The sequence below is a fragment of the Gigantopelta aegis genome, chromosome 6, assembly GCF_016097555.1.
Source record: "Gigantopelta aegis isolate Gae_Host chromosome 6, Gae_host_genome, whole genome shotgun sequence".
Taxonomy (NCBI): domain Eukaryota; kingdom Metazoa; phylum Mollusca; class Gastropoda; order Neomphalida; family Peltospiridae; genus Gigantopelta; species Gigantopelta aegis.
In genome coordinates this window covers 68,849,694-68,916,785 of record NC_054704.1, presented here as the reverse complement: position 1 = coordinate 68,916,785, position 67,092 = coordinate 68,849,694, and the positions used below count along the sequence as shown (strand labels likewise).

The following is a 67,092-nucleotide window of genomic DNA, read 5'->3' as shown; positions in this document are numbered from 1 at the left end:
CTCCACTCTGTACACTGGGCACAGGATCGGCTTCGATATAAATAGTAAGTCTTTTAAGTCAAGACTAAGGGCTTCTTACAAATATTAAGACGACCAGAAACACACTGAATATACAGACACTTATATTCTACACAAGAAAATATATTTAATATGTAAATTTAATCGTAGAACTATTTTATTAGTCGAAAACATCTTACAATGCAGCAAACTCAAGAATGTCCCTTTAAAACAAAAACATCATTAATTTTTGTCTTCACATTTCCAATATTTGAAAAGCTAAATTTGTAAACTAAAATACTTGTTTTATTGCATTTTTAAACGGTAATATATCATGTCATGTACTCACAGAAGATTAATCTCGAAAAATAGTCCATAATGTGATATACAAAATATATTTCATCATGTGAAATACAAAACATATTCTATAATTTGATATACGAAAATTACATAGTGATGAAAAAACACCTGTACTTAATGCGTTATAACTTGAACTAGTTATGTTTTGTTTGGGTTGTTGTTGGTTGGGGGGTTTTGGTGGCGGTTTTTTTTTTGTCCTTACCAATTTTACGCACGTGTGCCATTTAGAAACGTAGCATCATATTAAATTGACAGGGGTTGGGATTTCCCCTGATGATCTCTCTATATCCACTCTGAGATAATCACCACACCATTTATTCATCATAGTGTGCATTGCCTTGCAGGAGCGGCTTACTCCTGTGCATGCAATCATGCGCAATAATCACGAAACGTCGAGTATATTGCATAAATTGCCGGTTGAATCATTGGGTAATACAACCGTATCAGTCGATGACAATGCCATACAAACTCCTTTCCGCCAACCACATTTTTAGACTGCAGGATACATCATATATAAAGGGAAAAGTACCATTTTTTACAAAATCATAATATATGGCCGATTAAAGCAAAGAAACCAGACACAATGGCGACATGAGTGTTCATGCTGACAAAATCACAGACTAGGACCGGGTGCTATCATCTGTGGGGATGTGAACAATGAACAGTGTCTTGCGCCCGTTCGTCTGAACAAAACAATGCGGTACTATGCCGTGGGGCATTTCGGCAAAGTGATTTTAAAAGTGCAGAGTTTAGCATAGTTGTGCATATTTTGTTTGCAATTCGGTTTTCGTAATGTTTGTCTTTCACACTATTTTTAACTTAACAAAATGTTCTGTGCACGTAAAATATAGAGAGAAAGGATTTGTCATAAGTGTGTTTTAAAGGAGAGGACAATTAAGGCATTTGGCCTGGTATGCATATTCAACGATATATAATGCACATTATTGCTTAATATCAATACGTATAATCGTATAGTTAATTAATAAAACGGTTAAATGTGACGGCTATTATATATAACGGGCGCAGCCATTTTGTACCATCTCGGTGAGTACGCCCTCTGGCGAGCTGGTGGTTACGTAATACTTAACGCGTAACGTCAGGAATGAGCCTTAGAACTAGAGAAACACAATCTACCTGGTTTTTGCGGGATAATAAATAGTCATACATTGCAATGTTCTGTAATAATACACATCCCAGTAAGCCAGCAATAAGTATATCAATAAAATATTATATATATATATCTATATTATTTTTTAATACAAAATAAAATACCATTGTTAAAGTGGCTACACAACAAGTCGAAACAATTAACAATGGAAAATACCAACCGAGTCTGTGTTAATCGGTATTTGTCGAGGCCCTGGGGCAGAGTATGTGCCTTTAACCAATACTGTCCATTCTGTAGTCACTGATACATTTTGTTCTAGACCACCATGGGTCATATGCGAATAAGATGGGAAATAATGTCATAGTACATGTAGTACATATTTCATTAAAGAAACATTCCTGAGTTTGCTGCAATGTTTAAGATGTTATCGACTAACAGAGACTTTTTAACGATTGTAATTACATATCAAATACATTTTTCTGCATAATATATTAGTGGCTGTATATTAAACGTGTTTCTGATCGTTCTAATATTTGTACTAGGTTAAATTTCATTTTATTTCCTAAAATATTTTTTTTTCTACATACGAAACTATTTGAAGAGAAAATCGTTTTTGGATTTCTTACAAATATAAAGTCGACCAGAAACACATTGAATATACAGACAATGATATTTTCAACAAGAAAATATATTTAATATGTAAGTTTAATCGTAGAAATATTTTATTAGTCGGAAACATCTTACAATGTAGCAAACTCAGGAATGTCCCTTTAAGTATGTACATGTATATACTTAGATAATAATGACACTTGCTTTCGAAAACAAGAAGAACCCGCTATCACAATGGAGGATACTATTAGCACCATGATTTTGACGCGAATTTCTCAAATAATTTATTGCCAATTAATAGCCACAATAAAAACTCAAATGTGGCTCTTAAAATTATTTGTTCACGATACCACACCTCCTCGTACATTCTCCGCAACATACAATTAAAAGTGTACGACATCAGATGAAAAAAAACTCTACATGCATTTTAGACACCGTACGCAACGACCCTATAGTCGTCTAAAATGATGACAGTTTTTAACACATAGCACAATCTAGCCCTGTCATCACATATAAATTGATTAAAATTCACAGGACAGCTAACAAACTTTGAACGCCCTGTCGCGGAGTTACATCCCACCCCCGCAATCTCTGTGTCCATTAAATGGTCGAAGCCCAGTAATTATAACAAAAGATAATTTAGGTGGATGTTAACATATCTGGACGTACGTATTCTGCCTGAAGACCATGCAACTGCAGTTTTATTCTTTCCGCGGGCTTTTGTGAATTCTCTGCTGCTCACATTCCACGTTCCTCTTGGACCCGAGTTAACGTTTGATGGCAGTGTTTTCATTTCTTTGAAGTGTTTCCTTTCGTGTGCTGCCGTTTCCTCTGGCTGTCGGCTCCAATCTCTACTTTTCACTTCTCCCTACCTGTCCATGCAGAACCTAAACACACCATATTAAACGGGACACGGGTTTCCTTTCAGAGACATTTTTTTCATATCACTTACAGTACTTTAGACATCAAAATACCGGCCATTGTTAATCATTTCCAGCTACGTCAGTTGTCAGCTTCAATAAATCTTTTGAAGATAGCCATCCTGAAACCAGTCACGTTGTTTATTTTAAATTTTAAATCGGCATCTCGAATTAATAGGCACAGAATAGCCGTTTTCGTTGAATTATATACTAAACAAAATTAATTATGACTTAGTAGATATTTTGTACGTTTTTCTTTAAATTTAGTTAAAGAAAATACATCTTCTCCCGTTGGAAGTTGTCGACGTTGTGGAGTGCACATCAAATCAGTGCTTTAAAGGGACAGGCCCTAACCATCTTATTACACCAGACAATCCTAGTTTAAACTAATACAGTTGTTGTCCATTAAAGAGACAGGCCCTAACCATCTTATTACACCAGACAATCCTAGTTTAAACTAATACAGTTGTTGTCCATTAAAGAGACAGGCCATAACCATCTTATTACACCAGACAATCCAAGTTTAAACTAATACAGTTGTTGTCCATTAAAGAGACAGACCCTAACCATCTTATTACACCAGGCAATCCTAGTTTAAACTAATACAGTTGTTGTCCATTAAAGAGACAAGCCCTAACCATCTTATTACACCAGACAACCCTAGTTTAAACTAATACAGTTGTTGTCCATTAAAGGGACAGGCCCTAACCATCTTATTACACCAGACAATCCTAGTTTAAACTAATACAGTTGTTGTCCATTAAAGAGACAGACCCTAACCATCTTATTACACCAGACAATCCTAGTTTAAACTAATACAGTTGTTGTCCATTGAAGAGACAGGCCCTAACCATCTTATTACACCAGACAATCCTAGTTTAAACTAATACAGTTGTTGTCCATTAAAGAGACAGGCCCTAACCATCTTATTACACCAGACAATCCTAGTTTAAACTAATACAGTTGTTGTTCATTAAAGAGACAGACCCTAACCATCTTATTACACCAGACAATCCTAGTTTAAACTAATACAGTTGTTGTTCATTAAAGAGACAGGCCCTAACCATCTTATTACACCAGACAATCCTAGTTTAAACTAATACAGTTGTTGTCCATTAAAGAGACAGGCCCTAACCATCTTATTACACCAGACAATCCTAGTTTAAACTAATACAGTTGTTGTCCATTAAAGAGACAGACCCTAACCATCTTGTTACACCAGACAATCCTAGTTTAAACTAATACAGTTGTTGTCCATTGAAGGGACAGACCCTAACCATCTTGTTACACCAGACAATCCTAGTTTAAACTAATACAGTTGTTGTCCATTGAAGAGACAGGCCCTAACCATCTTATTACACCAGACAATCCTAGTTTAAACTAATACAGTTGTTGTCCATTAAAGAGACAGGCCCTAACCATCTTATTACACCAGACAATCCTAGTTTAAACTAATACAGTTGTTGTCCATTGAAGGGACAGGCCTAACCATCTTATTACACCAGACAATCCTAGTTTAAACTAATACAGTTGTTGTCCATTGAAGGGACAGGCCTAAACCATCTTATTACACCAGACAATCCTAGTTTAAACTAATACAGTTGTTGTCCATTGAAGGGACAGGCCCTAACCATCTTATTACACCAGACAATCCTAGTTTAAACTAATACAGTTGTTGTCCATTAAAGAGACAAACCCTAACCATCTTATTACACCAGACAATCCTAGTTTAAACTAATACAGTTGTTGTCCATTAAAGGGACAGGCCCTAACCATCTTATTACACCAGACAATCCTAGTTTAAACTAATACAGTTGTTGTCCATTAAAGAGACAGACCCTAACCATCTTGTTACACCAGACAATCCTAGTTTAAACTAATACAGTTGTTGTCCATTAAAGGGACAGACCCTAACCATCTTATTACACCAGACAATCCTAGTTTAAACTAATACAGTTGTTGTCCATTAAAGGGACAGGCCCTAACCATCTTATTACACCAGACAATCCTAGTTTAAACTAATACAGTTGTTGTCCATTAAAGGGACAGGCCCTAACCATCTTATTACACCAGACAATCCTAGTTTAAACTAATACAGTTGTTGTCCATTAAAGAGACAGACCCTAACCATCTTGTTACACCAGACAATCCTAGTTTAAACTAATACAGTTGTTGTCCATTAAAGGGACAGACCCTAACCATCTTATTACACCAGACAATCCTAGTTTAAACTAATACAGTTGTTGTCCATTGAAGGGACAGGCCCTAACCATCTTATTACACCAGACAATCCTAGTTTAAACTAATACAGTTGTTGTCCATTAAAGGGACAGGCCCTAACCATCTTATTACACCAGACAATCCTAGTTTAAACTAATACAGTTGTTGTCCATTAATGAGACAGACCCTAACCATCTTATTACACCAGACAATCCTAGTTTAAACTAATACAGTTGTTGTCCATTAAAGAGACAGACCCTAACCATCTTATTACACCAGACAATCCTAGTTTAAACTAATACAGTGGTTGTCCATTGAAGAGACAGGCCCTAACCATCTTATTACACCAGACAATCCTAGTTTAAACTAATACAGTTGTTGTTCATTAAAGAGACAGACCCTAACCATCTTATTACACCAGACAATCCTAGTTTAAACTAATACAGTGGTTGTCCATTGAAGAGACAGGCCCTAACCATCTTATTACACCAGACAATCCTAGTTTAAACTAATACAGTTGTTGTCCATTAAAGAGACAGACCCTAACCATCTTATTACACCAGACAATCCTAGTTTAAACTAATACAGTTGTTGTGCATTAAAGAGACAGGCCCTAACCATCTTATTACACCAGACAATCCTAGTTTAAACTAATACAGTTGTTGTCCATTGAAGAGACAGGCCCTAACCATCTTATTACACCAGACAATCCTAGTTTAAACTAATACAGTTGTTGTCCATTAAAGGGACAGACCCTAACCATCTTATTACACCAGACAATCCTAGTTTAAACTAATACAGTTGTTGTCCATTTAAGAGACAGGCCCTAACCATCTTATTACACCAGACAATCGTAGTTTAAACTAATACAGTTGTTGTCCATTAAAGAGACAGACCCTAATTTCAGCCCATGAAAAGTAACACTAAGTTTAATTAATTTACAAACCTGTAACACATTTGGATAAAGTTACAATTGAGTGAAACATGAGTATGTGATTTTTAAACAGTGAAATACCCTTTAAAATATGACTAAAACGAGTTTGGGAATTGTGTTATTCCCCTCATTCTCGGGGAATAATATAATTCTCAAACATGTTTCATAATTTTCTTGCGATTCTCGCTCGAGTGTGATATATTTTTTATTATCCACACATTAAAAATTTTTAAAAAAAAATTAGTTTGTTTAAATTCACAAAACCGATTGCCTTGCCTGTGACACACACAATGAATTAGGTCAGCTGACAGGTCGCCGAAGAACCACCGTTGTAATGTTATACCTTTTGCAAATAAATGTAGTTCCATACATTATGCCAACCAAAAGAAAAGAGAAATGTTTAAAAGCATGAAATATTACAGTAAAATGTAATAAATAAATCGAAATAAAATGTATTTGAAATTAATTGCTAACAAATATCTACATATGTCATATAAATTCGGATCATATTTTTCACCTGGAACCTCCCACAGGTTGTAAAAACGGTTAAATGTAGTAGAATTAAAGATGCATTATAATCATGGTCATATTTCGTTGTGTGATAAAATAGCAATAATAATAATACAAATAAAACACCTTCCAATTAATCAATATTATATAATTATTTTGAATAACTCGATAATATAAAAACTGTAATGTGCCTTCACTCGCTGCGGCAAGAAACCGTAGCTAATTTAAGAAGAAATGACACATGAAGTAAATGTCATCTATTCATTAAAATAACCTTACAGTTACACGAACAGTTATGTTATTATGTTAATAGGCGTCGGAAACACTCTCCTCTTCTTTTGTTTTCAACTAGGAAACTCATGAGGTGTGTAGACTGCATGTATGAATTGCCCCTTCTCAATTAAAAATCGAATTAATAACTGGCAATCTGATATTGAAACATGTTTTGCATGTGACCAAAGTTGTCATGAAACGACAATCATTACGTACTCCATTACTATCCTAACTTGCACCTTTAGTCTTTGTTATAGTGTAACGTGGGTTTTTTCCAACTTCTTAATTTAAGATCTGGGCCTAATTTCTTATCGAACTTCATCTACGGGACATACCGGTACCACATGGGTTTTTTTGTTTTTGTTTTTTTATCCCTCTCATATGTTCAACGTTTTCTATCAGGTAACGGTAAAGTTTTAGTAATGAAAGTGTCTGTATTGCATATGTACATATTATGTAATCAACTAGTGGTCAAAGATAAGCAACAACGCCAGAAAAGAAGTGTACCGGATGTACCGTATTTAAGCATATATATATATATATATATATATATATATATATATATATATATATATATATATATATATATATATATATATATATATATGCTTAAATACGGATCATATTTTGACGGCTACTTTTCAATGCATTAACCTGCTGTTTTTAGACTACTGTTGTATCTACGCAGATCCTGTACAAATTGATAAAACAATATTACAATAATGGAAATGAGTGTATAAAAAATAATCTGTTTGTCTCAATGACGTCAGGATGAGAATGACGTCAGGATGACGTTACGTCGTCTTATTGTTAATTTGAAAAAGGCAATATGCTGAAACATGTAATTATTAAATAACTGAACTGTTGGTAGTAGTTTTATTATTATATTTTTTCAAAATGTAATTTTGTTATATATATATAATATATATATATAATATATATATATATATATATATATATATATATATATATATATATATATATATATATATATATATATATATATATATATATATATAATACCACGTTGCAGAAGATAACATTTTATCTTAAATTAAGCCTGGGACTTACATTAAGACGTTGGAAAATATTAACACTATGCATGTATATAATAATGGGGGATTCCAAGTTAGGGTAGCAGCAGACTTGCGCAAGAGGTGTTATTTTAGTAATTATAATAAAGGATTCCTGGTCCAGCAATGAACACCAGGCAATGTTCTCACTTAATTATTAAAGGGACATTCCTGAGTTTGCTGCATTGTAAGATGTTTCCGACAAATAAAATATTTCTACGATCAAACTTACATATTAAATATATTTTCTTGTTTAGAATATCAGTGTCTGTATATTCAATGTGTTTCTGATCGTCTTAATATTTGTAAGAAGCCCAAACTGGATTTTGTCTTCAAATAATTTCGTACGTACGAAAAAATATCTTTTAGGAAATAAAATGAAAATTAACCTAGTACAAATATTAGAACGATCAGAAACACGTTTAATATACAGCCACTAATATTCTAAACAAGAAAATATATTTAATATGTAAGTTTAGTCGTAGAAATATTTTATTTGTCGATAACATCTATAAACATTGCAGCAAACTCAGGAATGTCCCTTTAATAAAAGTGAGTACAAATACACAAGTAGATACAATTGAGACTGGAAGTATGTTATATTACATGATTAGGCTTAAGTATCCAGGTAATTTGGACAATAATGTAGGCCTACTGGCCATATTAAATGGAAAAATAATTAAAGGGAGAGTAAACTAAAACATGAGCCTTGTGTGTTGAAAAGATGCATAACCGGACCACCAACACATACTGACACTTTAACAAATGAAAGACGCGTAATTTTAGTGTTAATAAAAAAAGTGATTATTCCTGCTAACTGGGGGCAGCCATTTTCTTTTCTTTTCGAGGCGTCCGGTACAGCTAGCTTGGGGCGAAGTGACGTCAGCTCAGGACTGACCAAATCCTGTATGCACAGTGTAAACAAAAGCAGTAATTTTCGACAAGGCGCTTCTTTTTGGTCAACCTGACTTGTAAAACAACATAAATGACGTGATAAGATAATAAACTATTTAACTAAATATATTTCAAGTTGCATTAACGGAACGAAATGGAGTTATAGTATTTTTCCCTGTTAAATAATCCGAAGGAAAAATGTACACTATTAAACCTATTGGTATGCTACGTTGGAGCAAAAACGACAACCCACGATACCCAAGTGATAATGTTCTTTTCTTTGGGACTACGTAATTTGTCAGTTATGTGGTTTTAGACGGGACAGTCTGCTTAATCAATAGTTTTACAGAACTGTTTAAAGTAATAAACCATGTCCATTTCTATTTTAGGGGCGACAGGTAATATTACACAATACCGATACGTATTTTTGTGTCTAGACAACGTCAATTAATTGGCTCATCTGGTTACCACTCAAATACACACCTGCCAATCAGGAATCACGGGTAGAGGAAACTAACAGCATAGACCAATTAACTAAGAAAACACCCCGTGTATCATTTCAGTGTGTATGTTAATGCATAGACAAAACATGATGTATTTATTTCGACTTGTTGTGTAGCCACTTTGACAATATTGGTTTATTTTGTATTGAAACATAATATATACTTATTGCTGGCTTACTGGGATGTATATTATTACAGAACATTGCAATGCATGACTATTTTATCATCCCGCAAAAACCAGGTAGATTTGTTTCTCTAGTTCTAAGACTCATTCCTGACGTTACGCGTTAAGTATTACGTAACCACCAGCTCGCCAGAGGGCGTATTGACTGGAATGGAACAAAATGGCTGCGCCCGTTATATTTAATAATCGTCACATTTAACCATTTTATTAATTAAATATAATAACATACTTGTTGATATTAAGCAATAATGTGCATTATATATCGTTGAATATGCATACCAGTCATGTGTTCATCAGTTTAAAATAGTTTTATTATTCTTTATGTTATAGTTCTTAAGAGCCATTGGTTAAACAGGGTTTTTTTTTTGTTGTTGGGTTTTTTGTTGTTTTTTTGTCTCTTGTTAAACATAACAAATGCACATGCGACGTTAGGGAACATTGTTTTCAAAATCTTTATTAGCGATATTTCTAGTCAATCGAAAATTGATTCTTACACACCCGTTGGTGAGAACACCATGCGTTATTGTTGATAAGACATAACTGTTTACACACGTATGTGTGTTAACAATTTCAAGACATACGACTGGCTGCTCCTAGGTGATGTCCAGATCACCAATGTTATACGTCCAATAAAAAAACAGCAGGGTGGAAATCGATTACACTGTGACGTGTAGTTAACCTGACAATCATGTGTCTGTGACGCGTACATCAGCTACAAGTGCAAAGGATTGTAAATATCTTTTAGTCGATAAAGATGTTAAAATGTTCTTAAAACCTGGTTTTTGATGATATCTAAGAAATAGATTTAGCAACAACAGTTTAATGTTTCATATCTGTGTGACGATCTCTGAAATGTGCGTCGCTAATCGAGACGCGATATTAAACAAAATGGTTCGAGGTTTACTTAGTTCAGCGACGATATACTTGACATCATGTCCAGAATATTTGATGTTTAACTTCAGAAACATAACGATGTAATGAGTCCTGGCAAACTAGCCAGTAAAGGCTATGCTTAGCCCAAACAAAAAAATAGGTGTGTTTCCGGTCGACCGACCGTCCCTAGTTTTACCCCCCCCCCCGACCCTAATTTTTTTTCTCTTAAACTGAATTTTTTTTTTAATAATAATAATAATTAAAAAAAACAAAAAAAGAAAAAAAAAGAAGTAAAAATAAAAGAGGACAACATCACCAAACAAGAGTATTTCCTTCCTTGCACATTGTTTACGTAGTATTATACGATACATTTTGCACATGTAATTCCCTTCCCAAAAACATCGAGAAATTATGGAAAAGCTTTTGTAATAGAGTTCCTTCCCCTGATTAGCTACCACCGAACAGCTTGGTCGGTCACGGAAGTAACCGAATGTACGAACATAGCCTAGGTACAGGTTATTTCGATTAAATATAATCGTATCAATTCAGCTTAATTCTCGTCTTCACTTAAATCAACAGGTCTTATTATTAATGCATCTCAAATGTTTTTATAAAGTATTTAAATTAAGAACAACGAAATTAATACAAATGTCCCATTAATTTAAGGAAATACACAAACAGTGCATACCAATACTACTACTACTACTACTACTACTACTACTACTACAACAACGACAACAACAATAACAATAATGATAATGATGATAAATAATTATTATTATTATTATTATTATTATTATTATTATTATTATTATTATTATGATAGTATTCAATATAAAAAAAAAAAAAAAAAAAACACCTACCTACCTACCCTAATTTTTGGGGGGATGCAATCGGAAACACACCTATTTTATTTATTTTTTGGCCATACAAGGACTCGTGTCGTTTCGTTTAAACTTGTGTAGGTCTGTCCTTGTGCGGTCATTTTTAAGCATGAGCATTGATTACTTACCCTTTCGAATCAGAGCGACCAACCTAATGAAGTTTTTCTTTCCCGGAATTTTCTGATATTTTCATGTTTTAAGCGCGCGAACACACGTTTAAAAAAAAAAAATTAAACTACGCAAAATTCGACGAATATGATTTTTTTATTTTTTTATTTTTCTATTTATTTTTCATAAATATTTTTTTTAGTATTGCCCCCTCACTCCTACTCTCTTTCTGCATCTCTGTCTGTCTGTCTGTCTGTCTGTCTGTCTCTCTCTCTCTCTCTCTCTCTCTCTCTCTCTCTCTCTCTCTCTCTCTCTCTCTCTCTCTCTCTCTCTCTCTCTCTCTCTCTCTCTCTCTCTCTCTCTCTCTCTCTCTCTCTCTCTCTCTCTCTCTCTTTCTCTCTCTCTCTGTCTCTCTCTCTGTCTCTCTCTCTCTCTCTCTCGCTCGCTCTCGCTCTCGCCCTCGCCCTCCTAGGGGACGGAATGAATGGATTAATTAATGTTTATTGACCTTGGGGAGAGAAGTATTCATGTTAGTAAATATTAACTTTTGGGTGTGGTGGGTTTTTTTATTACTTTTTTTTTTTTTAGTTTGCTACTCTTGGTTCTTATCCATAGTGTGTGCAGTCTTCTAACTTTGTTCAATGTTTGCGGGGTTCAGCGAGAAGTTTATCAATGAATAAGGGAGGCGTGACTAGAGACTTGAAAGCAGCCACCGACCTGTCATTTACGACGAATCGCTTAAAGCCAATTAAGAACTTGTAAAGATAGCTAAATAGACGTCCTGCCGGCCTAGCTAAACATATACACGGATATCCATCGGACAGAACACAGTGGCTGGGTTCACTATCCTAGATGGGCATGTTTAAATAAATAACTTGAACTTGAAAAAATAAATTACACACACGCAGTCCACGCCGTCTTGTTGTTGGGGAAATGTGAAAACCGACCGCGTATATAAAACTTGATTGATTGATTAATAATCCTGAATTGCTCTACTGTACGAGTGAAATGTTTAAACATACCCAACCATTCTTATGAAAAAATGGAGGGGAAAAATTATTATTATTAAAAAATGGATGATGTTATACTTCGTCACAGACAAAAAATACTGTTTGAAGGAATAACTCTACTCGCTATTCTGATCTGCCAAATCAACATGTCGCAACCACCACCACCACCACCACAGAACGGAAGGACCAAATTCGAAGGATTGTTTGTTCAATAAGCAGGATTGTTGATGAAGCATGCGGAAGGCGCGACGATGTTTTCAGAGAGCAGTGGTAGTTTTGTCCATACTGCTGATGCAGCTCCTTGTCACCCTCTTCGTTATGACTGTAAATCCGTCGCCGTTGATATGCCGTAAAGGTGAGCAAGATTACAATTAGTTACAAACCGTACCAACAGACGTACATGTGTCTTACGCAAGCGCACGGGTAAACGCACGTACAAAGACACACACACACACACACACACACACACACACACACACATATATATATTAATTTGCATTTCTAGTCACTTTTTATGAACTCGAATGTTTAGATACAATAATTTTGGATTAGCAGTAGACACTGGTAAATTTAACAATACATTTCATGAATACAAAGATGATGCACTTTTGGTGGAAAGATTTTTTATTTTTTATTTTTTATTATTTTTTTTTTAATTATTATTATTAAAGTTCAGCTCTATGTACTTGTGTAAAAAGGACACCGACTTAAAAATAACTTTTTCTTTCTTTCTTTTATTGATAAACATTCACATGTACCACCTTCTATGTTTTGTCAACCTGGTGTCATTATATATAAATGGCCTACTGCTATTTACTTTATCAATCTTTCTATACCATGTGTCTGTAATAAGAATATAAAGTGATGATTCCCTATAAGTAACCACACGAATGCGACAAAGTTGGGGGGTTTTCTCATGTATTTTGGCCTGGTGACTTTATTACTGAATACCGTTCGTATTGCCTTATCTCGTCTTTTTATGTATTCATTAAAACATATTTAAAACAAGCTAACACATAATAGTTATTTGAGACATACACTAATATATAATGATATAGTTCAAAACGGGTTGCACTCATAGCTATAATATTACAATAATGCAAAGATAAGACATATGTATTTTGTATTTACGAAAAGTGATTATTTATCACACTGGTATTGAGGGCATTTTCCTATTTTATGAGACATTAAAATAAAACATTCAGTATTTATTTATTTAGTATCTATAAATAAGCCCAATATACTCTTTATTATAACCATATACATATAGTATATGCCATCTGTTATATTGTAATACATAAAATAATACAGATTTTGTTACAAACTTTCACACAATTGTATACATATTTGCGTTAACACATTTCTAAAAATGACTTTTCCAAAGTCTTAGATGTATTGAAAGAAATTGAACAGTGGAGCCAGGACAAAGAAGAACACATACAATTTGATAAACAAACAGTTTTGTTTGGAATCATAAATAGCAAAAAAACCACCCTATAATACTATTTGTTAATTAACATATTATTAATGTAAAATATTTTATATATATATATATATATATATATATATAAAATATATATATATTTATATATATATATATATATTATAAAATATATATATATTTCTGTTGTATAGAAGGAAAATGCAAAAACAGGAACCTAACGTATATGCTCTTTTAAATTTTTTGAAAGATAAAATACAAATTGAAAAATATATACTACATATTAATTGACAATTAAAAAAAAATATAAGGACTATTGGACACCTTGGCCAAAACTCCTAGGAATAAGGCATGTCAATATATTGTTCTAGATAAATTTCTGACAACACAAAATGCACTAACTCTAAGTTTACTCTGTTTCGTCGTTTCTTTTTCTCTCTTTTGTCCTTTCTTCTATTCTTTAATTCTTTTTCTTTTATTTCAAGTTTCCATTATTAACCCCATTTAAAGAAATTTATGAATTAATATATCCATGTATATTAGTACTGTTGTAATATGCTATATTTATCTTATACATCTGTATTACGTATTTTATAGAAACATTTGTTATAACATAATGTAAGGTAGTGATATCAGGGCCCCATCCCTGACACTATCATATTTATTTCTAGGGTAATAGACTCGTTAAACAATCTAAGTGTTTCACTTATACAATATAGCGTTCAGGAAAACAAATAATGCAGCGATCAACAAAAAAAGCGCCAGTCTATATTCTCCTATGTTCTGAGCAAATGTGTGTTGGCACATAAATAAAACGTAAATAACAATAAGAACACAAGATCATCTCTTGTTTAATTTTTATTCAAGATTTTTCTGTTAATAAAATAGGGCCACATAACACGGACAGGCTCAAAAGTAGATATAAACTTGCATAACATTTATTTTATTATTTTAATTGTTTTATAAAAATGTACATATAATATGCAGAATAAATTAGCTAGGAACATAATTTAAAATCCATCCATTCTAATGAATGATTTCACATGAAAACATATTACGGTTACAAATAATCACATACATAAGTATATGTGTTTAATATTAAAATTAGAAAGTTTGATACAGAACATATTTTATATAATGTAAAACAAAATACCATATTCGTATTAACTTTATTGTGTAACAGGACACTTGACAGACCGAGTATACCTTCTTCAACAGGTAATAAAGATACAAAACGTACCATCTTAAATTCATAAATTTCACATGTAATTGTTATGCATTGCACTGTACGTTCATGTATACAGCAGTTGAAGAAATTGACTCATTGTCAGTGGATAAGCTTCCGGGCCCCCATGGACCCTTTCTCTGTGCTCTATAGTAAACGACGATCCAGCATAAAGATAACTCTGATTTTTGGGGTTGTAAGTCAAAGATATATGATCGAATGAAAGTGTGGGTTATGTTGCTCCCCCTGTCCCCTCCAAGTTCCTCCTGGTATTAATCAAAACGTATTCTTTCAAATAGATTTATTCAACGCCGACACAAAACCCTTTTAAAAATACACGACATTCAATTCGATATTTTAATATACTATTAAACGACCGTGTTTCAAGATATGGCAACTAGAAGGGTGTGTTATTAATTAAAATATTTGTGTGTTTAGCTCATACCTCAGTAAATCGCATAATCATGCATGTTCATTTATTTTTAAAAACCCCATCTAAAATGTATACTCAATAAAATTATGGGCCAATAGATTTTTGATAAGTTTTGCTAGAGTTATAATATGTTAGCACGTTTTGATCACTAATGATTATCTAACTTCGTCTGAGTACATTTTTACCAATATTTATGGACAAACTGTAAACTTTGTAAACCAAAACCAAAAACCAAATGCATTTTGTATCATAAAGAAAAATGTTGAAAATATTTACTGGCCCAATATTAATTTTGTTGACAATATTAGAACAGTTCTTATTAATTGTTTTTTGTACAAATTTAATTTTAAAAGTAAATAAATGTTTAATTAACTAGATCAATCACAGAATATTTCTTATTTTATATTATGTACATTTTTAAGTTTAATTTTTTTTTTTTTACAAATTTAAATGCAAATTTGAATCAAAGCCTATCTTTTATAATTTTGATAAGATAATCCCGAAAATTGGTACAATGATTCTCATGGGCAATTTTTATAGAAATTATTATCTGAGCTTGTGTGTCTTACTGATATTACGAAACCAGTGTCAGGATTTACAAGCCGATAGAGAGAGATATTTCGGAAAGTTAAAATGTTTGAATTTGTATTTAAAAAACAAACATTTTAAACAGAAATTTAACATTGAAAATTTTTAATTCTCCATATATTATCATCTATTAATGACAAAACTGAAGATTAAATAGCGGAATGAATTTACAAATTACCGTTAAATTATGTACAGATTAAATATAATTTTTAATACAGTGGTGAAGACAAAATACTAGAACAGTCAAAGTATGCACCTTGACTTGCATTGTCTATGAAGTAAAATATAATGCAGTACAAAGAGACTAAAGGTAGAACTGCTCGTGCTTTAGTAAACTAGTCTGGGATTGGCAGTCATATTTGTGGTGATACAAGAGGGATGAAATTTACAGTAAAGGATTTCATCGGGAGTGGCTGTTCTCCTGTAGACGAGGCACTAGGCATCCATGGAAACGCCCACTACTTTGCCAAATGCCCATTCGACTGCATTGTGCAGATATTCGGCCCTGATCACGTAGTATTACGGTTTTGTCGTTCAGATTACCCTGGATGTTCTACCAACTGTGTTAAAACCTATATTCGAAAAGAAGATTTAACCATGCAGTTTGATGGTAATTTGTAAAGAATTTTCTTTTTAATTTATACTGAACTCCCCCCCCCCCCTCACCAAAAAAAAAGAAGGAAAAAAAAAGAAGAAATTTATTTGAGATGGTATGGGTTTAAAACTTAATAAATTAATTTTGTTTTATATGAATTTTATCTTTATTTATTATGAAGTTGCATGCCAATTAAAGCCGCACACCCTAGTTTCATCCAGCAAAAATAAATTATAATTTGGTTAATCTACAAACCTGTAACACACTTAGATCACGATTTTATCAAATCGAGTGAAAAAGCAGGTTTTATATCGATAAATACCATGGGAATCCCCATGTCCCAATTGCTTGAACTAATTTTGAAAGTTTGTATTCTGATGTCACCGGTAGATGTCGCTCGAAGCACAACAATGCCTACGTCACAACAAATTTCACAGACTTGGGGTGCGTTCTTTTCACCTCTCCTGGACATGTTCCAACTGTTTTGTCCTGGTTGTATCCCCTCTCCAGATATCGTAGGACTTAGCAACATTATTGGTTTTAAGGGTTTGTAACGTTTTGTATTGAGATACTTACTTGTCTGAACTTTATTGTTACTGAAAATGTTCACGAACTGTGAAGAAAAATCTCACAAATGAACAACAACAAATCGGATGTTGATTGCGCGAACCGTGCACGAGAAAACAAACCGAACCAAAATGATAACGGTCACGTGGTATATCAACGTCTGTGACATTGAAATGGAAATATCCCGTCTAAAAATAGATTAGATCTTGTCTGCTCAACGGTTTTTTCTCAAATGTGCGTCCGTTTTTCAGACATACGAAAAATGCATTTTGTGGTATTACAAACACCAGGATTACCAGGATTACCAAAAAACACTTCAGGTGAATGGAAATGTATATTCTAAATAATAAACGGTAAGTAAAATGCAATTTTATTTGTGAAAAAATGGGTTTAATAGCGAAAAACAACGCCGTAATGGTTAACAACTAGCCGTAACAAGGGTGTGACCCTTTAATCGGTTCTCTTTTGACGCAAAAGGACAATAGTCTCAAAATAAATATTTTCTGCCTCAGTAAAATGTTATAGTGTGTGTGTGTGTGTGTGTGTGTGTGTGTGTGTGTGTGTGTGTGTGTGTTGGTGCACACACACGTGTGTGTTTAATACGGATATTGTAAATGCTACAGTAGCATGCTACTAATAAAATAAATATCGAAAAAAAAAATCTGTGGAAAAATTGTTAAAAAAACATTTTACCAAAATATACGATGTACTTTTTTGGCACATTACAAACATGTCTTCTGCTGTCAGATCTGTAGTTCGCGTCAGAATGCAGAATGCCGTTCAAGTCACAAATAATTCAAAATTGGGTGATTGATCACTTTAATCTGAATATAAGACGAAATGACTCGACGGTAATGTCATACTCTATTCTGTAATACTATAATGTAGCTTTATGTCTTTATAGTCTTCTTGTATTAACTGTTAAGATTGAAATAGTCCAACATATTACCCAAACTCTGAAAGATGAAAAGACAATTACCTCAAACGAAAATTTAATGTCAGATTACATCAAAATTATAATTAAAATATACTCCCGATATTTTACCGATTCACACACGCATGCACGCTTTCCATTCAGTTATGTATTTTGTGTTGAACATCGAAATGCCCCGGCAATGGAGAATTAAAATTATAATAATAATAATAATAATAATAATAATAATAATAGAGCTTAGCTCGGCAGCAGCCAATTGTACGAAGCTGTCCAACATCTTTAGATATGAGTGCTTCAACTAAACTTAGTTTTGCCAATTGATATAGTTATTAGCTGTGGAATTGCAGAGCGCATGTTGGCAGTGACTGCGGGCTAGGACCAGAAGACATTCCAACTACTGTCCTGTCAGTACAAATTCATGACCACCATACACATATCAAGGCATCCATATCCAACAAATTGCATAGGCTAGAGTCCAAGATCATTGTCTGAGAAACTTGATAGAAAGTAAGTTGACTTCGTGTCCCTCTTTTAAAGGAAATGTTTGCCTTGGTGCCCCTCCAACTTGCCTTAGTGCCCTAATGTTTGTTATTAAACCGAAGACACCACTTGTCGCCCTCCACCCCCCCCCCCACCCCCGTTATTCACAATGGGGCCGTTCAAATTTTACGTAACGTTATTATGTACAAATTAGACACCCTCCCTCCTCCCCCCACCCCCACCCCCCTTTATTACACCGCGGTGGAAGAGGTACCCATGTAATAGTTATCGTCTCTTCACATGTGAAAATATGTCTTTTGAGAGGTCATGAGGTGTCACACAGTACAACTCCGCATAGATGTTAATCGAAAAGTGTGCAGATGGTTCTTTCGATTCATATTTTCAAATCGGAAAAATACTTGCTATATAATTAATGTTAGCAGCATAATTTAACAAAATATATTTTTTAATAATTTAGTTTAGCTTTGAATATGTTTGTAATATTGTTTGTGTAAACCTCATTGATAGATGCGTGGTGTAGGAATGCACAGTTTCAATGATAAATAGCTAAATGAAGTAGCCACAACATGACGTAATTTTTGTTCATTGGTGTGTGTGTAATAAATAAAATACTATACTCGCTCTCGTGTGAGACCGTTTATATTACAACTCGTGTGTAATATAAACGGTCTCAAACGGGAACTCGTTTAGTATTATCTGTGTAACGCTCCATAATGCTGGGTCATACGCCCCCAAAATATTACATAACGTTTGGAACACCCCACCCCACCCCTTCTATTCACAAACAAGTCATGCGATGGGTGTAATGTAATTTTAATGTACTGTTTTGCAATTTGGGAAAGCGCAGATATCGATTTCAACTCGATTTATAACCCTTATTGAGTGTGTATACATCTAGCTATAATTAACTAGCCCTACATTAAACATTGTCGCCATGACAGAGCGTTTATGAAGACAAAAGGAGAAAATAGAACTAATAATAAAACACAGTGCGCTACATAACGCTGTTAAATACACCCACCCACCCCCTGTAACGCCCCATAAGGTTTGGACCTATATCCCCTCGTGCGTTACGTAATATTTGAATGGCCCCAATGTGCATTTTGATGGTGTGTGTTAAAATAGTATTGGCTCGGGCGGAGAATGTATTGCACAAATAGCACGTGTAATACTCTGAAAAAAGAAAATGAAGGGGAAAACATAAGAATGTTTTGTTTTACTAACTGTTTGTAGACGCACAATATCATGGCGATCGTTAGTTATAAAGAGACAACTACAGCAGTTACTCTCATCCTACAGCTACGCTCATCATTGCAGTTACCCGCATCCCTTTTGTCAGATACCCACATCCCATCTGAAGCTGACTAGACAGTTACCTACATCATAGCTTTGAAGTTACCTTCATCATGCCTAACTTCGTGCTTTCATTATCAGCCGAATTACACAACTTATCCTTAGTGCATAGATTCAAAATATATTCATACTAAACCAACTGCCGATACGCTGTATTAAAATGTGAATGTAATGCTTAGAAATACGGAAATTCACATTGTTTAATACTCATCATGTGCGTGCTCCGCCATCTTGGATGCGAGTAACTACAGTTACCCGCATGCGGTTATCCCCAGTGAGATTGTAAGCTGTCCACATCGGTCATAGTGTGCACGTTTATCAAATATATCACAGACTACGTTCATCACATACGTGTTAGGTTAAAAGTTGCTTACATGCGTTATATGTTGTAAATAAAAGTGTTCGCATTTATTTAGTACAAGTTGTAAGCTGCTCGTTGTTCAAATACTTTATAGGTCGTAAAGTTGTTCACATATATCACACGCTGTAATACCGATTGCCTTTGGTGACTAAACCTTTTTTTTTCATTTTTCATTGCACCCAATACTACATCACTTTTTATGTTAATGACGTCAATATAATCAGTGTCTTCACCTTTGCTGCAAAATGTGCTTCAACGTTAATAGCTACTTATAAAAAGAGCTAAGGACTCGGGATCCTTTTTTTTCAATCTCTATACCAAAGTAATGCAACTGTACATGTAAGTAGTATGCTAATAACTCAAACTGTCTAATATTTTCTATACCTCTTTCACAGTCTTTAAAATATAGCACACTGTGTCGTGCTAGGGGGCGGTAGCAGGTCGTTCTAGGGGGCGGTAGCAGTTCGCGTCAATGGTTCGTGAAGAGGCATGAGGCCAGCCCTCTTTACACAGAAGTCATTGACGCAATCCCGCGAAGCAATGTAATACTTGAAATAGAATATTTCTATCCATGTAGTATCATATTGCAAGTTTGTCATGAGTCTATGGTTGCACAAGTTGTCTTTGAACTTGCGTTCTTACCCGAGGCACATGGCATTAAACGATGTGGCAGTATGCACTTTCTCAAAGAAAGCGTAAATCCTTTTGTATTTCAATACAATTGGTTTTTAGTTTGAAGTGTGAAAGGTCTTGTATCATTATTAACGTTCTAATGCTCTCGGGATGCATAATTGGTCATTATAGGTTTGACATAACACTCATAATTTCACCTGAAAAAACCCTGAATCATTGCTTGATGTTATGCACTGAAAACGACTGAATAGTTAATTAGTTGAACCTGGATTCAGGAACAGTTTATCAATAAATAAACTAACTATTTTACTCAGGGGATCAAAGCCAGTTTGTTTTTGAAGAAAACTGTCCATACTGTCATACAAACCCAGGTCCTGTAATAATGACGAACCGAAATGTCCGTCTAAGGCGCAGAATCCATTTGTCCGTAAACCGCATGCGTAAACGTGAACCTAATTAATAAGGCATATATATGTGTACCTTTAAGGAGACGCATACGTAGAATATACTTAACATATTTGCATACAGAATGATTGCTACGAATAACGCATTACGAATTAAGCAGACGAATTACAGACAAACACTTATATATATTTATCCCATCCCTAGCCACGCAAGACAGACCCATTCCATGACATCAGCCTATGCGGCAAGGCTCGTTTCAGACAAACAGTCGTATATCTCGGGTTGGGATTTCTCTGTTTTCAGCAGTCATTCGTGGTAGATTCTCTTTGTCTTGCATGGACTATAACGTCATTGAATTTAACATTGGGAGTATTAGGGCGTTGGTAATATATGACGTCGTTTTAATGCGAGTTGGTTAGCTTTAGATCGATATTTGTTATTAAAACCTTCATTATAAAAGCTATCTTGTTAATTTATAGTGTTACATGAAACAGGCGTGACAAATATGATAATGTACTTTATTTGTGGTAAAACGGTCAAATAAAGAAGTTACTTTTCAACCATCTTTGTTTGTTCGTGTAAAATAATGGTTTATTTATCAAATTGATGAGAGAAAGACTCCATCATATGCGGTCATGTGGAATAGAAAAGGTACACCATCATATATATATATATATATATATATATATATATATATATATATATATATATATATATGTGTGTGTGTGTGTGTGTGTGTGTGTCATACCACTCAACTGAGAGCCAGAGTACGCGTTCACAAACAGCAAATAAAACAACCAGAAACAAGGTGCATACCCTTGAGTTCACATTTAAATACATGTGCGGCACAAATGATATTAAATTCACCATTTTATCATATAGATACAAATTATGAAATGAAAAGAAAGACAAAATAAATGTATTTTATTAAACAATTTTGTCCACTTCTTAATGCTCTTCGTTAGATAAAAGCAACCATTACGTAATTAAGTAATTATCAATCCCCTTCTACTGCCGTAACGTCATAATATGTATGACGTCATATTTAGCAGTTATTTAGCAGTTCCTTTCTGAAGATGAATAATTGAAACATGTAAAAGGATATTATTTCTTAAAATTGCTCATATATATATATATATATATATATATATATATATATATTAATAGTTCAATCTCAGAACATTCTAATTCATTCATCCATTCACTTATACATTCATTCCTACACCCATCCATTAACATCCATTCATTTTAGCTTGATTTTCATGTTTATATCTATGTGTAGTGTCTGTCCAGGACTGCCTTTTATAAGTGGTTAGTAAGACGGAAGTCGGAGCATTGGTCTTACATCAACCCTTGGGCGGTATTTAGTTCAGTCGGTTGAGTGCTCGCTTGAGGTGCTTGCGTCGCAGAATCGAACCACCTCCTTGGATCCATTCAACTGATGTGGGTGTTTTCTCGTTCCAACCAGTGCACTACAACTGGACAAAGATCGTGGTATGTGCTTTCCTGTATGTGGGAAATTGCATATAAAAAAACTCTTGTTGCATTAGGAAAAATGTAGCGGGTTTCCTCTGATGACTACGAGTAAAAATTATCAAATGTTTGACATCGAATACCCGATGATTAATTAATCAATGTGCTCTAGTTGTGTCGATAAACAAAACAAAACAAACAAACTTTTACACCAACCCTATTTCATTTCACTTATACTTATTTTCGTGCTTATATGAAATTAGGATTCAAGCACGCTGTCTTCAGCTTTCTGGGCTGTGTGTCCATGACAGTGGGTTAGTGGTTAGTTGTTAATGGTTAGTGAGAGAGAGAGAGAGAGAGAGAGAGAGAGAGAGAGAGAGAGAGAGAGAGAGAGAGAGAGAGAGAGAGAGAGAGAGAGAGAGAGAGATCGGTGTCAATCTAATTAAAATTAGCTCCACTATTGCATGTGGATCTAACAGCAGCCAGTTGGAGCTCATGTCCACCAATCAAAACCTTACTTGCAGAATCATGCCAGTGATTTAAAAATAATTTGATAACATTTCGAATTATCCTGAGGGTATACATGTTTCATGTGAATTACGATTGCCTTAAAACATGTTTTATTTTATAAAATAAATAATTTGTAATGTAAAACTGAAGACTGATTTAGGTGGGGTTTTTTTTTTAAAATAAATAAATAATTTTTAATGTAAAATTGAAGACTGATAACCCATCCTGTACGTATTGGGATGGTTCGCTGTACTGCGGCCACTAAAATAGACTCGCCCGATATTTTTAGAATTTGTATGCTCCCAAATAACGTTATAAAAGGCAAGTGTGATTGGTCAATATTTAAATTATTATTTACAGACAAAATTGGAGACTACGCAGTGTTGTTAGCAATCCGATTAAAATTAGTTCTACTGGTCTAAATAAGGCATTCGTAATTCACATAAAACATATCGTATACCCTCGGGATAATTCGGAATATTTTCAAATTATTTTCAAATCACTGGCATGATTCTGCAAGTAAGGTTTTGATTGGTGGACATGAGCTCCAACTGGCTGCTGTTAGATCCACATGTAATAGTGGAGCTAATTTTAATTAGATTGGATCGGTGTAGTAGTCTTACACCTACCCTCGTTCTGGGTGGGAGACTTAACCACGACACCACCGAGGCTGGAAGCCAACCCTATTGAGCCACTTAACCTATATATACTATTCAACTTTCGCTAGGTATATTTTGAAGAGAAAAACTGAAGTGAAGTAAAAACATTTATTGTGTTCGATGGATGACATATCTAATTGTAGTCATAAATACCTGTATGGTGATGTATGGGACATCTAAACTGCACAGTTCCATTGGCCACATGTTACACAAATTTAAGATATTTGGCATATCACTAGCGAAAGTTTTGAATGGTCTATAGATGAGACCCGGTAATAAATGAATGTTTAACGACACCCCAGTACGAAAAATACTTCGGCTATAAGGGTGTCAAACAAAGGTAAATATATGAATGAAGTGATGATCATTATTAATATAAAAATTCAACAAAAGTTAAACGAAAAAAGAGTGTAAAGAGCTATACAAAAAATACAAATATCACAAATAGATCAAATTAAAATTTAGAATAACAAATTCAGTATCTTGAAGAAATTTCAACACAAGATTAGGATAGGATCGAAATAAGCACAACCTACAAATATCAGATAGGTATACTTAACATTTAGAGTAAAGAGCTATGCAAAAAATACAAATACTAGTATTACAGATAGGTAAAATTAAAATTTAGAATAACGAATTCAGTTTCTCAAAAACATTTCAACACAAGTCCTCGGGATGGAATAGAAATAAGCAAAAAAATAAATATTAGATAGGTATACTTAAAATGTAAAATAAAGAGCTATGCAATTTTTTAATTTTTTTTTACAAATATCAAAGATAGATAAAATTAAAATTTTGAATAACGAATTGAGTATCTCGAAAACATTTCAACATAAGTCCTCAGGATGAAATCGAAATGAGTCCGGTATCGGGATGCGAACCCAGTACCAACCAGTCCAAAACAAATCTTTACATTACCCACCAAACCACCACCGCCGAGTTCGAGTAACATTCCGCAAAGACATACGCCTGCTTGTCCCCATTGTCTGCTGTACGCGAGTCGCTACCTTTGCTTTATCGAGCGCAAGAAAGCGTAGGACGCTTCAACAAATGCTGAGTATTTCCTGAAGCAAAGGGTATTTATCTCACCTACACGGGGCGTTAGACTGCTCCAGTGAGAGGAACAGTGAAAAAGCCATGGCACTGATAGGTATGATTAATGGTCAGCGCCGACTGGCGTGCGTGTGTGGGCCAAAGGTGCGCGACCATTGTTAAAAGTCAGCAGCGCTCGGGGTTGAACGAAAACACGCAATATGAGAACAGCTGCGCCATTGTGACTGTGCCCCATGAAGCATAATAACCATTTCAGCATTAATGGCAATATAATATTTATAAAGAATTTCATAATCCACGCGCTACAATATAATACTGGTTCATCACCACGGAGAATTATCTACATAATGAAGTAATTCTATGTACGTGTCTCGTATGATGAAGTTCCAATACCGATGGGTAAGCTGTTTTATTAGACTGCATTAAAGTTTACGCACAAAGTAATCTTCAGTATGTAAATATGAAAACTGTATTCACGTATAAAAGTTTGGTTTAAATTTGACACAGCAGTGATTCGTCCGCTTCGCTGACTGCAATGTATCTTTCAGGGACCTGTACTACCCGATGAATGAAACATTGAGTCTGGCTGTGGTAATTCATTTAATATCACCAGCACACAATAAGTTACATCATATACATGTAAATGTTGGATTATGAAGTTGTCTTCTAAAAGAGACGAGGAACAAAATACACTCTGTAATGGCTAAGGGAAAATGAATAGTAAAAACGGTTTATCGTCAAAATATGCATTTTGGGGGTAAGTAATTACCTAATCTGGACCAGGACGATAAAATCGTTATCACATTCATAATAATATATTTGCACAAGACAGAGTCAAAGAGATGTTTAAAAATGTGATTACTCCCATGAATACTAGTATCTGTTGGGCGATTCGTGAATAAAAGACGTGCCTAGTTTATCCGAAGGACTGTCACTCTTAAGGCTGGTTGTGACAAGGCTAAGTTTACTGGATAATATAATGATACATAGCTATGACGACATGCTTTCACGAAGCACTGTCGAAGCACTAAACACCTGTATTGTCTTTGCTATGACGGTAAAAGTAAGGGAAAAGATCCCCCCCCCCCCCCCACAAAAAAAAAAAAAAAAAAAAAATTGAATGGACTACATATTACCCAAAAACCACGCGTGTGACAAAATTAAAATCTTTTTCATCGAAATTACGCATTGAGATATTTATCGTTTGTTTAAATTTGACTTCATGTTTGGATTTACCATAGTTTGACATCCAATAGCAGATGTATTTTTCATGCTGGGATGTCGTTAAACATCTATTTTTTTTATTCTATTCAGATAACTTTACCTATTGTAACGTCATCACGTTGAGAGGCATTTTAAAGGGACATTCCTGAGTTTGCTGCAATGTTTAAGATGTTATCGACTAACAGAGACTTTTTAACGATTGTGATTAAATATCAAATATATTTTTCTGCATAAAGTATTAGTGGCTGTATATTAAACATGTTTCTGATCGTTTTAATATTTGTACTAGGTTAAAGTTCATTTTATTTCCTAAAATATATTTTATTTCGTACGTACGAAATTATTTGAAGACAAAATCCAATTTGGGCTTCTTACAAATTTTGACAACCAAAAACACATTGAATATACAGACACTAAAATTCTAAACAAGAAAATATATTTAATATGTAAGTTTAATCGTAGAAATATTTTATAAGTGGGAAACATCTTACAATGCAGCAAACTCAGGAATGTCCCTTTAATAAACCTAACGCTTGTTTGCGTATCCATTTCATTTATAGAATAAAACTAAATATTTTCTTTTTAAACTACCGGCCACGGCGGCCATCGGTCTACAGGCTGGTAGGTACTGGGTTCGGATTCCAGTCGAGGCATGGGATTTTTTAATCCAGATACTGACTCCAAACCCTGAGTGAGTGCTCCGCAAGGCTCAGTGGGTAGGTGTGACCCACTTGCACCGACCAGTGATCCATAACTGGTTCAACAAAGGCCGTGGTTTGTGCTATCCTGCCTGTGGGAAGCGCAAATAAAAGATCCCTTGCTGCCTGTCGTAAAAGAGTAGCCTATATGGCGACAGCGGGTTTTCTCTTAGAAACATTGTCAGAATGACCATATGTTTGACGTCCAATAGTCGATGATAAGGTAAAAAATCAATGTGCTCTAGTGGCGTCGTTAAATAAAACAAACTTTACTTTTTTTTTTTTTTTAAACTATTTAAATAATCACTTGTATATTTTCAGAACCTTACAGCGTACTTCCCCCGGACGAGCATTTGATTACCAGGGAGACCAGGGGTGTTCATATACCCTACACAAACTGCTATGATGTCCTGGACAACTCTTCGCATGTTTCCAGAGAGAGCCTTGTCATTACATGTGACAACAACACATCATACTCCAGACAGACAGAATTTGTTTCTGACTCACAACCCTTCTCGGTCCCATTCAAGGATCCCTGTCTCGGACTGTTCATTCAGCAGCATTGTTACGGACGCTACAGGGTGCCCAACGTCGTGCACTATGTGTGGTTTTCCAGGAACGTCATGGACGTGTTCGGCTTCCTGAGTATCCTCAGTGTCCAGAGGTTCCTAAAGCCGTGCGTCATACTGGTCCACGCGGATGTTCTGCCGCACGGGCCGTACTGGAAGCACGTGCTTCGGCTCGTTCCTAACATCGTGCACGTGCATCGCCAGGCACCTGAGACTATATATGGCAAACGTTTTGGTTACGTGCAACACAAATCGGACATAGCCAGGATAGAACTTTTAACGGGTATGATATTTGGTGGTTTTTAGTCATTAGGATCACAATCCTTAGTATATTTAGGTTTAGCGGATCAATAGGGTTTGTGTAAGATCAATGCACCGACTTCTGTCTCACTAACCACTTATAAACCATAGTCCTGGACAAACAGTACAGATACTAGTATATGAGGTATTTTGTAATGGGTAGGGTAAATTAAGATCTTCATCCCTTAGGGTATAACTTTAAGGTGTGTTTGTGTTTCGGTCTTTTGCTTTTAAATTGATAAATAAATTGAAAGTGTTTTTGGTCAATACAGTCAAACGTTTAAAATGCAATACAATGACAACTCTTGGGATTAAACAGCAGTGGTAACATATATGGTCAAAGCTGCTACATGCAATTTTCTTATACATCACAGATATTAATACTAGAACCCTTCACCCTTAAAATAAATAGGAAAAAACGTGGGATTAGGCTGCTACTTCTTGATTTAAAGGGAACAGTTCCAAACAAAAGGTGTACATGTTGCAAGCACAATAGTATCTGATACACGTTTAAAATTAGATTCACTTTGAATATTGACCCGATGAGATGCTATAGGGTATACTGCTAACTTAATATGGAACTTTTAATGTGTAGACTATTAAATTTTGAAACTCTTGGATTGTTATGTCTGGACGTTTAATAGGAAAGATATTTGAAAGTGCTTCAACCACTGGACTTGGCCGTTTAATTGGTAAGGTCAGGTATATGAAAGTGTTTGGACTATTACGGTCGAACTTATGTTAGGTACCTTGTCTGAAAGTCTTGTTCCAGCCAGTGCACCACGACTGATATATCAAAGGCCGTGGTATGTGCTATCCTGTCTGTGGGATAGAGCATATAAAAGATCCCATGCTGCTAATCAAAAAGAGTTGCCCATGAAGTGGCGACAGCGGGTTTCCTCCCTTAATATCTGTGTGGTCCTCAACCATATGTCCGACGCCATATAAATGTAAATAAAATGTGTTGAGTGCGTCGTTAAATAGACAATTTCCTTCCTTTCTTGTCTGAAAGTGTCTTTACCATTAGCATCCTTAACTGTAAGTCTGCAACGGTTGAGCTCTTTGAACATTTTGTCGCCATTACACTACGATACGGCAATAATGGCCCCAATATGAGTGTACATTAATGAAAAATTAAATGATTTGAAATATTATATACCATTATTCTAAATGTTAGCTTAATTTATATCATACATTCGCTTATTTTTGCTATACTATTTCTTACTTCAAAAAAGTCGATTACTAGTAATGTGGCAATCATATTTTATGTTATACGCCTTCTGTTCCAGTAGGCCTACGTAAAAGTTATAAAGTCGGTCATATCAATGTGCTTATTAACGAAACCCAGTAAGAATGAATGGATGTTTAACGACACCCCAGCATGAAAAATACATCGGCTATGGGTGTCAAACTATGGTAATGCAAATAAATAAAGCGATGATCAACATCAATATAAAAATTCAAGATTTAAACAAAAACACAGTGTAAAAACACAAATATCACCGATAGATACTGACTTTTACTCAAAATTTGAATTTGTGGTGTATTGGCCATTCTCAAAGAGAATGTTACACCCCTGCACCACGGTGAGGTTACAGCACGCGCAGGGGAGTAAGAAGTATTTTAACGTTTTCGTCGTGTACAACGTCTTTAGATATGGATACATACATCTCAGATTGGGGTTGGGGTGAGGGTGTATTTAATTTGTTTAATTGTGTTTTTATTATTTTTTATTTTATTACTTTAAATTCCAATCTATAGTCCATTTCACAAAATATCGGGGGTTTTTTACGTTGATGATTTGACGTTATCGTCGAAACCGATCAGATAAGTACAGAAAAAATGATGTATATATATTTTAAACTATAGTATTTGTATTGTTTGTGATAAGAATTATTTCTCACGTGTAGGTTTAGGTTACCTAAACCAAATAGTTAGCAATGAATGAATGAATGAATGAATGAATGAATGTTTAACGAGATACAAGCACAAAAATACAAATCGGCTATTGAGTGTCAGAAAGTTAAGTATATGAAAGTATTATTTATACAATTATGTGAGACCACAGTGTAAAGAGCTGTGGGAAAAGGTATATAATGCAATACAGATATCAAGCTAAGTATATTTTAAAACTGTGTATAGAACTTCTAAAACTTTGTTTTAAAAACTTTAAAATTAATTCTCCGTGGAACTTAAAAGATTCCAAAACAATTAGCATGCACATTACTAAATTTAAATTGTCTGTAAGTTGCATGACATCAAAATTGGTCAAAAGTAAATTTTAGCTGATCTTACAACTTAAAGGGACATTCCTGAGTTTGCTGCATTGTAAGATGTTTCCGACTATAAAACATTTCTACGATTAAACTTACATATTAAAAATATTTTCTTGCTTAGAATATCAGTGTCTGTATATTCAATGTGTTTCTACTAATATTTTATGGAGAAAAAATATATTTGATATGTTATTACAATCGTTACAAAGCCAGGAATGCCCCTTTAAACCTTTTTATTATTATTATTATTATTTTTTATTATTATTTCCCGACAATGTTTAGGGTCGCTAATATGTCACTTATTTAGATTTCGCTAATTTTTAAGAACGCTAATATTTTATCATTTACAGTAGCCGTTGATCAGCTACTATGTTGATCAGTGGCTATATCCAAAAGAGGTTCAGGCACATCTGTACCATGCCAAGTCTCTGACAGGACCAGTGACTGGGCGTCGGACAGAAGATAGTTAAATAAAGGGGTCAATTTTCAATAATTTATAAAAGAGAGCTGATGAGGGGCAAAACATGTTGAAGGTGCCATCGAAAGAAATAAAACTACCAAAAGATAAATTCTAATAATTTAATTTATTAGGCGCCAATTTTAGATGGGCGGTCTAAAATAAAAGCTTCCTTTTTCAAATAAACTAAGCCGTACTTTGATATTTGCTGAACAAATATCATCTTCCCTTATATCGTTTCCATTTCTCATACATATATACAAAGAACTTACTGTGCAGATACAACATAAATTAATTCAATAGGTACAGCAATGTATGCATTTACATGCACTTTTCCGATTCTACGGGCGGGACGTAGCCCAGTTGTACAGCGCTCGCTTGATGCGCGATCGGTTTAGAGTCGATCCCCGTCGGTGGGCCCATTGGGCTATTTTTCGCTCCATCCAGTGCACCACGACTGGTACATCAAAGGCCGTGGTATGTGCTACCATGTCTGTGGGATAGTGCATATAAAAGATCCTTTGCTGTTAATCGAAAAGAGTACCCCATGAAGTGGCGACAGCGGGTTTCCTCTGTCAATATATGTGTGGTCCTTAACCATATATCCGCATATAACCGTAAATAAAATGTGATTAATGCGTCGTTATATAAAACATTTTTCCTTCTCTTTTTTTCCGATTCTGAATACATGAACGCAGCATCCCATACATCCACAAACTGGCTTTCAATGTATTATATGAGAGTTCGGCGTCACTATGAATTGGCCGATGATCTCGTTGAGTAGCCACACTCTTTGATGACATCATAAATACGTGCACATTTGTCAGCGAGTAACCAGGCATGTAATGTATGGATTAAGCCAGATTAGAACTGTATTCTGTCGGACCGTAAAGCCAAAGTCCACGATGATAACATAGTTACAAAGACTTCACTGTAACTCGAACCCAGTCCTGTAAAACCTCTTGTATCGGTTACATACAAGATGGCCTCCGTTTGTGATGTGTCGGCTGAATTAAGACCTGGCAGTGTTGCCTGGGACGACATCTGCCATTGACGGTGTTTAATTTATGACCTCAAACACAGTCGATAAATAAATCATCAAACGCTATACCGCTGAAAAGTGGAAACTTATTATAAATTTCAAACAGGCTATGAAAGGCGTCACAAGAGTATGAGTGTTGTCGGTGTTTGGGCGTCCCGTTGGGGGAGTAACAATGACGAGATAGCGTATTGTTGTCGACTAACTGGAGTTCACACTCTCTGGCTGTAAGGCGAATAGGGCGAAACTTGGTATCACCAGCTCTATTATAGCACAACACGTACAACACTGTATCAGACATTATGTCATCTTGTTAAGGTCTCGTCAAATCTCGCGATTAAAACAGGACTGCTATAGAGTACTGTCTCACTGTCTGTGATGTTTGCACCTACAGAAGATATACCCAGATTTATATATATATATATATATATATATATATATATATATATATATATATATATATATATATATATATATACATCGCTATATTTTTTCCGTTAGTAGCAAGAACTCTTTTTGCATGCACCATCCTACAGACAGAATAACACATACCACGACTTTTCATGTACCAGTCGTGGAGCACTGGCTGGATAGAGAAATAGCCTAAAAGGCCCACTGACGGGGAACGATCCTAGAGCGACCGTGCATCAAGCGAACGCCTGACCACCGGGCTACGTCCCGCCCCATGTCTGTGGGGAAAGTGCATGTAAAAGACCCCTTGCTGCTAATGGAAACAATTGGCGGGTTTCCTCTCAAGACTACCTGTCAAAGTTACCAAATCTTTGACATCCAATAGCCGATGATTAATTAATTGTGCTCTAATTTGCCCCATGCCAGTGTTCTCTACAGTGATTTTAAATACCATAATAACCAATATATCATTTCGACTTGGCATCATGACTGGAACGCTGCGGTTATTAAAAAAAAGAAGAAGAGATTTATTATGTCGAGCTGAAGGACATTGTATACACTATCTGTGCGCCACATTCTCGTGGAGTGTAATCATCTGGAGCAGACAAGAAACTATATGATTATTTGACATCAGAAATGTTTTGGAATCTTTTACATTGCACCCAAAATTAATGTTATGGTTTTAAAAACATTTAGATTTCTGTGCACGTTTTAATTCTAAGTTTGTGTACACTGTCTGTGCGCCACATTTTGGTGGAGTGTAATCGTCTGGAGCAGATGAGAAACTATATAATTATTTGGGAACAGAAATGTTTTGGAATCTTTTACATTCCACCCAAAATTAATGTTAAAGTTTTAAAAACATTTTGATTTCTATGCAAGTTTTAATTCTAAGATATACTTACCTTGGTATTTGTATTGTATTTGTATTTGTTAACTTTTTAATTAATATATATATATATATATATATATATATATATATATATATATATATATATATATATATATATATCTTTTTTACTAATTGCTATTCCATAATTCTGTCCATCCTCCCCCCCCCCCTTCTGTTCCTGTCTAAGTCTGAGATTGTGCCCGGGAGGGACGTGCTTGAACCTTAATTGGATATAGGCACGTTAATATGTTATCCAATCCAATTAAGGGTGTGTGTGCGTGTGTGTGTGTGTGTGTGTGTGTGTGTGTGTGTGTGTGTGTGTGTGCTGAAGTGTCGTTCAACAATCGTTCGTTCGTTCGTTCGTTCGTTCATTCATTCATTCATTCATTCATTCATTCATTCATTCATTCATTCATTCATTCATCCATCCATTCATTCACTGTTGGTTAAATTTATACAATCCATATCCCCTATGCTTTGGATTTTGAAAGTATTGTACATTGGAAGATGTTTCAGGAAATAGCAAATAACATAGCTTTTAATAATTTTAGAATTAATAACAAGATGCATACTGAATTTGTGCATTTTAGACAAAACGTTATTTCCTCCATTGTTTTTAACATGTATTCCACATTTCATTTATTAAATACATAAACGGTATATATATTTATCCATATTGTTTTTGGTTTTTTTGTTTTGTTTGGTTTTTTGGGGGGGGTTTGGGGGGGGGGGTTTACCTAATAACCGATCTCTGTTTTTGTGCTGGAGTTTCGTCAAACATCCATTTTTTATTTTATTTTATTTTATTTTATTTTATTATTATTATTATTATTATTATTATTATTGCTAAATAGGAAAATATGTCTTGGTAAGTTTAAAGAAAACTTGATGAGGGAAACGAATTTACCTCTGCAAATTGTAATGTCAATACACGTTCAACATCGTATAGTGTTTGTTTTGCATTTTCAGAATATGGCGGAGTCTACCTTGATAACGACCAGCTGGTTTTGAAGTCGCTCGACAGTTTCCGTAATTACTCGTTCGTGATGGGACACGAGAATTCGAATAACCTCGGCAATTCTCTGCTCATTTCTGAGAAAGGAGCAAAATTCCTGGACATCTGGTACAAAACCTACCGTTCCTACAACCCCAAACAATGGGGGATTCACTCGACGTTTGTTCCGTTCACGCTTGCTAAAATATACCCTACACTAATTCACATTGAAAACGAAAGTTTCATAAAACCCGACTTGGGTGGTATTAATCAGTTGTACGGTGGTCACTACAACTGGTCAAACAATTACGCCGTTCATTTGTATACCAGATGGGTGAAGAAGTTCTATACAATCCAAGACTTGAAGTATCTTAATTCGAGCCTGGGCGAAATATCCCGATTAATTATGTTTGGTTTCGCGACCTTGTGCAGTGATAGCAACTGACAGTTAATGAGTGAATAAGTTAACAAAAAGTGGCAGTTTCTGAACGGTGAATAAAATAATGTTAAAGGGACATTCCTGAGTTTGCTGAAATTTTTAAGATGTTATCGACTAACAGAGACTTTTTGACGACTGTAATTACATATCAAATGTATTTATCTGCATAAAATATTAGTGGCTGTATATTAAACGTGTTTCTGATCGTTTTAATATTTGTACCAGGTTAAATTTCATTTTATTTCTTAAAACAGATTTGTTCGTACGTATGAAATTATTTGAAGACAAAATCCAGTTTGGGCTTCTTACAAATATTAAGACGACCAGAAACACATTGAATATACAGACACTGATATTCTAAACAAGAAAATATATTTAATATGTAAGTTTAATCGTAGAAATAGTTTATTAGTAGGAAACATCTTACAATGCAGCAAACTCGGGAATGTCCCTTTAAAGGTAATTCGCCCTCGAAATAATTTTATCCTGCAACCACCATTTCTATTGACAGAATATGATGACGGATAAAGCAAAGTCATATCCTGCTACTAGAAGGAAATGACTTTGGACATCACCCATGTGACGTCACACGCATAGATACATTACAAAATCACTCATTTGACCTCTAGGTCATCGCACAATGTGGTTGACATCACAGAAATAATAGCTTTTCCCCTTAATTTTTATGATCTACAGGATAAAGATAATAACTAGTTAATGAAGTCGGATATCTGCTTTATCCTGTTCAGGCCGACTGGTTCAACAAAGGCCATGGTTTGTGCTATCCTGCCTGTGGGAAGCGAAAATAAAAGATCTCTTGCTGCTACTCGGAAAGATTAGCCCATGTAGTGGCGACAGCGGGTTTCCTCTCAAAATCTGTGTGGTTCTTAACCATATGTCTGACGCCATATAACCGTAAATAAAATGTGTTGTGTGCGTCGTTCTTTCTTTCTCTAAACATTTAGCACATTTGGATACAGAAACAATAGAGTGAAACAAAGAGTTTGTGACGTTGAAACGGGAAAATTCCCTCTAAAATAGCTCGAGTGTCCCATAGCTGTGGTCTATCAGTTGTATAGCTTAACAAAAGTGAAACGTAGCTTAAAAGGACATTCCTGAGTTTGCTGCAATTTTTAAGATGTTATCGACTAACAGAGACTTTTTAACGATTGTAATTACATATATTTTTTTCTGCATAAACTATTAGTGACTGTATATTAAATATGTTTCTGATCGTTCTAATATTTGTACTAGGTTAAATTTAATTTTATTTCCTAAAATAATTTCTTTAAACATATTTAATGTAGATATATAGACCACTGCTATAGGGCACTCGAGCTACCTCTAAACTAGATTAAGGCATGTCTTCATAACCTTTACTTCTCAAAGGTACATGCGGGTTATTCAAAATGCTTTGATTTCAGTTATCAAAAACTACTCTAATAGTGAAAAAATATACCGTAGTGCTTAAAAACTTCGGCCTGCAACTTTATATATTTCTAGCTTGAAATATTGTTGTACGCCTTCAGTCTTTCGTTTACGGAAACATTAACAAAATGTTTTTGGCGCCTGTATTGGTGGGCGCTATAAAGTGGAAGTCATCTTACAGTGGAGTTAAAATCATATATCGTGGTCAAGATCAGCTCATCTATGTATGCAAAGCATCCGACAGTGAATCATGGCTGCATATCCTCATGACTACCACATCGTCTTTTGGAATCAGAGATACGGTATTGAAAATGCAAATGGCGGATTCGAAATCGTCATGCATATATGTTACGGCTTCTGTTACACACATTTTAACATTTTATTATGTTTTGGTGTATTACTGGAGAGTAGATTAACATCGTTAATGTTTTCTTTAAAAAAAACCTCATTAAGACGGCAAAGTACCTTTATCGTGACTGACATTTTCATTCAAATTATTTCTGTTGTTTTGCTTTCTTTGTTTCTTATCTCTGTCCTTGTTTGGGCGTGTGATGACACCTGTTGTTGTTTGATAATTTATATTTAATTTGATTTTGTCTTGTTATTGTTGTTTCGCTTTTCAAGTTTCTCTTTCGGGTCTACATATGTATATGTGCATATACGTGTATATATAATTTTATTTATATCATAAAGTGTCATAGTTTGTTTTAGATTAATGAGTGCACGTCATTAAAGCTCTCTACGTATATATATCCACCGAGTTCTGTTTTGTGCAGGTTTAAATTTAGCCAGTCATGGGTGTGGCAGTCCGCCTGTAGGCTAATTGAGAAAGTTGTATCAGCATGAAGACGGGCAGTCCACACAAACACACAACGTTTATTATGCGACGTGCAGATATATGATTTTTTAAAATTGGTTTTGTCGTTCATATATTAGTTATTATTCATCCACTATTTGAGATCCGTTATCCGTAACCAGAAACTAGGTGTGTCACGATACACCTACAATGTACTTCATAACGTATCGTGATACACCTACCTCACGGCACAATACGTATTATGATACACCAACCTCACGATGCAATACGTATCATGATACACCTACCTCACGATACTATACGATACGTGTCACGATACACCTACCTCACGATACAAGATGTATCATGATACACCTACCTCACGGTACAATACGTATTGTGATACACCAACCTCACAATGCAATACGTATCATGATACACCTACCTCACGATACGATACGATACGATACGTGTCACGATACGCCTACCTCACGATACGATACGTATCACGATACGCCTACTTCACGATACAATACGTATCACGACACGCCTACCTCACGATACAAAACGTATCACGATACGGTTACCTCACGATACGATACGTATAACGATACGCCTACCTCAAGATACGATACGTATCATGGTACACCAACCTCACGATACAACACGTATCACGATACGCCTACTTCACGATACGATACGTCTACCTCACAATACGATACGTATCACGATACACCTACCTCACGATACGATACGTATCACAATACGCCTACCTCACGATACAATACGTATCATGATACACCTACCTCACGGTACAATATGTATCATGATACACCTACCTCACGATACGCCTACCTCACGATACGATACGTCTACCTCATGATACGATACGTATCACGATACACCTACCTCACGATACGATACGCCTACCTAACGATACGATACGTCTACCTCACGATACGATACGTATCACGATACACCTACCTCACGATAGATACGTATCGCGATACGCCTACCTCACGATACGATGCGTCTATCTCATGATACGATACGTATCACGATACACCTACCTCACGATAAGATACGTATCACGATACGCCTACTTCACGATACAATACGTATCACGACACGCCTACCTCACGATACAAAACGTATCACGATACGGTTACCTCACGATACGATACGTATAACGATACGCCTACCTCAAGATACGATACGTATCATGGTACACCAACCTCACGATACAACACGTATCACGATACGCCTACTTCACGATACGATACGTCTACCTCACAATACGATACGTATCACGATACACCTACCTCACGATACGATACGTATCACAATACGCCTACCTCACGATACAATACGTATCATGATACACCTACCTCACGGTACAATATGTATCATGATACACCTACCTCACGATACGCCTACCTCACGATACGATACGTCTACCTCATGATACGATACGTATCACGATACACCTACCTCACGATACGATACGCCTACCTAACGATACGATACGTCTACCTCACGATACGATACGTATCACGATACACCTACCTCACGATAGATACGTATCGCGATACGCCTACCTCACGATACGATGCGTCTATCTCATGATACGATACGTATCACGATACACCTACCTCATGATAAGATACGTATCATGATACGCCTACCTCACGATACGATACTATCACGATACGTCAACCTCACGATACGAATCGTATCACGATACACCTATCTCAAGATACGATACGTCTACCTCACGATACTATTCGTATCACGATACATAAGCCATGATATAGTACATAAATCGCAAGGTATGATCCACGGTGTTTTAAAAAATCTCTTTAGGCGAAATGTTTTTAAAAGAAGATATAAACATGATACAAGTTACACATTGATTAAACAGATTTAATGTAGAAATAACACATAGACGTAGTGACATAAGCAGCCTTACACGCTTTGGAAGCCATAAGCGTACGAGACATGGAATAGGGGGGAGGCAACCTGCCCTCCTAGTGCTTGAGAAAAACCTCAAATTCTGGCAAAATGTGCTAACATGAGACCTTTTTACCGTGTATTTCCATCATTCCTCCCTCAAAATTAGTTGTAATCCTTGTAAAAATGCGTAGTGATTCGTCTGCAACCCTATATAGCTGTTTGGTAGTAATGCTAATATGGATAAATGCTGTTATCCAGATTCGGGCATTTTTGTTTAATTAGGGCAAAAACTAATCTTAAACCCAACCCCACCCCACCACACCGTTTGACACCCAATAGCGGATGTATTTTTCGTGCTGGGGTGTCGTTAAACATTCATTCATTCATTCATTCATTCATTATAGCTGACTTACGCGTCATAGATACATGATTACCACGTTAACTATACGTCACAGTGTAATCGATTTCCACCGTACTGGGTTTTTTATTGGACATATGACATTGGTGACCTGGTCATCACCAAGGAGCATCCAGTCGTATGTCTTGAAATTGTTAACACGCGTAGGCCTACATGTGTAAACAACCAAAGAATGAATGAATGTTTAACGACACCCCAGCACGAAAAATACATCGGCTATTGGGTGTCAAACTATGGTAATGCAAACAAATAAGGTGATGATCAACATCAATATAAAAATTCAAGATTTAAATAAAAACAGTGTAAAGAACTGTGCAAAAATACAAATATCACAGATAGATATTGACTATTACTAAAAATTTCAATTTGTGCTGTATTGGCCATTCTCAAAGAGAATGTTACACCCCTGCACCACGGTGAGGTTACAGCACGAGCAGGGGGTGTAAACAACCATGTGTTATCAAAAATAGCGCATGGTGTTCTCACCAACGGGTGTGTAAGAAAGTGAATTAAAGAGGTTGCCCTCGGGAATCTCGAGCTAAGATAGATTCAGCTCGAGTCACCTCCACCTTATTGATATTGATATGTAGGGGAAGGCGTTGGTACTGGTTAACACCATTAAGTTTAATGTCATGACTGAACTCGAAAATAATCCAGATTTAGACAAAAAAGTATTTTAGACACAGTAGCTTGCGACCATTTGGTTGTCGACGATTGCCAAAGCATTACATAGAGGTTCCTCTAGCCTACCCCTTCATATCAATATCAGTAAGGGGAGGTGACTCGAGCTAAGGAAGGTGTTATTTAACATAGGGCAGCCTTTTACGGCACGAAGTGTCCACAAACTAAAACATCGGGGCGCGTGCTCCCTGACTATAGTATTTCTCGCTCCAGCCAGTGCACCATGACTGGTATATCAAAGGCCGTGGTATGTGTTATCCTGTCTGTGGGATGATGCATATAAAAGATCCCTTGCTTCTAATATCGAAAAAAAAGAGAAGAGTAGCTCATAAAGTGGCGACGGCGGGTTTCCTCTCTCAATATCGGTGTGGTTCTTAACCATATGTCTGACGCCATATAACCGTAAATAAAATGTGTTGAGTGTGTCGTTAAATAAAACAGTTCCTTCCTTCCTCTACATATCAGTATCAATAGGGGGAGGTGACTCGAGCTAAGGAAGATATTACTTAACACAGGGCAGCCTTTCACGAAGTATCCACAAACTAAAACACCGGGGCCCGTGCTCCCTGACTATAGTATTTCTCGCTCCAGCCAGTTCACCACGATTGGTATATCAAAGGCCGTGGTATGTGTCATTCTGTCTGTGGGATGGTGCATATAAAAGATCCCTTGCTGCTAATCGAAAAAAAAGAAGAGTAGCTCATAAAGTGGAGACAGCGGGTTTCCTCTCTCAATATCGGTGTGGTCCTTAACCATATGTCCGACGCCATATAACTGTAAATAAAATGTGTTGAGTGCGTCATTAAATAAAACATTCCTTTTTTCCCTAACTATAGAAATTCCCGCTATACAGACTAATCCTGCCGAGAAAAGCTGCATGGCCGGGATACTGGGACAAGTTCAGCCAACCGTTCGTCACTAACGCATTGCTACACTGGGGGAGTTTCACGCTATAGCCTACATTATTAATAAAACCGAATGACCACTTTAAAAACCTATCGATATAGTTTTCAAACGTTTAGCGAAAAACGGCTGGCTGAGAATAGGCTGGTCCTGTCTTCAGCGACAGCGAGCGGTGCTAACGTTTGCAAACTATTTTGACTGGTTTCCGAAGTAAAGTTTGTTTTATTTAACGACGCCACTAGAGCATATTGATTTTTTTATCTTATCATCGGCTATTGGACGTCAAACATATGGTCATTCTGACACTGTTTTTTTTAGAGGAAACCCGCTGTCGCCACATAGGCTACTCTTTTTACGACAGGCAGCAAGGGATTTTTTATTTGCGCTTCCCACAGGCAGGATAGCACAAACCATGGCCTTTGTTGAACCAGTTATGGAACACTGGTCGGTGCAAGTGGTTTACACCTACCTATTGAGCCTTGCGGAGCACTCACTCAGGGTTTGGAGCCGGTATCTGAATTAAAAATCCCATGCCTCGACCGGGATCCGAAACAAGTACCTACCAGCCTGTAGACCGATGGCTTGCCATGACGCCACCGAGGCCGGTGGTTTCCGAAGTGGTCATTAAGTTTAATGTGTAGCGTAAAAACTAGTCTGGCTGAACTTGCCCCTGGAGTAACAGTTGAAGTGTCGTTTAACAAATATTTCTTTCCTATCCTAAACTGGATAGAAATGTATTTAAAATCTAATAACACCACACACTTCTGAATTTTCAGATTGCAAAATTGATATATTAATTCGTTTAACATTTAAAGGGATATAAGTATGTATAACATTTATAATTCCACAGTTGCTTCCCTTCCGCTGGCAAAATGTGAGATTTTATTATTATATTATTATTATGTGTTCAGTGTCTTATATGGTTTGTATGTTTATTATCTAAGCAATAATAAAGTTGTCATTGGGTGTAGAAATAAAACGAAATGTGGTATTGTGGCTAGGTTTAATACTGAATGGGACTTGGTTCGTCTCCTGGTATCGGCTCCCACCCAGTTTAACGACTCAGTGGGTAGGTGTCAGACAACTACACCCTGTTCTCTCTCACTAACCACTAGCAGCCAACCACAAAGCCACTGTCCTGAACAGACATCCCAGATAGCTGCGGTGTGTGCCCAGGACAGCGTGCTTCAACCTTAATTGGAAATAAGCACGAAATTAAGTACCGGTATGTATGGTATAGTGGTCAAGCAAGGCATTGGATTCACATCTTTGCAAGCCAAGATATCATTCCGTTATACGGAACAGTACATTGGCTTGCGAACATGTCGGATTCACCGGCCTCGGTGATGTCGTGGTTAAGCCATTGGACATAAGGCTGGTAGGTACTGGGTTCGCAGCCAGGTACCGCCCCTCCTCCCCCCCCCCCCCCTCCCCCCAGTTTTAACGACTCAGTGGGTAGGTGTAAGATCACTACACCCTCTTTTCTCTCACTAACAACTAATAATTACCTCACTGGCCAAATAGCTGAGGTGTGTGTGTGCCTAGCACAGCGTGCTTGAACCCTAATTGGATATTAGCAGGAAAATAATTCGAAATGAAATGGGGGAAATAAAAATGTCGGATTCAAAGACTGGTAGGTATTGGGTTCCCACTCGGAGCGGGTTTTAATGGCTCAATGGATAGGTGGATGGCGATTGTACTGACTTCTCTCACTAATCCCCTGCGCGTGCTGTAACCTCACCGTGGTGCAGGGGTGTAACATTCTCTTTGAGAATGGCCAATACAGCACAACATTGAAGTTTAGAGTAAAAAATCAGTATCTTATCTGTGATATTTGTATTTGTATTTTTGCACAGTTCTTTACACTGTTTTTATTTATATCTTGAATTTTTTCTGTTGATGTTGATCATCACCTTGTTTGTTTCCATTACCATAGTTTGACACCCAACAGTCGATGTATTTTTCGTGCTGGGGTGTCGTTAAACATTCATTCATTCATTCATTCGTTCATTCTCTCACCAATCACTAACTCAGTGTCCTGGACAGGCAGCGCATAATCATATCCATGTACTTACCGTACCTTTGTTTGACACCCAATAGTCGATTTGTGGTTTTCTGCTGGGAAGGAAGGAAGGAAATGTTTTATTTAACGACGCACTCAACACATTTTATATACGGTTATATGACGTCGGGCATATGGTTAAAGACCACACAGACATTGAAGGAGGAAACCCGCTGTCGCCACTTCATGGGCTACTCTTTTCGATTAGCAGCAAAGGATCTTTTATATGCACCATTCCATAGACAGGATAGCACATACCACGGCCTTTGATGTACCAGTCCTTCTTAATTCAGTTCTTGAAGCTATGTATCCAAAAACATCGTGAACCGGGCTATCCCATAAACCGGTCTATTTACATATGACTTGTTTTTAAGGAATCTGCATACAATTGAAACCTGACATCAAACTACTTTTGGAGTAGCCCATGAAGTGGCGACAGCGGGTTTCCTCTCTCAATATTTGTGTGGTCCTTAACCATATGTCTGACGCCATATAACCGTAAACAAAATGTATTGAGTGCGTCGTTAAATAAAACATTTCTTTCTTTCTTTCAAACTACTTTTGTTGAATTAAGAAAACCTTTCCAAAACAGAGTGCATAAATAAGGAAAAGACAAGTAGATTTTCAAACTATTTTTATACCAAGGAATAATGTATACATGTACGACAGTCTACAATGCACTGTACGCACTATATAAATGTCGTTTCTTGCACACTCGTTGGTGATAACACAATGCGTTATTTTTGATAACACATGGTTGTTTACACATGTACATATGTTAACAATTTCAAGACATACGACTGGCTGCTCCTAGGTAATGACCAGGTCACCACTGCCATACATCCAATGAAACACTACACGATGAAAATCGATTGCATTGTGACGTATACGTAACCTGACAATCATGGGTCTGTTACGAGTAAGTTAGCTACAAGTGCAACGGCTGTAGGCCTAAATAACATTTAGTCGAAATGATGATAAAATTTGCTTAAAACCTGGATTTTGAGGATACGTAAGAAATAGAATAATACATTCGTGTCAGTTAGATACCATTTATCTCACAACTCCTTGTTTGAAAACGTATCAAACTCGCTTTCGCTCGTTAGATACATTTTAAAACAGCTCGTTGTGAAAAAAATGGTATCTAACGGCCACTCATGTATTATTCTCTATGTACTATTAAACAAACCTAAATAAAACAAAATTTTTACGCCGCTGTCATTGTCAAAGTCATTTGTTAGTTGATTTTGACAAATTGAACAAGGTAAAACATTATTTTATCAAATCGATCTTACATTACAATGCGCGTGCGCAGAAACCACTTCCCGTTACTAGGCCGGTTCACGGTTAATCGAGAATAGTAATGCATTGTGTGCACAATTTACACAAAGACAAAACAGTTTAAATAAGGTTATGGATGCAAGAGAAGAAAACAATTTGGTTTTATTTAACGACACCAGTAGATCACAGTGATTAATCAATCATCGGCTATTGGATGTCAAACATTTGGTAACTCTGACTCGTAGTCATAAGAGGAAACCCGTTATATCGTTCCTGATGTAGCAAGTGATCTTTTATATATACTTTCCCACAGGCAGAATAGTACATACAACGGTCTTTGTTACACCAGCTGTTGTGCACTGGCTGGAACCGGCTGGAAATAGCCCAATATGCCCATCGATGGGGATTGATCCCACACCGACCGTGCATCAATCAAGCGCTTTACCACTTTGTTAGGTCCCGCTTAAAAGAGAAGGAAAAAAATCCCCAAAGAATGAAGACACGAGAGCACTGTTAAGGTTATGTTAGTCCAAATCAATTCCCATTTCCAATAATGTTAACATTTTCTAATACAACTGACATAAACAGTTTAAAAACACAAGCTTAAAAAGAATGGTACGAAACATTTTATCTATCTGTACAAAAAAAAAACCGTTTTGCCATATGACATTTTGTGAGCTTCTGTTGTGGCCGGGGGAGGGGGTCGGGGGCGGTACGTAGCCTAGTTGTGAAGCACTCGCTTGATGCGCGGTCGGTTTAGGATCGATCCCCATCGGTGGCCCCATTGGGCTATTTCCCATTCCAGCCAGTGTTCCACAACTGGTGTAACAAAGGCCGTGGTATGTACTATCCTGTACGTGGGATGGTGAGTATAAAAGATCCCTTGCTGCTAATCGAAAAGAGTAGCCCATTAAGTGGAGACAGCGGGTTTTCTCTCACTATATATGTGTGGTCCTTAACCATATGTCCGATGCCATATAACCGTAAATAAAATGTGTTGAGTGTGTCGTTAAATAAAAACATTTTCTTCCTTCCTTCTGTTGTTGCCATGAGTCACAACGAAACCGTTATTGAAGATATCAACTATCTTTTATAACTATTCATTATTTTTCCAAATGTTTCTGACACCCAAAGCCGATGTGTGTCTTTTGCTGGGGTATTGTTAAACATTCTTTCATTCATTCATTCATTCATTCATTCATTCATTCATTCATTAATTCATTTTGAAAATGACAACAAAAACTGGCCATACATAAATAATACTAATACGAAAATAAAACCGAAATATTTATTTATGAAAATCGTTTGATTAATTTCGATTCCTATGGTTAAAATTTCAATTTACAAGAGAAAGAGAAAAACATTTAAAGAAGAAATACAACGAAAGCGAGAGAAACAAAACACGTTTTGAGGCACATTGTTTTTTCTGTCGCTATTATAATATTCTTTATATAAAATAAGAACATGAAATAATAATCGTAACCTTCTACAGTATTTAGACGTTAACGGAAGCTAATATTGATTACGGTGATTTTCTTTAAAAAAAAATGAAATTGCACAAGATATAAGTTATTGATAATAATGTTATGTACAATCACACAAAGGCAGTTGTAATCAATTATTACTTTAAGTGAACCATGTTCCACAATAACACTATGTGTGGTGTTTTGTCTTCTGACGTCTTTGAATTTGTAACAGTTGGTGGGAATCTCGCATGGAAGAGAAAGAATGGATGAAATGTACTTCCGGCGAAATTATTAATTTCAACATTTACATTACTGAATACGGATTTGTCTTCGCGCGATTCTTTGAGACTATTACAATGCCTTTGTAAATGTTTACTGTTAGTGGCTTTTCAGAAAAGCAAACCAAAACCTCAGCAGCACATTTTAAACTTCAGCTGTTTAGTTTTGTTCTTTCTTTTTCTTTCTTTTTCTTTTTTTCCTTCTCTTTTTGGTTGGTGTGTGTGTGTGTGTGTGTGTGTGTGTGTGTGTGTGTGTGTGTGTGTGTATGTGTGTGTGTGTGTGAGAGAGAGAGAGAGAGAGAGAGAGAGAGAGAGAGAGAGAGAGAGAGAGAGAGAGAGAGAAAAAAAGAGACGGAGAGAGAGACAGAGAGAGAGAGAGAGAGTGTGTGTGTGTGTGTGTGAATGTAAGTATGTATGTGTGTGTGTGTGTGTGTGAGAGAGAGAGAGAGAGAGAGAGAGAGAGAGAGAGAGAGAGAGAGAGAGAGAGAGAGAGAGAGAGAGAGAGAGAGAGAGAGAGCGAGAGAGAGAGAGAGAGAGAGAGAGAGAGAGAGTGTGTGTGTGTGTGTGTGTGTGTGTGTGTGTGTGTGTGTGTGTGTGAGTATGTGTGTTTTAAAGGGACATTCCCGACTTTGCTGTAATTTTTAAGATGTTATCGACTAACATATACCTTTTAACGATTGTAATTACATATTGTGACGGAACATGCTCTTAATTTTGTTTTCGCCTGTAGCGATATTAATTGTTTTAGAGGGCCGTGTGCAGTTCCAATATGCACTTAAGCCCAGGTGGGCACTTTGTTACGTAATACCTCCGCGCGACCGTGGTCGAGCTGTGCCTAATACACACCCGGATCAGTTGCGGAGGCCATGTGGCCAGTAGTTACGTAATACCTCCGCGAGTGCGGTTTTTACGACCGTGATTTTGGCGACTTGGCGTCAGCAAGTCTGGCCATCTAAGGAAAATTGTCGTCTTGGTCGCTGTGGAAATATCACTTGTAGGTATTCGGTGCCGCGATGTACCCCCAGGCGATACTGGGTTTTATAATAAATAGCTAGGGTTTTAGAGATATCAGGGAGAAACATATTGGAAGGCTTCCAGGGAGCGCGTCCGTTTGGACTTGGTCAATATTACTTCTGCTCTGTTGTATAACCTTGATGTAATTGATGTGACTTTAAATATTTTAATACTGTATTATACCAATATTATTTAGACGGTGCTGCCGGTAATCTGACGCAGTAAACTGTAGGCTCACTGTTCTAATATATATAAAGCTTAACCAGTCATCCCAGAGGACCTAGGTAAACTATAGGTTATTGTCTTTATTGTGATAGGTACCAGTATTAATTATGTATTGCAAGGTTACTGAATGAGTAGTTAAGGGTTAATTAAAAATTAACCAGTTAGGAATGGAGTTGTAATTCCTTTATTAATTAAGTTCCCCTGGAAGCGTTTCTCAATTATTACACGTGTGGGTGTTGTGTCACGGTGAAGTGATTAGAATATTGTGTAAACTAGACTCCTAGAGATTAACTAATTAAGTGATCAGTTCTGGGTTGTTATTATTTGTTGTTGGTAATTAACTACTGCGGCAGTACATTTGTCAGCGTAGTATATCAATACAGATTCCAAAGTGTATTGTGTTTTTGTTGTGTTTTCTAGTGAGCTAAACGTGCTATATTACTTATACTTTATATATAAGATCTTATCTCTGATCATACCTAAACGAGCCACGCGGGTATAACTGCCCGACACGGAGAGATCTAATAGATATACAGTTAGGAGAGATATTTGGATAATCGTGTTTCATTCAGTTACAGGTATTATAGGATCCCCGTGACAGGAGTGAAAATTGGGGCGCTCGTCCGGGATCTGAAACGGGACATGCATATTTAAAAAAGTATAGTTTGTAAATGGGGGCTTTATAAATTATTTTTACAAATTAACTAGAAGTAGCAACGTTGTTCACTATAAAATTAATTAATAATAAGTGCGTCATATCTAAACATGGATAAGAATTTGCTGGATAGGCCTACGCTCAGTGTAGTGGAGATTAAGCGAGCACGTAAGGACGAATTAGTTGAAATCGCGGGTGAGCGAGAAATTGAGTTAACATCAGCTAAAACCTTAGGTGATATAAAGACAATTATTATCCAGGAAGTTTTTGGTGATAGGCCTGTTATGGAAGACAGTGAGATTGTTCCAGAGATAGAGATAAATGAGTTAAGTGTGGAACAACAATTAGCTTTTAAAAAGCTTCAGTACGAAAGAGAGGAACGTGCATTAGATAGAGAGAGAGAAGATAGAGATAGAGAGAGAGAGAGAAAAAGAAGAGAGAGAGAGAGAGAGAGAGAGAGAGAGAGAGAGAGAGAGAGAGAGAGAGAGAGAGAGAGAGAGAGAGAGAGAGAGAGAGAGAGAGAGAGAGAGAGAGAGAAAGAGAAGAGAGGGAGAGAGAAGATAGAGAAGAGAGAGAGAGAGAGAGAGAGAGAGAGAGAGAGAGAGAGAGAGAGAGAGAGAGAGAGAGAGAGAGAGAGAGAGAGAGAGAGAGAGAGAGAGAGAGAGGGATAGAGAAGATAGAGATAGAAATAGAGAATTCCAGTTAGCAAAATTAAAAGTGGAACATGAGTTAAAGTTGAATACTGAAGAAGTTAGACGGGAGGCAGGAAATGGTTTTAACACGTCGGAGGCTTATAGATCAGTGCCTGTATTTGACGATCAGGAGGTAGATATGTTCTTCCAACTTTTTGAACGGGCCGCTAAGCAGCTAAATTGGCCGCAGTCTAAGTGGACATGCTTAGCCGTGTCTAAGTTTAAGGGGAAGGCTAGTGTAGCTTATAATTCAATTAGTGATGAGCGAGCAAGTCAGTACGACCTAGTTACGGCTGCAGTGTTGAGGGCTTACGAATTACGACCTGAGGATTATCGTTTACGGTATAGCGAGTTGAGAAAAACGCAGGGTCAGTCTTATTGTGAGTTTGTGGCTAAGAAGGCAGGGATGTTTGATAAATGGGTGGTGTCTCATCAGGTAGAGTCATATACCGAGTTACGGGAGTTGTTGATCTTACAGGACATTAAAAATGGATTACCAGTTAGCTTACGTATTCATTTAGAGGATCGTGATGTCAAAAAGATAGAGGAGGCAGGCATAGTGGCAGATGATTACGTGTTAATACACAAAGCTCAGGCAGTAGAGGGTAGCTCTTTACAACAGGGTGATAAGAAGAAATTTCAGCCAGGTTTTCCCCGGGAAAGTAACTATCGGGGAGAGTCTTCTAGTTGGTCAGCTAGTCAGGCAAGGAATGTACCTGGTGGGCAAAGTAAGGATAAACCTGCATTATCAGCCAATGCACGAACTTTTCGTCCACATTGCAGTTACTGTAAAAAGGATAACCATCTTGTCGGGGACTGTTTTAAAAGGAAACGCGATAATGCGCAAGTGGTCGGTTTAGTGAGGTCAGCTCCGCTAGCGAGAGAGTTAATGGTTAGTCCCATGGCAGAGAAAGTAAACCCGTATGTGTCCACTGGTATGGTTTGTGATGTGAAACAAGAATTGAGTCCTAAGGCAATATCAATCTATCGAGATACAGGCTGTAGTCAGTCACTGATAACGCAAGAGTGTTTAGCTGGTATTAAGAATTCAGATACAGGACGTAGTTTGGCTTTAACCTCAGTTACTGGAGAAAATATGGTTGTCCGGTTACATAACGTTTTCTTGTGTTCGAAGTTTGTGACGGGACCAGTCATTATGGGTGTTGTAAAGGACTTGCCTGTTGAAAACATAGGAGTTTTGTTGGGTAATGATTTGTCTAGTCAGTGTTGTCAGCCGAAATGTTACCAATTGTTAATTAAAGACAGTCCTTTTCCAATAGAAGAGAGTGAGGTTGATGAGATTAGATATCCTGCGTGTGTAATGACTAGGGCTATGGCCAAAAGGGTAGCACGAGACCCAAAGGATATTTGTGATTTGTCTGATACGTGTGTGAGCCATGAAATTGGAGTGGATGAGGTTATCAGTAAAATGGTAGATAAGTCAACTGAGGAAGTAAATGTGGTGGAACCTGTTGACCTCTCGCAGAGGGTAAATGAACCAGTTGTGTTTGATAGAGGGGACTTACCTTGTAATAGACAAGAGTTAATCCTAGAGCAGGGGGCTGATCCAAATTTGTTGGCAGCTCGCATTACATTGTTAACTGAGGACAAGGGAGTATTAATGAATAAGAGAGTTAGAGATAGGAAGGCTAGGAAGCAACTGAGCCATGCTCAGAGCAAAATAAAATCAGTGTTTGATAGGAAGACTAGGAGTCGGGAATTTAAACCAGGGGATAAAGTGCTGCTGTACCTTCCCATTAAACGGGGTTCATTGCAGAACAGGTATTTCGGGCCCTATGTTGTGCACAAACGGGTTAATGAGACAGGGTATGTGATAAACACTTCTGATAGGGTTAGGAAAAGTAGGTATTGCCACATCAATTTGCTAAAAGGTTATTTTGACAGACTGCTGATAGTTCCAGAGTTACCGGTCCAAACTGAGAGTCACTCAATTTCCTGTGATGACGTCAAGACTGCAGAGATCAAATTAACCAACAGCCAGATTCTAGCAGACTTGAACTCCCAGCGAGAAAAGTTGACTACGCTGATACAAGACAATGTTTCCATTTGTCAGGACCTTCCAACGGTTACCAATACCTTAAGCCAGGATGTGCGCTTGGAACCCAACGCTACACCGATTCGACAGAATGCCTATCGGAGAAAACCTGGAAAACGTGCGACACGGAAAAAGAAGGAAAAGAAGTTCCAGTGGTCCATGAATGCGAGAAGTCATTCAACCGTCTCAAGCAGATGTTCTCCTCGTCTTCCGTGATGGCAGCACCAGACTACCGAATGCCTTTCAAGCTAGCTGTGGATGCCAGTGACGTGGGAGCTGGAGCTGTGCTGTTTCAGGAAGACGAAAATGGACTGGACCATCCTGTAAGTTTCTTCTCCAAAACGTTTGACAAACACTAGGTGAACTATTCCACTATAGAGAAGGAAGCTTTGGCCATGGTACAAGCTCTGAAGCATTTTCAGATCTACGTGAAATCGGCAGTGCATCAAGTGGTGGTCTTTACTGATCATAATCCGCTTACCTTCATTCACAGAATGAAAGCCACTAACCAGAGAGTTTTGAGATGGAGTCTTCTTCTGCAAGAATTCCCAATTACCATTGAACATATCAAGGGCACATCCAATGTAATCGTTGATGCCCTGTCCCGAAGTTGAACGTTATGATAATGTGTTGACATTCTTGATTTCTGTTTTGTTTTTATATATTTTATTTGTATACCAGGGACTCAGAGACTCAGTGTGATTACTGGCAGTCACCTTATTACTATGTGTTATAAATGCCCGGATGCGTCGGTTAACGCACTTTTTGTTTTAATGTAGTATATTTCCCTATTCCTAGAGTAGAGGAAATATCCTTTTTGAGGTGGGGGTGTGTGACGGAACATGCTCTTAATTTTGTTTTCGCCTGTGGCGATATTAATTGTTTTAGAGGGCCGTGTGCAGTTCCAATATGCACTTAAGCCCAGGTGGGCACTTTGTTACGTAATACCTCCGCGCGACCGTGGTCGAGCTGTGCCTAATACACACCCAGCGCAGTTGCGGGGGTCATGTGGCCAGTAGTTACGTAATACCTCCGCGAGTGCGGGTTTTACGACCGTGATTTTGGCGACTAGGCGTCAGCAAGTCTGGCCATCTAAGGAAAATTGTCGTCTTGGTCGCTGTGGAAATATCACTTGTAGATATTCGGTGCCGCGATGTATCCCCAGGCGATACTGGGATTTTTATAATAAATAGCTAGGGTTTTAGAGATATCAGGGAGAAACATATTGGAAGGCTTCCAGGGAGCGCGTCCGTTTGGACTTGGTAAATATTACTTCTGCTCTGTTGTATAACCTTGATGTGATTGATCCTAGAGGACCTAGGTAAACTGTAGGTTATTGTCTTTATTGTGATAGGTACCAGTATTAATTATGTATTGCAAGGTTACTGAATGAGTAGTTAAGGGTTAATTAAAAATTAACCAGTTAGGAATAGAGTTGTAATTCCTTTATTAATTAAGTTCCCCTGGAAGCGTTTCTCAATTATAACACGTGTGGGTGTTGTGTCACGGTGAAGTGATTAGAATATTGTGTAAACTAGACACCTAGAGATTAACTAATTAAGTGATCAGTTCTGGGTTGTTATTATTTGTTGGTGTGAATTAACTACTGCGGCAGTACATTTGTCAGCGTAGTATCAATACAGATTCCAAAGTGTATTGTGTTTTTGTTGTGTTTTCTAGTGAACTAAACGTGCTATATTACTTATACTTTATATATAAGATCTTATCTCTGATCATACCTAGACGAGCCACGCGTGTATAACTGCCCGATACAGAGAGATCTAATAGATATACAGTTAGGAGAGATATTTGGATAATCGTGTTTCATTCAGTTACGGGTATTATAGGATCCCCGTGACACATATCAAACATATTTTTCTGCATAAAATATTAGTGGCTGTATATTAAAAGTGTTTCTGATCGTTCTAATATTTGTACTAGGCTAAATTTCATCTTATTTCCTAAAATATTGTTTTTTCGTACGTACGAAATTATTTGAAGACAAAATCCAGTTTCGACTTCTTACAAATATTGAGATGACAAGAAACACATTGAATATACAGACACTGATATTCTAAACAAGAAAATATATTTAATATTTAAGTTTAATCGTAGAAATATTTTATTGGTCGGAAACGTCTTACAATGCAGCAAACTCAGGACTGTCCCTTTAATAGTTTATTTATCCCAGAACAAATATGGTAGTGTCAGGGTAGGGTGTTGTTAGCTCGAGTGTTCTCTAGTGTTATTCTATTTTAGCATGCAGCATTGCTTCCTACTGACCTGATAACCCCTACCAGATAATTCGAAGTGTTATCACGTCACTAGGAAATGAGTTGTTCGCATGACGGGTGTTTGCTCAATTTTCAGGTAGGCCGTTCTCTTTTTTCAAACATCCATTTACAACAATACTTGTTGAACTGCATAAATAAATATAACATTTACGCTTCCTGTAACGTAAAATTACCTCTTATTTTTCAAGTCTCCATTATTCGCTCCCATTTGGAAATAGCCGGCGTTTTGAATTAAAAATTTTGAAACAAAAAAGCAATTAGCTTCCTGCAAAGCGTGTTTACATTGGAACAGCGTCTGACGCCACAGTCAATAGCAGCCAGTGCTGTAGATCTTCTTCAACTCGCAAATAAACGAGTTTATTTTCACAGAAAAAGGTACAAAAATTGTAATGTTGTGACGCAACAGACTTTGCAATAATATTATTATATTATAATCAAAGTAATTTATTTAAAATTTGCAACACATAACTTTTAGTCTAGCTATGCCATTGCCAAGATGCTTTCGGGCACCTGCTATTGTCTGACTTCCGGTAGTAGTTTCTGTAGGATAAAACTAGTAGTTTCTATACCGCCTTTTACTGAAACATATTACAAAAATATAACTTGAAAGGGGTTGCATGATAAAAAAGATATCAGGTTACTACGTTTTGATACTGTGGTTATTTGGCTCGGTTCGATAACTGTGCGACAGGCTCGTACAAGCTCGCCTGTTACACAGTTATCTACCCCCCCCCCCCCCTCTATATACGTCGTGGGGGTCGGGTGGGGGGGGGGGAAGCAGGACACTGGTTGGGAAATGACAATCCCAACGGTTCAACCGCGGACGGTCAGTCATATGACCTACTTCACTAGTACTACCACGCTACACCCCGTGCTAGCTATCCAAAGGGTTACTATGACCTTAAAAGAAAAGGTGTAATGCATTCTCAACAAAATAATGTGACAACATAACATGCATAGTCAATGTGGGGTTTTTTTTAAATTATTATTTATATATATATATATACATACATATATATATATATATAAATATATATATATATATATATATATATATATATATATATATATATATACATACAGTATTTAACTTTTATAGCTCATATAAATGTTTTACTGAAAATAAATGGTCAAAAATGTTATGTCGAAATTACTTCTTTTTTTTTAAAAATATTATTAAATAGTCCGATCCTCTCTTCTTTCTCTTATTTAATTTTGGACTGTCCTTCTAAAATGCTCCAAATTATATAAATATTCGGCCGAGCAGTCAATTCTTTTTATTTTTGGCTTGTAACCTTTTTTTTTTTTTTTATTTATTCTATTAACTTTTTTACTAATTGCTATTTTCAAAATTCTGCCCATTTTCACCACCCCCCCCCCCCCCCCCCCCCTCCATCCCGAGTCAGGTCACCGATCTTATCGGAGGTCGGGCTCGGGATGGGCGTGTTCGAAACTCTAGTGGTATATGGGCACGTTAAACTAGTTATCATCATCATCAATGGTCCTAAAAGTAAATCGTGCGTGCCGGTATGCCGTATTTTATTTCATTTCAACTTATTTCTGTGCTTATATCCAATTAAGGTTTACGTACGCTGTCCTGTACACACACCTCAGCTATCTGGGCTGTCTGTCTAGGACAGTGGGTTAGTGGTTAGCGAGAGAGAAGTCGGTGTAGTGGTCTTACGTCTACCCATTGAGTTGCTAAAACGTACTCTGGGTGGGAGCCAGTACCAGCCTTATATCCGATGGCTTAACCATGACACCGCCGAGGCCGGTTGGTATGCCGAAATAAAATACTCTTATAAATTATTTTACTAATATTTATTTTTTATTTTTGTTTCTTTTTGTTGTTGTTTTTGGATAGGGCAGGAGTGGTTGTCATATTGATCCTAATGGTGGGTTTCTATTGACATTATAAATAAACATAGCAAGACGACAAATTCGATGGGCAACCTAGGGAGACACCCAGCATCATAGAGGTCTATAATTAACGAGCTACTCTCGATTCAATAATATCAAAACCTATATTAGCTCGGCCATTTACCTTTCGACCGATCGTTCAAAATTGCGCCAAATTTCCTCAATCAAAATTGCGCACCCTTTTCTCTTTGGCATTAACGGCTCCATTCAAAATTCCATAGCACCACCACCACCCCCACCCGCTTGCTACCGATTCGATCGGGCAGCTGGTGCTCCCTTGCACCTGCCAGTGCAGGCGGTCCCTCCTCTCCCCTCCCCCCACCTTTCCTGTCATGGACGGAGGAGCCGCCCAAGGACGGCTCTTGTGCCCACGACGGGCGTGCGCTACAACAGCTTGTTCTGAATGTGCACGTAAAACCCTATGACATGACATGACCCTAGTTTTTAAACACTATATTTTTAACTATTAGAGCCGTTTTTGATAACTGAATTCATACTTTACTTTTCCATTTCCGTACATTCGAAGTGTTTATGGTCATCTTGGTGTTTTTAATATCACAAAATGTATTTCTCATATTTGACATGACATGACATGACATGACAAATTCGATGTTACTAACTACATTGCATTCACATTTAATTTAGTTTTGTTTTCAAATTGATTTTGTAAGCTCAGTTACAATGGTGTTCCAGCTTAGTTCCATGTCTAATAAATAATTTAAAATATAAATCAGTAGGGTGCATATTATGTCCCAAGAATACGTGTAACATTATCGACAAATTCGATGAAAATTATTAAATATATATGCGTATGTAGTCAAGTATCGGCCTTCCTATGAATTGTCCGTTTATGGCTAATAAATTAAGCCATTTAACGACGCACTCAACACATTTTATTTACTTACGATTATATGGCGTCAAACATATGGTTAAGGACCACATAGATAATGAGACAGGAAACCCGCTGTCGCCACTTCATGGGCTACTCTTTTCGATTAGTAGCAAGGGATCTTTTATATGCATCATCCCACAGACAGGGTAGTACGTACCACGGCCTTTTATATACCAGTCGTGGTGCACTGGCTGGAACGAGAAATAGCCCAATGGGCCCACCGACGGGGATCGATCCGAGACCGACCGCACAGCGAGCGAGCGCTGTGCGACTGGGCTACTTCCCGCCCCGAAATAAGGCAATAAAGTATCTTGCGTGTGTCACATTTAAGTCACCTCACTTTATGATTTATTTGTTGTCTCTCCAGTGTACACTGACTGTGCGCCACATGTTGGAAGGAAATAAGGAAATATTTTATTTAACGACGTACTCAACACATTTTATTTACGGTTATATGCCGTCGGACATATGGTCAAGGACCACACAGATATTGAAGGAGGAAACTCGCTGTCGCCATTTCAAGGGCTACTCCTTTTGATTAGCAGCAACGGATCTTTTATATTCACCATCCCATACACAGGATAGCACATACCACGGCCTTTGATATACCAGTCTTGGTGCACTGGCTGGAGCGAGAAATGCCACAGGTTGGTTGATTATAAACGTCTAAAGCTGACATAAATGATATATTTGGTAGCAGAAATATATTAGAATCTTTTAAATTCCATCTAGAATTAATTTTAATTTTTAAAACATTTTGATTTTTATACAAAGTTTTAAAATATATTTACATTAATATTCGTATTTTTAATTTAATCCTATTTATATACCTCCTTGTGTTATTTGTAATATACCTACCTTTGTGCTTGGGTGTCGTTAAACATTCGCCAGTGCACGATGACTGGTATATCAAAGGCTGTGGGATGGTGAATATAAAAGATCTCTTGCTTTTAATGAACAAATTTATCGGTTTTCTTTTCTAAGATTACAGGTCAAAATTACCAAATGTTTGACATCCAATAGCAGATGATTAATAAATAAATGTGCTCTAGTTGTGTCGTTAAGCAAACAAACTTTAACTCGTTAAACATTCATACAATCATTATTTTTGTTTTGCATAATTAGTTTTGTCAAACCGAACACACACACATACAGAGAGAGAGGTAGGAGAGAGAGAGAGAGAGAGAGAGAGAGAGAGAGAGAGAGAGAGAGAGAGAGAGAGAGAGAGAGAGAGAGAGAGAGAGAGAGAGAGAGAAGAAGAGAGAGAGAGAGAGGCGTGGCTATAGACAGAGGATGGATGGCGAGACAGCAATAAGAGAAAGTCAAAACAAACGTGAGCGTTTAACGACGCACACACACACACACGCAAACACACACGCACACACACACACGCACACACACACACACACACATATATATATATATAATATATACATATATACAAACTGATACAAATGTAACCCTATATATGCCTATATATATACATATAATATATATATAGTATATATATATATAGAGAGAGCAGAGAGAGAGGAGAGAGAGAGAGAGAGAAGAGAGAGATGAGAGAGAGAGGAGAGAGAGAGATGAGAGAGAGAGAGAGAGGCGTGTAATGGCCTAGCTTAGACAAGAGGATGGATGGCGAGACAGCAATAAAGAAAGTCAAAAGTCCAACAAAACGTGAGCGTTTAACGACGCACACACACACACGCACACCACACGCACGCACACCCCACACACACACACATAATATATATATATATATCTAATATATATTATATATCTATATATATTATATATATATACAAATATACAAAATGTACCTGATATATGGGCCTATATATATATACATATATATATATATAGAGAGAGAGAGAGAGAGGAAGAGAGAGGGGAGAGAGAGAGAGGAGAGAGGAGGAGAGGGAGAAGAGAGAGAGAGAGAGAGAGGAGGAGAGAGAGAGAGAGAGAGAGAGAGGGGGGTTATTACCAGAGTGTTTTTCGGTATCATCAATATCATATATTAGGAATATACATTATTTTTATTCCTAATATTGACGATACCGAAATACATGAGGGTAATAATCTCTTTATCATATAAGCTCAAGCTTAATACAACGTGTTTTTGTAAACTGTGCACGCAACTTTAATTCGAGTCCGCCATTACTAGATATTCAAATGACGTAAGAATATGTGCAACGGTGTATTTTTGAATGGAAATGACGTCATTTTGGATGTCCTTACATCAAAATAAAGTTATGCCTAACGTTTTTTGTTTTCTGAACGCTGGACAGCTTTCAGTGTCAAATTGCCGTTGAAATGTTTTTATTTGATGACTATGAATGCATTCGTCAATCATGGAGTGTCACCCAAGTACATTTGCTTAAATGCCTAATAAACCTAGTGCCGAGACCTCGACCTAATTTACATATAATTTTGCCAATTTATCAAATTCTTAAAGTATGTTGATCTGAAAAAAATATCACATACTTTGATTGCACTGAAAATGTCAGATATTATATATATATATATATATATATATATATCTATATGGTATGTATGTATGTATGTATGTATGTATGTGTATGTATGTATGTATGTATGTATGTATGTATGTATGTATGTATGTATGTATAATATATATTATATATATATAATATACTAATATATATATAATTTATATACATACACATACACAATACACATACACACACACACACCACACACACACACACACACACACATACATAACATACATACATACATACATACATACATACATACATACATCACATACATATATATATATATATATATAATATATATGTAATATATAATATATATATATCAGGCCCGTAGCATGGTGGACATTATTGGAGGGGCAATTGAAGAGCGCCGAAGGCGCCTGTTAAAGGAAGAGACAATCAAGGCATTAGACCTGGTATGCATATTCAACGATATATCATGCACATTATTGCTTAATATCAACAAGTATAATCGTATAGTTAATTAATAAAACGGTTAAATGTGACGGCTATTATATATAACGGGCGCAGCCATTTTGTATCTTCTCAGTGAATACGCCCTCTGGCGAGTTGGTGGTTATGTAATAGCTAACGTATCACGTCAGGAATTAGTCTTCGAACTGAAGAAACAAAACACACCTGATTTTTGCGGATGCATCGCAATAATCTGTAATAATAGTCATCCCAGTAAGCCAGCAACAATTATATATTATTTTTAATACAAAATAAACCACCATTGTCAAAGTGTTGAAATAACTGTATTATGGTTTGTACATAAATTAACCCACGTACTGAAATAATCATCGGAGTGTTTTCTTAGTTAATTGGAATTTTCTTTCCGTGGCCTGTACCTATGGTTCCTGATTGACAGGTGTATATTTAGACGGTTCCCAGACACTGTGCCTCCTTTATTAAGATCACAGGGTATTGTGTGTAAACCGCACGGACATCCCTTTAATCGTAATCGATCAGCCGTCCTGCTTTATTACGGTACGTATTCTGTAAAACCCTTGATTAAGTAGACTTTCCCATCTAAAATCACAAAACTAACCAATTACGTAGTCCCAAAGAAAAGAAAATTATCACTTGGATATCGTGAGTGGTCGTTTTTGCTCGAACATAGCATACCAATAAGGCCTAATAATATGCTGCTTTTTTTCTTTGGATTTTTTAACAAAGAATAATACTATAACTCCATTTCGTTCTATTGATGCAAATTGAAATATATTTAGTTAAATAGTTTATTATACTATCATGTCATTTATGTTGTTTAAAAGTCAGGTTGATGAAAGCGAAGCGCCTTGTCGTAAATTAGAGCGTTTGTTTACGTTGTGCATAGAGCAGATGGACGGAGCTGACGTTACTTCGTCCCAAGCTATACCACCGGATGTCACAAAAACGAAACAAAATGGCTGCCCCCAGTTAGCAGGAATAATCATGGGTTTTTTTTTTATTAACTCTAACATTATGCGTTTCTCATTTGTTAAAGTGTCAGTATGTGTTGGTGGTCCGGGTATGCATCTTTCCAACACATAAATACCTTGTTTGAGTTTACTCTACGTTTAACTGAGGGTCCGGGGTCATGATTCAAAGGTTATTTGCCCGTTACTGTAGCTCTCGCCGTTAATCTCGATCCGTTAGTCTCGCTACAACTTTTACATTCAGTCGAGATGTAAAGGTTATCAAAAAAAACAAGCAGATATACATGGCTGGTTGAATAGATAGACATACTAAGAGAATACTCAACGCGTGCAAGATAAACTGTAAACGGTATTGCCGAGTAGCGAGTTGGGTATTATGTTTATTACCCATTTTCAATACACTCGTAAACTAGCTAAAACATATACAGTGACGTAACAAAAGAAGCAATATCTCCCAGCAGAATATCGCAGGAGATATCTCCTACAAAAGCCTTTAATGGATGATAAATACGATTATTTAGAGTGTCGCCCTCGTGCTATCAAATGTGAAGTTTCAATTCATTGATTTCTAACGTGCTGGATAAACAATTATTGGTTAGCGCTAATATTACTATTGCAGCACAATTTACGAAATTAAAAAACAACCTTTTCTCATTTATCACACAACATGTTTCAATTCATAATTAATGAGTCCTCTACAGAATCCATTTAACGGACCTATTTATGAACTGCTCCATGCACGTTCTTGGTCGAAACGTTTGACGTAGAACTGTCAGGTTGTGCAGTTAAAATAATAGCTAACGCAGACGTAACCCACCTCAAGTCAGAGCTTGTATGCGTGTATACAGCCATAGGTTTTATACTGGATCAAGTAGAACAGAGGCAAGCGGTTTTTAAAATGACACCTGAAGACAATAATTATTTACGGAAAGTTTTGAGGAAAATGTTTTAATAAAGAAGCATTTTATAAATAAAAAACAAAGCACGAGTAATCCCGTAATTTGAGTTGGCAAACAAAAAAATCCAATCCCCTCACCCAAACACCTATAGTTTATTTTAAACAATTACAAACCATCGTGGGTTTTGTGTGTGTGTGTGTGTGTGTGTGGTTGGGGCTGGGGTTTTTTGTTGGTTTTTTTTTTTTTTTTTTGGGGGGGGGGGGTTGCGTTTTGTTTGTGTGATTATTTGTTTTTATTGGGGTTTTGTCATACTTGATTGTGAAATGCCTTTCAATCTGCATGCATGCACATGTATGTATGTATGTATGTATGTATGTATGTGTTTGCACATATGTATACCTTGTTGCTAATGGAAAAAAGTAGCGGGTTTTCTCTAAGAAAACGAGTTTTATTGTTGGTGGTTGTTTATCGTGTTTTTTGTGTTGTTTTTTTTGTTTTTATAGGGGATATCTGCATTTTGTTTTTGTTGTAGTTTTAATTATAGATCAATTTAATTAACTCAATGTTTCATACTGCTTTATCTGTTACTATTGAGAGATGATGAAATTACAGAATATTTCTGTTAAAACTATCAAATATGCATGTTTATTTTCAACAAGGTTGTGTGTATCAAACCTTTCAGCTCGAAAATAAAGGAATCATTTTAGTTAATGAAAACTTGAATGAAGGACAAACAGAGTGATTCATAAAACACAGTCAATGGGCTTTGTTAACACATACACTGTTTAAACGCGAACACGATGATGATACAAATGTTTCTGGGTTCAGGCAACTCATCTTACGAAACCATTTAGAACAAGTCTGACCAGCCAAACCAGGTACTAAAATATTGATAATTCAGCAAAGGATTTAAATGACCAACTTGCAAATATTGCATATGAAACATGTCTTTTATTAAAAATGCATTAAAAGCCGTTCAAACGTTTTTAGTTCATACTCAGATTAACCTAAAAGAAATAACTATTTATTTATTATTATTACTATTATTACTTTTACCCAGGTGCAAAACCTTTTTTCTGTTGTTGAACTATCAGACGCTCGTCAATTCAAAGTACCAGTATAAAGTGACGTCATCAGATATGACGTGTTCTTTTATGTTATTTCTATGACCATGCAAACATTAACAGATTCGTGATGCTAGGGTTTGACCAATGGAATGTCTTTAATGATTATAACTGAAATATAATAATTTATAATTGTATACTCTAGTTCATTAGAAACGCATCAATATCTTAATGATATAGGATGATGTATACCAAATAAAATTTAAACCTGGACAATGAAAAAATATATGCTAGTTTAGAAATTATAAGCCATGAAAGAATGACATATAATGATATCGTGTCCGTTAGGCGTGGGACATTGGCTATATATCTATTTCGAAAACGTTATATATTTACTTACGTCATTTTGAGAAAAAGAACTAGGTTTTACTGAATCATGTTGTAGTGTATATCGCATGAAGCTCAGTTTTAACATCCTGTTCACGTTTTGCCAGTAACTTTATTATCGTATTATTTATCTGCACTAACATCAGTTTCAACCTTCACTGCTAACTCCAAAATCTGAGGTCGAAACGTAGCCCAGTGGTAAAGCGCTCGCTTGATGCCGTCGATTTGGGATCGATCCCCGTCGGTGGGCCCATTGGGCTATTTCTCGCTCCAGCCAGTGCACCACGGCTGGTACATCTAAGGCCGTGGTATGTGCTATCCTGTCTGTGGAATGGTGCATATAAAAGATCCCTTGCTGCTAATCGAAAAGAGTAGCCCATGAAGTGGCGACAGCGGGTTTCCTCCCTCAATATCTGTGTGGTCCTTAACCATATGTCCGACGCCATATAACCGTAAATAAAATGTGTTGAATGCGTCGTTAAATAAAACATTTCTTTCTTTCTTTCCAAAATCTGAAAATTGACGTGTATCACGTTCTGAAAATTAACTCATCTTATTAACGGTAATCTAATGTTTACAATTAATATTTTAATTAGTCTACTCCTAACCTGATCCAGGAACTTCATCAATCATTTTCCATCGATGTATTTCAGGACATGGTCTGTGTAATCAACGGTATAATACTTCTCTGGCCTCGATAGTATCAAAGAAAAAACTATTTGACTCATTTCAATAATGATTGTATAGACAGTTAATACTATTGATTTACTGTGATTCTAAAGGATACCATTCACCTGTTTTCCACCAATGATTTTCACATGCTTTACTGTTCCAGATACATCTTTCTGAAGGCGGTTTTTGTAGTTTCCACCCAGACAGTTTATGTGCACAGTAACATGACAGTCGTCTGTGCATTACCTGATGTGGTGCAGCCTTGACCTCGGCAGGTATACAAAACATATAAAGGACTGTGTTGCCTTCTGTTTGTGGACGCAACTTTCATTGGTATTAAATCCAGCAGTTCGTTGATACAAAATGTAAAGACGTCTTTGGCATCTCGCAGGCCTTGTTGGGCTCTTTATCATTGTATTCGATGTATTTTCCGCAAAGGGGTGTCGTTAAATACCCATCCATTCATCCATTCATCCATGCATTGTCGAACACTTAACGGTAGACCCGAGACCATCAGATGGACCTTGTCCATGTCCACTTTTAAAAAGGTTTCGTAAGACTCGTCTTTAGGAAACGTGTTGGAACTTTGGTGCCATTCTCTTTGTCGATCACCACATCTCGCATGTTTTACGACACAGGAGATATAGACTCTTGTCTAAAGAGCATTTATTTTCACTCCAAAATTGAGAACCATTTAATAACATCTTTGATCACAACCAAAAAGCTACACTTACTGGCGCTTTTGTTTTTAGATGGAAGACATCCATGCAGCTTCCACTTTATGCTGTGCTTGTCTGGGGTTATACCAATCAGGTGATTGTGAGGTGTCAGGATGGGGATAAGGGTTCTTTCTGGATTTATTATCTGTGGTAGAACACGAGATGATCTTATTTCTAAAACGACAATTGTCTACTCTTAAAGGCACATTCCTGAGTTTGCTGCAATTTTAAAGATGTTATCGACTAACAGAGACTTTTTAACGATTGTAATTACATATCAAATATATTTTTCTGCATAAAATAGTAGTGGCTGTATATTAAACGTGTTTCTGATCGTTCTAATATTTGTACTGGGTTAAATTTCATTTTATTTCCTAAAATATGTTTTTTCGTACGTACGAAATTATTTGATGACAAAATCCAGTTTAGGCTTCTTACAAATATTAAGACGACGAGAAACACATTGAATATACAGGCACTGATATTCTAAACAAGAAAATATATGTAACATGTAAGTTTAATCGTAGATATATTTTATTAGTCGGAAACATGGTACAATGCAGCAAACTCAGGAATATTCCTTTAAGCAAACACGCAGTTTCATCCTATCTTCCATCAGCTTTTCCTTTCTTCTTTTTGGCTTCAGTTGTTGATTATTGATTTTGCTGTTCTTTATTCCGCGTATCATCTTTACAAAGCTAAAATACAGTTATCTAGCTTTTATCAGAACAATTTACATTCATGCAACTTCTAAATATGTTCCTTTAGGATTGAGATAAAAAATATTTGTCATGTTAATATTTCATGTGTTATGCATGGGGCATTTTAACCCGTTGGAACATATTGACTCAACACAAAAACGTGTTGTATTCAGGATATTATGGGTACTTTCAATAGACATAAAGGGTTGTATAGCAATAGTTTTAATTGTATTAATATTGCCAACTTCGACATTTATTTCAATAACAAGGGATCATAATAATAGTGAAATTTGCGTTATACGTGAAAAGTTATGAAGTAGATGGAGGCTTTGCAGTATTTTAAAACATATTGAAGTTATGGTATAGTTGCTGGCTGACACAAAGTTGCTCAAATGCTTTATGCATGGGACACATCTGGACAGTTTTTGTGTGAAATTGCTTACTCTGGAATAAGAGCCTTAGTGACGTACATTTTAGGGAATGCCCAAGAAGAAAAAAAGACAATGCATATATTATGTTAATAAATTAACATAATTTCATCTGCCATTGAAACCCATGTTAAAGTGCTCAACTTCAAATCAAGATTGCCAATAGAACGGGTTCTCGTTGGCACTAACAACGTACACCATTGCGAACATACATTATATAAGCATTTATTTTCACTCCAAAATTGAGAACATTTCCGTCTCAGTTTTTTGGTATATGACCACATATGGCTGTAGTACCGGTCCGAACAGGTGGTTCATTAACCGATTCACTCCGGCTGTCTCTTGCGCTATACACCCATGTCCAAAAGGTCAATGCACAATATTACAAAATAACATAGGCAAAATACAGCCAGAAGGATTACCATTAAACACATATATTGTTTTAATTCTTCATCATTTCCTAGAAGTGAATATGTGAACCATAACATGTGTCACAATTAGGAACTATAGTGGATGAATGAACTCTCACCCGGAAGTGATCTGTGTAGTGAGACCTTAAAGTCTAGTGACCGATTTTGTCAAACTTGGTTTGTAGTCAGTTTAATAATTTGGGTCATTTACACCATGAAAAGCTATACTAGAGCCGTGTAACTTATGAACTCTAACCAATACACCAAAAGATAGATACACCATACCATCCAATAAAACTTCATATCACATTGTTACTCCTTGGTCATCCACACAATAGATGGTCATCAAACAAGCAGCCACTATATGGTAATGTATGACCTTGTTGGTAGTTCTGATATGGGGAACATACAAAGAAGCTAATTATCTAGTTAGTTCATTAAAAATATTAGTTTCCATCAATTGTTGCTATGGGCAACAATTGTTTCATAATGAAGTTTTAAAATCCTGTGTTTTTTTCTGTATATTTCAGTATGAAGATCCACATATTATTAATGGCAGATACAATTTCTACTTTCATAGTAGAATACTATCTTATATATTCACAATACCATCAAAACTGTTTGTCACTATGACTGTACATTCAAAAAAATTCATTATGCACAAAATCACAGAGATTAGGGTTAATTTGGATATTGACCTTGTGACCTTGAATTTTGACCTTTTACAATGAGAAACTCAGTGTTAGACACTCAGATCAATTTATTTATTACATGTAACAACACTAGAATATACATTTTGACACACACACCCCTAAAAAATAAAAATAAAATAAAAATAAAAATAATAAAAATAAATAAAATTGACATGTTTGCAATATTTACCCAAATAGGGCCCCCATACACTTGGCTAAAATCCACATCGATGTAATTACCTCTTATAAAGATGCTACACTAGTACATTTTCATTTTGGCTTGCTAAACATATATTTTTTGGGATAAACAGTAATTTCATGTTTTACATTATGGTCTCACTACACAGATGTCATCTGCCATTGAAACCCATGTTAAACTGCCCAACTTCAAGCGAGGATTGCCCATAGAAAGGGTTCTCGTTGGCACTAACAACATACACGATTGCGAACATACATTATATAAGCATTTATTTTCACTCCAAAATTGAGAACATTTCCGTTTTTTGCTATATGACCGCATCTGGCAGTAGTACCGGTCCGAACAGTTGGTTCATTAACCGATTCACTCCGGCTGTCACTTGCGCTATATACCCATGTCCCAAAAGGTCGATGCACAATATTACAAAATAACATGGGCAAAATACAGCCAGAAGGCTTACCATTAAACATACATATTGTTTTAATTCTTCACCATTTCCTAGAAGTGAATATGTGAACCATAACATGTGTCACAATTAGGAACTATAGTGGACCGTGATCAATGAACTCTCACCCGGAAGTGATCTGTGTAGTGGACCTTACTTTGATATTTGACATTATTTTGAAATACCTTGAAATAAGGCGAGCGCTTTACCACTGGAACAGACAAAAGCAAACGCTCTGGTCAGACCAAGGAAAGCGTCTGTCCACAAAACAAAACAAATATTTTAACACATTATCACATATGCTTTTAGAACTTGTCTTTAAAATGTCTAATACAGAGATACACAATATGTGCTGTATTTGCCACTTTCAAGGACAATGTTGCCACCCCTGCACCACGATGTGGAACAGCACACGCAGGGGTCTCCTAAATATTAATGTCTAATACAGAGATACACAATATGTGTTGTATTTGCCACTTTCAAGGAGAATGTTGCCACCCCTGCACCACAATGTGGAAAAGCACACGCAAGGGTTTCCTAAATATTAATGTCTAATTATTATTTAGCTAGCCATATCCTTACTGGGCAGCACATTCATAAACCTCTGGAGGAAAATATAATTCTTGTGCATTTGTTATTCTTTATGGATCGTTTTGTGTTTTTCACTTGTTTAATATGTACTGACTGTATATGTCTCATGGTATGTTATCAATTATATATAGAGAGAGAGAGATAGATAGGTCTGTTCACTGGACCAATTGTTCTAATATTCCACCGGGAAGGATTTTGTATTGATTGGGTTTAGCAATTAAATACATTACTGTCTGTTTGTCTGCTTGTTTATATGTTAGTAAGATGATCCACATTTGTTCAACAAAGGTTTTCCCCAAGGGAAGAAACATTAACGTTCGAGGGACAACGGATATTTGTCTATTATTATTCCGCAGACTATAGTGTCATGCTAGTATCAGAGTACCAACTGTCACGACGAAGTTGGCCAACTCTCCGATATATCGACATCTACGACTGTCC

At 36.4% G+C, this 67,092-nt stretch overlaps 1 protein-coding gene across 1 annotated transcript; it reads left to right on the top strand.

Annotated features, from left to right (window-relative positions):
* The first annotated feature begins 12,325 nt into the window (after positions 1–12,325).
* On the top strand, positions 12,326–34,652 carry LOC121376553. Its single transcript, XM_041504465.1, has 3 exons — positions 12,326–12,815; positions 27,435–27,965; positions 34,027–34,652. The coding sequence occupies exons 1-3, from the start codon at positions 12,695–12,697 to the stop codon at positions 34,494–34,496; spliced, it is 1,122 nt and encodes a 373-aa protein (XP_041360399.1). The 5' UTR covers positions 12,326–12,694; the 3' UTR covers positions 34,497–34,652.
* The last annotated feature ends 32,440 nt before the right edge of the window (positions 34,653–67,092 follow it).

What these genes read in the sequence shown, in the direction of transcription:
- LOC121376553 (XM_041504465.1), top strand. Translation starts at nt 12,695, where the DNA reads ATGCGGAAGGCGCGACGATGTTTTCAGAGAGCAGTGGTAGTTTTGTCC. An exon ending in GCCGTTGATATGCCGTAAAG is followed by an intron (nt 12,816 to 27,434) that starts GTGAGCAAGATT and finishes GTATATTTTCAG; the next exon opens with AACCTTACAGCGTACTTCCC. An exon ending in CAGGATAGAACTTTTAACGG is followed by an intron (nt 27,966 to 34,026) that starts GTATGATATTTG and finishes TTGCATTTTCAG; the next exon opens with AATATGGCGGAGTCTACCTT.